General features: G+C 45.4%; 1 long non-coding RNA gene across 1 annotated transcript; it reads right to left on the bottom strand.

Moving 5' to 3' along the window:
- Positions 1–26,348: 26,348 nt before the first annotated feature.
- On the bottom strand, positions 26,349–66,081 carry LOC140492671 (uncharacterized). Its single transcript, XR_011963607.1, has 3 exons — positions 65,886–66,081; positions 32,235–32,362; positions 26,349–26,814 (listed from the first exon to the last, which is right to left on the bottom strand). It is a non-coding gene; the product is annotated as an uncharacterized lncRNA (long non-coding RNA).
- Between the last annotated feature and the right edge of the window lie 6,008 nt (positions 66,082–72,089).

Here is a 72,089-nt window from a genome sequence, read left to right as displayed (position 1 = left end):
GCCAAATGCCGTCTGACCATTGCCCATTATATTCTAAACAGTATGTCTCCTCTCTTGTATTCTTGTTCTCTTGAAATGAATGCGAACTTTGCATTTGCTTTCGTAACTGCCAACTGAACCTGCATATTAACCATAAGGGAGGACGAGTGCTTCAAAATCGTTTTGTGCTTCAGATTGAATGGATCCTATTAGAACATAGTGTCTGCCTCTATTCTGCCTATCAAAGTGAATAATCTCACACGATTCCATAGTGTGTTCCATCAGCCACATGTTTTCCCACAGTCCAAAACTGTCCAAGTCTTTCTGCACCCTCCCCACTTCCTCAATATCATCTTCCCAGCAAACCATCACGGCATCATCTTCAAACTTAGCAAAGCTGCCTTCAGGTCCTTTTTCCAGTTTGTCCATATATAATACATTTCCTGGCTCCCTCAGGACTGTCCACCATCTACAAGGCACAACACTCAAGGTGCTTGACACCATTCATGTTGAAGCAATGGCTTGAGTGGAATTACACCTGCAAAGTCTTCACTCCCTGCTCCACTGACTCTCAGTAGAAGCACACCCTACCCCGTTTTGTGGTGAGTTTTCTTCATTATTGTGCACAATCCCAGTCTATTGATGGCATTCTGTCTGGACAAACTGTGTGTTGATGACGATAGTGGGAGGTGGGGGAAGGAATGTCTAAGATGAATGATTGTGTGACTGCCAGGATGAAACCTGTCCCGACAGCCCCGGATGTATCTGTGCCCGCTGTCACCGCTGCAAACATGATCATTCTTCCTGAGAGTCAAGGCAAGGGAAGCGACAGACCTGGACGATGTTCCCGGCTGTGTACTCAGAGCCTATGAGGACCAACTGGTAGAGGTATTCATATACAACTACAGCTTCTCCCTCTTACAAGCTGAAGTCCCAACCTGCTTCGAGAAGACGACCATCATCCTCGTAAGTGAGAAAGCACATGTAACGTGCCTTAATGACTACCGCCCAGTGGCTCTGACCTCAATAAACATGGAGTGATTTGAAAGGCTGGTTATGTCCCACATCAGCTCCAGTCTCCCAGCCTGACCTGATCCCTTATAATTTGCCTACTGATGTAACAGGTCCAGAACATATGCCATACCCCAATCCCTGCACTCATCCCTGGGACATCTTGACCACAAGGACACTTACACAAGACTCCTGCTCACTGACTACAGCTCCACCTTCAATATCGTTATCCCCTTCAGACTAATCTCAAAATTCCGTGACCTTAGTCGCGGCTTCACCCTCTGCAACTTGATCCCCCGGTTTCAGACCCACAGATCACAATCTTTGAAGAGAGGTATCTGCACCTCGACCACACTCACACTCAACACTGGATACCCCAAGGATGCATCCTCAGCCCCCTACTGTACTTCCTGTACACACACGGCTGTGTCCCTCAGCCCCCTACTGTACTCCCTGTCCACACGCGGCTGTGTTGACAAATTCCAAATAACGCCAGCTGCAAGTTCGCTGATGACATGCCCATGTAAATCGTGCTTTTAAAAAGTTCGCTTTTCCCCGCTTCCCTTTCCAAATGACCTACATTCGGACCTGTTTTCGCTAATCAAAACAAATCCAAAGAGGATTTTCACTTTGACGAAGATTGCCGAAATTTTTCCCATACAAATGAATGCTTCTTCACTTTACACCATATCGGCTTATGAAAGAATACTGTACTTCAAATCGCAGATCAGTTAACATGTCACGCGAATAGAATGCTTTCAGTTGCCAGTATACAGAATAACAGTAAGAGATACAGCTCATTCTAAGCTGGAAGAGACAATGGGTTGACCTTCCGCAACCTTTGCTTGTAATAATTCTGTGATATGTATTGAAAGCCTATGGAGGGGGGTAGACAAGCTTGTTCAATAAAGGGAAACCTGTATATGTCTAAGACAATGTTTAAAGCGATTTTATCTCCCTGTCTCTCTGCCCTGAACGGTGGTCATCTTCTTATATTCGTTGATGGGATATGGGTATCACTGGCTGGGCCAGCATTACTTCACTTTTCTAGCTGATCTTGAGAAGACCGTGAGCCACTGTAGTCCACGTGTTTTATTTGATTTGATTTGATTTATTTTAGTCAAATGTACAATGGAAAGCTTTGTTTTGTGAGTAGCGCAGGAACATGATAGTAGACAAAAAAACACAGCTCATGAGGTACTTCAACAGAGTGAGGCATATAAGGTTACAGCTGCACAGGAGATGTGCAAAACAAGATCGCTATTAGCAAGACTAGTATTATTTGAAGTTAGAGATGTCAATTCGTCAGTCTAATTACGGTAGGGAAGTAAGTGTTCCTGAGTATGCTGGTCCATGTTTTCAAGCCTCTCTATCTTCTTCCTGTTGGAATAGGTTGTCAGAGATCATTACCGGTTTGGGAGAGATTTTTTTAATGTTATGAGCCTTTCGGTGACAACAAGAAGTATAAATGGATGGAAGATTGCCTTCCGTAATGGTCTGTGCTGTGCACACAACCGTCTGTAGTTTTTTATGGTCCTGGGCAGAGCAGTTACCATATCACACGAATAGAATGCTTTCAGTTGCCAGTATGCAGAATAACAGTAGAGATACAGCTCATTCTAAGCTGGAAGAGACAATGTGTTGTGTTTCCTCAACCTTTGCTGTAATAATTCTGTGATATGTATTGAAACCCTATGGAGGGGGTGGGGGTAGGGGTGGGGGGGGGGGGGGGGGAGACAAGCTTGGTCAATAAAGGACACAGACTGTTCCATCAACAAAAATCGATTCTTATTATATCATGAAGTTCAGTTGCAAGGAAAAGTGTTTTAATACAGTGGTTTTCTGAGATTTACAGGATATTCAGAAACATGTTTTTGTTTTCTCTTTGAATCTTATAGAAGAAACAGATTTCGGCCTTAAGACACGTGTCACAGACACACCAACTGTAATAGGACCACAGTGTCCAAATATAACCAAGGTCAGTGTATGGACCTGTCAAGAAACATGAGATAAAATGATATGCAAACATGAGATACAAACAGAAAATGGTGGAGAAACGAAATAAAAACATGAAGAAGTATCTGCAGAGAGAAACAGAGTTAACATATTGATTACGATGTGACATTTCTGAAAAGTCAAAGGTTAATTCTATGCATCTCTGCTCAAATTCTGCCATATTTGTTGAGTTTTGCTCCAGCTCTTTCGATTTCTTTTTCTTTCGGAACTGCGACAAATTGTCTGATCTGAATGTTAACAGCAAAGCCCCTATCTCACTTGGATCTCGAGTAATTTGTTATGGACATTAAATGAAAAATTACAAAGTTCCTATGTTTGACAAGGCTCTAAATATTGATGACGTATTGGATTGTGAAAACGTGCCATGAAAATGTTGAAACAAAAACAGAAGTTGCTTCTAAAGCTCAGTAGGTCTGGCAGCATCCGTGCAGAGAAATCACAGTTAACGTTTCAGGTTCAGTGACACTTCATCAGAACTGATGGGAGCTCGGAAAATGTTGGTTGATATGCAGAAGGGGCTGGACAGCTTTTAATGGAGATTGTTAGTGGCTAAACATAGAGGGTGTGTAATGGAAGGCGATGTGAGAACTAGGCCTGGTGTATTATTGGTCGGGGGCGAGGACATTCGGGAGTTCTGGGCTGAAAATTATTGAACTTGATTTTGAGTCTGAAGGGCTGTAGGGTCTTCACACGGTAAATGAGGCGTTGTTCTTCCAGTTTGCATAGACTTTTCCTGGAACACTGCAGCAAGCCTGACGTAGAGATATTAGCCAGGGAACAGGATGCGGTATTAAACTGGCAGGCAACTGGAAGCTCAGGGTCATTTGTATAGGTATACTTTGGATGTTCAGTGAAGCGGTCACCCAGGCTACTGTTAGTTTCCCCAATGTAGAGAAGACCACATTGTGAGAAGCGAATCGAGTAGACTAATTGTGGGAAATGTCAGTAAGGTGTTGCTTCATCCGTATGGTGTGGTTGGGCCCTTGGATAGTGAGAAAGGAGGACAGAAGTGCGAACATGTTACACTTTTGGCAGGGGCAAGTGAAGTGGGCCTGTGGTGGGGGTGAGTTTGGGGTAATGGGAGTGAATAAAGAGTGAACCAGGGTGTCCTCGTCCCTCCAGAAGGCGGACAATTTTGAGGAGGAAAATATGTATCTGGAGATGGCACCTTGCTGGAGGTGGGGGAAATGGCGGCTGATGATCCACTTCATTTGAATGCTGGTGGGATGGTAGGCCAGGACAAGAGGAATTCTCTCGCTGTTGCAGGAGGGTAGAGAGACGGTGAGAATAGAAATGCAAGAGATGGGTCAGACCTGGTTGAGGGCCCTCTCGAGAACAGTGCTGGGAAATTCTCAGTTGAGGAAGAAGATGGACATTTTGGGAATTGACATCATCAGACGCAATGCGGTGGAGACAGTAAAATTATTGGAATGGAATGGAGTATTAGCAAGAAACAGGTTGTGAGGGTGTATACTCCAGGTAGCAGTGACAATCGGTTGGTTAATACTGGATATTAGTGGCCTGTCGATCCCCAGAAATGGAAACAAAGATGCCGAGGAAAGGAAGTGATGAGTCAGAGAAAGACGAGGTGAAAGTGAGGGAGGGATGCAAATTGGAAGTGAGATCAATGATTTTTTTTTCAAATTCAGGACAAGACAGAGAAGCTTAATCGATGATATAATCTATGCATTGGAGAAAGAGTTGTGGATGGGTCTGGAATAGAAGTGGAACAGGGAATAGTCTATGTACCCCTTGAAGAAACAGGTATGACTGGAGCCCACGTGTGTATCCATGCACCCCCTCTGTGTGGCAGGAGTAGGCTGAAGCAATGGGTCTGCCCGGGCAGTTCTGTTTGTGGATTTTCAGGAGGAGATAGAAGTGAGCTCTGCTATCAGAGGACCATCAGCTTGGGGACCGTTAGGTGGGGGCAATTATCATTGTTGATACAATGGCCTGATGTGCCATGGTCGGGACCAGCAGGTGATATGAGGAGATAACTGAGAGCTGGCCCTCAGTCTCTGCAATGTAGAGGTCAGTCCACCAGACTACAGCAGCATCACCCTTACCAGCACAGGCTGAATGACAAAGTCAGGTTTGGATCAACGCACACGGCATACAGCCTATTCAGAGGGTGATTTGTTGGATTCGGTGAGGGGATGCAGAGAAATTAAGACAACCAATGTCACATCGAACATTCTCAATGAACAGATTGAGTTCAAGTAAACCACAGAGGGAGAGGTCCAGGTGGAGGAAGAGTATTGGAGCTCGGCGAAGAGTCTGTGGAACAGGGAACAGAACCTTTGCCCAAAGAAATGGGCACCGAGGAGAAGATGGTGGGAGAAGAGTTCAACGTCATGCCGTACCGAAATTCATTGAAGTCGGGGCACAGTGGGATAACGCTGAGACCATTGTTAAGTACAGAACATTCAACATCAGAGTGTGGAAGGGTAGGAGGGAGGGTGAAGGTACGACAGGAGGTGCATTTGGGGGAGGGGATGCAGTCAGAGTGCAGGGCAAGGGTGGGGAGTCAGGTTCCAAGGGGTCATAGGCATCTCTGTGTTATTGCATCTTGTGTGCCTCATAGATCTGGTGAGCATGGCGAATGAGCTGGAGAAAGAAATAGAATTGGGGAGTGGTGCAGCCTTGAGCCAATGAGATGTGATGCTGTTGCACAGATAAAATGTTGATACCACTGGCACTGCAATCACATGATCAGTCCTCAGGAAGTAACTGAATGAAAATGAACGTAATCTTATTGTAATGCCCTGATTTCATTGGAGTGACACTCAATCAGCAAAGTCTTACTTTTCTGAGATTTTTGACAAAACTGTGAAAACATAATAAATGTTGATGTTATTAACAGGACAAAGTCATTCATGGTTTTGGAAGGTATTAGCAAGGGCAGAGTTTATTTGTTATTCTCAAAAGCTCTGGGGAAGGTGTCATCGTTCAGTGAGGAAATTACCAGGACAGAATTTCCTCCGATTCCCATTGACCCCTGTTTACTCAAGGTCCGTGATGCCACATGAATCAAATAATACTTTGATGCAAGGGAAGTTACTCTGATCTCACCTTCAAAGAGGTAAACCGTTAAAATAATAAAAAGCAAAAGTGTAAAACACGGCTTGTTTGAACAATGTGCTCACTGTACTCACAATGTTTAAGGGAAAACTGATGCATGGACTTCTGATTTTGAGGAAAGGTTCATCCTATTTGTGATGAGGCTGTTTGGTTATGCACTGTGACACCGAGACAGAAAGATACTCCACTCTGGACCATGGGGAACAAAACCATCCTGTTCATGGTGCATCAGACAGTGACAGACACACACTATTGTCTGTTCCAATTGGACATTGATCATCCCAAGCTCAACATTCACTGATGATCAAGAGCAGAACAGAATCCAGTGGCTCCCATCCTCCCAGTTGGAAATCAAAAACGGAATGCGATGGTCAGATGAAGTGGGAGTAATTGGGGAATTGGTGTAACTTACGGTGGAAGTGACAGAAGGATGGTGTAAAGGGAAATAATCAGTGGAAGAGCATGTACCAGCAGAAGGGGTAGTGCAAGGGAAGTAGGAGTGTGAGGAAAGAATAGGACGAAGGAGGAAGAATGACGGATGAAGTTTTAGTGACAAGGAAAATCTTGTTTTTGGGGAAGCGGGATTGGATGCGAAAACATCACTTTTCAGGAAAATCGATATCAGGTTTCCATTCAAAATTAAGAAAAGATTTCATGTTCTTTCTTTTCTATCACTTGATTCTTGTTAAGATGATACATGTACTCTATCTTTCCGAATCAAGTGCAGAGGATTTTTTTTTCTTGTCTTGTGTGGTGTTTCAACATTTTTGATTTTTCTTTACAGTATGTATTTGCTTCCAATTCAAGGTAGACATGAGAATATGATTTGATCTCCTTCAGTTTGTCCATAACATAGAATTTAATTGAGTATTTATCCTCATCACACTAGCTGATTTAAACAAACAATGAATTAGTCTGTGTCCATCCTGCAGATGAAAAATGTCTCCAGCTCTGGCTATTGCAGTGCCTCCAAAAGGTTAATGTTCCAGCGCAAGATGCCAAAACCTAGTTCATCCTAAATTATTTCCAAGCTTTATGTATAAAACATGCAAAGTGTAAAAGATGAATTCAACTCTGTGTCAAACTGGTTATTTCTGGCTTCCTCATAAAAGATGTTAACCAAATCACTCTGTAAATTGACCAAAATAAGAAAAAAACAGAGACTGGAATTCTCAAATCTTCCTCTGAATAACATCTGGGAAACAGGAAGGAAATCACGGTTTGTTTGTGTTATTCATAAATGACGATGGTGAGCATGTGGAAAATGCGGGGTGGGGGCAGTGGAATGCTGACCAATGTTGTGGATGACACAAAGCTGAGCTGAGTGGCTCACAATCAGGAGAATATAAATAGATTATTCAGATAGCCAGATGAATGGCCGATGAAATGTAACACTAATAAATGTGGGATGATGCATGTCAGATGTAATAAGACAAGTGAGTACTCAAACTATGAATGGGGAGGGCTAAATTTGCTCGATTTTTCTTTGCAGCAGGGAAGGTTGAGGAGGGAATCTGCTACAGGTATACTGGAGTATAGGGGTATGGAGAAGATGAACAATCAGAAGCTGTTTCTCTTCGTCAAAGGGTCAAAAACAAAGGAACGCATTTTTGAAGTGAAAGGCAGGGATTTGAGAGAGGACTTGTGGAATGTGTTTCGTACTGAGAGGGTGGTATGAATCTGGAATGCATTGTCTAGGAGGGCCGTTGAGAGAGGTAACCGCACAAACATTTAAAAAGCCTTTGGATGTGCACTTGCTGGTGCAGACATGACATACCTTTAATTCGTTTCATGATTCTATGCGTTGGCAGCCATGAATGCTCTGATATATTCTGAAGCAATAAGCAATGGCAGTTGCTGGTTTGTTCCTTTCACTAGACTCAGTAAGTGGCGCGATCACAAACCAGAATCATCTCATGGAGTTCCAGCATCCAAGCCATCTCTAGGAACATCCAGGGTAATTCACATGCTCAGTGCAAGCATTGTCTAACAACAACACGAGCATTTTTCCAGCTGTTTACCACCATTATTATAGCTACAGGAATGTCATGGACACAGATTTTTCTTCAATATAATGCAGACTTCTAGCAATGAGGGTGCTATTTCTCTGAAGCATAATAAATTACTTCCCAGATATTCACTTTGATGAAAAGCAAGTTTTCCTGTGTTTTGCTGCCAGTTATTTATCACAGCATTCCCCACCCCACTCCATCCCTTCAATATTTACCCTTTAATATTTTCTTGTACATTGTCTTCCTGATCTCTCACACCTCAATCCCTCACATCCCCCACACTCCATCCTCATTTGTAAATCCCTGATAAACCTGAGCCTCATCTCTATCATTTATTCCAACTTCCATCTCACAACGTGAACTGATATGATTCCTTCCCTCAGCATGGTCATTAGACTGGCCATGCCTGATGTGCTATTCATCTCAACCTTCTACTCAGTTTCTGACCCGCTGCTTTGGTTACCAAACTCCTGGTTAATTAGTTTAAATCCATTCGACATGCACTAGCAAAGCTCCCCAAAAGGATGTTGTTGCTCCTCCAGTTAAGATGCATTCTGTCTTTTTTGTACAAGTCCCACTTGTCCTGGAAGAATTCCCAATAATCCAAAAACCTGAAACCATCAACCCTGAACTAGCTTTTTAACAACATGTTAAACTATACCGCCGTCCTAATCCTGACCTTTATTCCATATGGCACGGGGAGTAATTCAGAGATTACAGAGGATTGTTCTGTCTCTCTCTCTCTCTCTCACTCACGCACTCACACACACAATAAGACAGACTCCATATTACTTTGCAGAAGAATACCAATAACTTTAAAAATAATCAGAATGATAACTGGAATGAAGGATTTCGTTAAAGAAAGGACGAGAGAAATTGCATTTCATCTGGATGTCAGTTTGAGTTGGAGAGTTCATTTTCCGATGGATCATCACTATCCTCGTGAACATTATCAGTGAGACTCCGGTGAAATGTTATGTCCCACTTGCTATTTAAGTGTTTAGGTTTCCTTGAGTCAGCGATGTAATTTCCAGTATTGGTGATTTCATGCCTGGTCTTTTTCCTCAGAGAGTGTTAGATGGAATCAAAATCGATGTGTTTGTTGATAGAGTTCCGGTTGGATTGCCATGCTTCTAAGAATTCTCGTGCGTGTCTTTCTTTGGCTGGTCCTCGATGGATGTGCAGACCCAGTCAAAATGATATACTTCCTCATCCGTATGTAAGGACCTAGTGAGAGTGGGTCATGTCTTTTTTCTGGCTAGTTGTTGTTCATGCATCGAGGTGGCTCGTTTTCTGCCTGTTTTTCCCACGTAGTGCTTGTTACAGTTCTTGCAAGGCTTATCCTTCCTGGAGCAGAACAGACAAAGATGTGAACTTATCGCGGTGCTCAAAAGTATGAAGAAAGTTGCAGAGTAAAACAGGAAAACTCTCTTTCCGTTAGTTGGCATTACAGCATCAAGGAGTTCTAATTTCAAAATGGTCAGCAAAAGAGCTGGGACTGAGATACATAAATACTTCTTTATTGAGAGAGTTCTTAGGATTTGGATTAGACTGCCTGGGAGAGTTGTAGATGACGATTCAATAAAGAATTGGATATTTATTTGTAAATTATAAATTTAATGGGCTACAGAGATAGGGCTGGAAAATGGAAAGTGCTTGGGAAACATTACTGGAGCTGGTGCACACACAGCGGCCAATGGCCTCGTCCTGTACTTTAAAGGCTTGTACTCTATCATGTGTCTGATGCAAATAAAAATCAGTATCGGATTATTTCCAGTTTTAAGTGCTCGCAAATATCTGATTATTTGGTGCAGGATAAACATTTAAAATGCAAAAAAAAAATTACAAGGTCAGTCTCATTATGTAGTCTATTTATTTCTCAGAACATGAATATTTTAAATGTTATGGTCTGATAACGAAAACAAATATATCATTGCGTTGGCACAAATCTCTTTGAAAATGTCTGACTTTTCCCTCACACCAAAATATGTCCATTTTCTTTTCACTGTCCACATTTCATATTAAGTATCATTCTTTCTAAAAATCGGAAGTTTTGAAATTATTCTTCGCTAAAATTTGATAATGTAATCATTCACAGTGCATGTTTAATTATTGCCATTTCTAAATTGCTGGCTATTAGCTGAAGCTCGTACATTTCACTGAGAAATTTAACTGATTGATTAGATATAAATGTATAAGAATGCTAATTCTATTTGATTGTCCAATCGTTTACTCACTCCGAACATGTAATCATTCAGAAGCCGACCATTTTCAAAATGTTGGAGTGGCAATGCATTGTTTTGAATCCTGACATTGAATGTATAATTCTGATCACAACAGTTAGGTACCATGTTCTTTATTCGATATAAAATAAAATGTGCATTCTTTATTTTTGCGTTACAAAAAATTGATAGGAGTTTATCCTTTACTCCCATAAATATAGAATCGACCTAATTGTTTTCAGAGATTATAGTTCAGTTGAATAATCATACTTCATATCTCATTTTTGCCCAATTCACGAAACATAGCTAACAGTTGATTATTGTTCGGGTCAGTAAACTCAACACCTTGCAATGAGCTACGCTAAAAATGGCTTCCAAAAGATTTGGAATCATTTACAGTGTTACTGGAATTCACAGTTGCCTGTGATGCTGAGTGACACACTGACCTGCTCCTAAATCTGTGCAAAGAGTTTCTAACCTGGGTCAGGGCAGGTTAGTCAAACATTTCTTCACAACAAATAATTTGGAATCCACCCTGGGAAAGGTGGGAGCTCGCTAACAGACTATTACTGGTCTCAGTGTAGCTACAAATAATGTCCAAATTAGATATCAATGGCTGACCAGCAACCAAGTTTTAAAAAACCATCTTCAGTCAGAGCCTGGCCCAGTGGGCAGATGTGTCGCCATGCAGTGTCAGAATCACACCGCACAACTTACTGATGGTGCTGACACCTGGCCTACCTCCCAGACTCCATACATCTGCACCCTGGACCTGATGCTGGGAAAAGACGTTAAAAATTTGACAGTCTGATGCACTATCATGAGTCTCACAAAGAAACCTCTGAAACCATACCCAATAAATGTCACCTTCATTATCACCAGTATTAAAATGAAATTTTACATCTCTGTGGATGGCCAGATATGAATACATGGTTCACGAAACAGAATATATCTGAAGAAAACAGCAGCAAATGGCAGGCCAAGAAGCACGTTAATAACTGAACTTGGCGGATTCTGTTTGGTGTGTGGTGACATACACATATTGTACTGACACTCAGATGACTGTAACAATGCACAACGTAAATGTAAGTTTTGACCTAACACCTCGTCAAAGCTTCCTGATCTCAAACACATCACTCCCTCACACACTCAAGAATTGATGAGAACCTACAAGCTTGGTGAAACAGGAATCATCGTACAGGCCCTTCAGCCCTTGAAGTCCTGCCGACATTTAATCCTGTTCTAAGATCAGACTAACCTACATACCTTTCATTATACGATCATTCATGTGCCTATCCACACACCCACACTCTCTGTGTAAAGAACTTACCTCGGACATCTCCCATAAATATTCCTCCAATTACCTTAAAACCGTGTTCCTTCATCATAGCCATTTCCGTCCTGGGTGAAAGTTTCTGGCTATCCACTCTATCTCTGCCTCTATTCATCTTGTCCACCTCTATCAAGTCAAGTTCCATTCTTTTTCGTTCCAATGAAAAAATACCTAGTTCCCTGATTTTTCTTTACAAGACCTGCCCTCCAGTCCAAGCAGCGTCCTGATAAATTTCCTCAGTACACCCACCAATGCTTCCACATCTTTCATATAATGAGGCGACCAGTACAGAACACAGCATTCTAAGTGTGATCTCACCAGGGTTCCATAGAGCTGCAGCATAACCTCACGACTTAATCTCAACCCACATGCTAATGAAAACATCATCCGGCTTCTTAAGAACCTTATCCACTTGGGTGACAACTTTGTGGGAGCTATGACATGGATCATCAGATCCCACTGTTACTCCACAACGTATGAATACTACAAACTGAATCGCTTTACAATTTTCCAGGTTGAACTCCAACTGTTTCTTATCAGCCCAGTTCAGCATCCTGTCAATGTCCTGTGCAAACTACAATAGCCCTCCACACTACCCACAATTACACCATGCTTTGTTAAATTGAGAAAAATTACTAATCCACCTACCCTCTTCTGCATCGAAGTCATTTATAAATATCACAAACACCAGAGGTCCCAGAACCGATCCCAATGGAACACCAATGAACACCGAGCTCCAGACTAAATACTTGCCATTTACCATCCCCCTCTGTCTTCTATGGGCCAGTCAATTCTGCATCCAGAAAGACCGGTTTCCCTGTATCCGATGCGTCCTTACATTCTGAGTGAACCTACCATGGGGAAATTTATCAAACGCCTGATTAAAAACCATGTACTCCACATCCACTACTCTCGCTTCTTCAATGTGTTTGATCCAATCCTCAAAGAACTCAGTAAGGTTTGTGAGGCATGACCTGCCCCTCATAAAGCCATGCTGACTATTTCTAACCAAACTATGATTTGCAAGTAATCATAAATTCTGTCTCTCAGAATTGTCTCCAAAACTTGGCCCAATGCTGATGTAAACTTACTGGTCTGTAATTCTCAGGATTATCCCTATCCCATTTCCTGAACAAGGGAGTAACACTTGCCTCCCTCCAAACATCTGGCACTACTCCACTGGAGAGTGAGGACGCAAAGATCATCTCCAAAGGTACAGTAATCTCTTTGCTCTCTTCCTGTAGTAAGCCAGGGTGGATCCCGTCTCCCCTAGGAGATTTATCTATCCCAATGTTTGTATTTCAATCAGTCTGTCCTTCACCACACCATGTCTACTCACTGTCCAACTATCTGATTGACTGCTTTCCATTTCAGGGTTCTATACAGTGCTGCTTTCCTGAACACATATGGTTCCCTATAACCTGTTAATCATGGAATGGAAAACATGGGAAGGCACCAATGCCTTCCCGATGAAAGGCTGATGCCCAAAGCTTTGACTTTCCTGCTCCTCAAATGTCGTCTGACTGGCTGTGCTTTTCCAGCGCCACACATTTCGACTCTGATCACCAGCATCTGCAGTCCTCACTTTCTCCATTACAAAGGGCTGTCCCCTCTGCACACTGAGCAGGCAATTAATCAGCAGAAACCCGTTGTATTTAGAGCTGACTGTTCAGTTCTGGAAAATTGCATTTGATGAATACATTTACTGAAAATGAAATTACAACAAATATTCATTCAGTCCCAGAGTTACAGTTTTGGTTCATGAATTAGGCAGCTTGATAACGAGCAGTCAATGACTGAAGAACGCTGTGGTACAGCGTATTCCAGGTAATATATTCCAGGCTTGATGTGCTTTCCCTTAATGTTGGGTATATTATCGGACAGACAGATGTGATAAGGGAACGAGCTGACACGTGGAATTGTGACATTTTTGCCATTACAGAGATGTGTTTGAAGGAGGTCAGGGCTGACAACTCAATATTGTGCGGTACAAGAACTATAGGCAGCACAGGAGAGGGGTAAAGGAGGAGGTGGTGATGCATTATTAGTTATGGAGTCAGTTGCTGCAGTAAGAAGGGAATTAAATCGGAAAGAGAAGCTTAAAGCAGGTACACATTGAGCAGGTCAATGGAGGCAACTACCATATGTGTAGGGCTAAACTTAAAACGGCAGTAGAAGCGTAAATATGAGGCGTGATAAAACATTAGCGGGTAGTATGAGCGGGTTGAGAGAGATAGGGAGTAGTATATGATTTGGGAGGGTCTTAGAGATATAGGGAGGGGTGTCGGGTTTGAAGTGGATTAGTGAGATCGGGAGGCGTGCAGGGTTTGAGAGAATTATGGAGTAGTATAGGGTTTGGAGGAGGTTCGAGAGAGAGAGAAGGGTTACAGATTGGAGGGGGTTAGACGGACAGTGAAATGTATAGGTTTGGAGGGGGTTAGAGAGATAGGGAGGTAATACAGGGTTTCAGAGAGATAAGGAGCAGCATAGGGCTTGGAGCAGGTTAGAGAGATAGGGAAGGGTGTAGGGATTGGAGGGGATTAGATAGATAGGGACAGGGTTTGGTGAGGTTGAGATAAGTAGGGAGAGATATAGGGTTTGGAGAGGTCAGAAAGATAGTGAGGGGAGCAGGGTTTAGAATGGGTTAAGGAGATAGAGTGTGGTGCTGGGTTTAGAGTAGGTTAAAGAGATAGGGAAAGGAGTAGTGTTTGGAGGAGTTTAGAGAGCTAGGGAGGGGTGCAGTATTTGGAGAGGGTTAAGGAGATAGGGAGGGGTGTCGGGTTTGCAGGAAATTAGAGATATATAAAAGGGGTACAGTGCATGGAGGGTGTTATAGAGATAGTGAAGGCGGTAGGGGCTGGAGGAAGTTACATAGATGGGATGGGTGGAAGGTTTGGAGGAGAGTAAAGAGATAGAGAGGAGCGTAGGGTTTGGGGAAGGAGAGAGAGATAGCGAAGGGGGTAGTTTTGGAGGAAGTTTGAAGTTCATTGTGTCAGATCAAACACTGACACCGAAACCTCCTGCTGACTCCCCTCCCTCAGCCTCACGGTGTCAGATCAAACACTGACACGGAAACCTCCTGCTGACACCCCTCCTCAGCTGGTGGATCAGTGTCCCTCTACATTGAACAACACTTGGAGGAAGCACTGAGAGAGTGACAGAGCTGGAGAATGTCAACTGGGTGGGCCATTTGAAACCCACCACCAAGAGGAGCTCAGCAGCAGCATTACTGATCGAGGTGGTCAGGTCCAAAAGGACATAACTGCTTCACTGCATCTGCACCAGGTTGGGGGGAACAACTGATAGGGAGAAACATCCTTGACCTCACCATCACCAACCTACTGGCTGCAGACACATTGTTCGATAACCGTATTGGGAATGGTGAACTACCACACACAGTATTTCTGGAGACAAAGTTCCACTTTTACATCGTGAAGACCCCCTGTGTATACGTGACATCATCACTGTGCTAAACAGGGCAGATTTCCAATAGATTTTGGAATTTTGCACTGGCCTGTGTGAGGCGGTTCCAGTCATTACCAATAGCATCAGAATTGTACTCCTGTATAATTTTCACTATCACTGCCTGGCATATACTCCACTTTATCCTGGCCGTCAAGCCAGGGATACACCCTTGATAAATTGAGAAAACAGGAAGGCCTGACTATAGTAGCATCAAATACACCTCAGAATGAGATGAAGTTACTAAATTGGGCCACTTACTCACCACATGGTATAAATAGCAAATGAGACACAGATGTAACCAGTGAATAAGACCTAATCTCTATCTGGGTGAGTGGTGGTGGACAATCGCACAATTCATTGGAGGAGAAGAATCCACCAATACCACCTTCCTGAATGATGGAAGGGCTTAGCACAATAATAGAAATCTAAGGCTGAAACATTCACAGCAATGTTCAGACAGAAATATCGATGGGATGATCTATTTTAGTCTCCTCCAGATGGCAGTCTTCAGCTAATCCGACTCACTTTGTGTGGTATCTACAAACAGCTGGAGGGATTGGAAAATGCAAAGGCTGTGGGCCATGATAACATTCCATTCAGGCTGTTCCTGCTGGGATACAGCACTGGGACCTACCTGACAATGTTGGAATCTATCCGGGTGTGTTCTGTACACACACAGACAAAACATTAGACAATCAGTGACTACCCCATTGCTCTAATCCCTGTCACGAATAAAGGGATGGCAGATGTCATCTACAGTGGGGTCAAGCAGCACTTCCTCTACTAAAATGCTCGGTTAGTACTAAAGCTCAGTTTGGGCTCATTGAAGCCTTGGTTTAATGATATACAACAAGAGAACACACAGCTGAATTCGAGAGGTGAGGTGACAGTGACTGAACTTTTAACATGATCATAACTACATTTGACCAAATGTCGTATCCAGGATTAACGGCAAACCTGGAGCAAATAGGAATCGTCTGCATTGGCATAAGTTATACCTCGTACAAAGGAAGGTGGCTGGGGTTGGTGGGGAGCAGCCATCTAAGTTTCGCTGCAGTTCCCCAGGGGCGAGGTTTCTGGGTAAGCCTGTAGATGACAAATGTAAAGGTAGGACACCATACTCCTACAGGATGATAGAGACAACTGGCGGTAGTTGAACTGGACAGTTATCATACCTCAAGTAAGGGAGAGATTGAGTAGGACAGTCCTTTAGTCACCCCAGGAATTGAACCCACACTGTTGGCATTAATCTGCATTACAAACCAGCCATCCAACTGATTAAGCTAACCAAATCCTAACACAGCCTTCTGTGGTAGATATTGAAATATTATTCCATTCAGATATGTTGTTGGACACCTCTGGAGCAGGTGGAACAAGAAGCAAGCTTCCTAGCTCAGAGAGAGGGACAGCATCAGTGAGCTATAAGAGTGCTCTCTGCCCTAGGCCCTCTAATTTTCAGCTGCTTCATAAATGACTGTAAAATCACAAGTGAGGATGTTTGCCAATGATTGGACAGTATTCAACACCATTCATGATTTACTCAGATACTGAAGCAGTCCTTGTCCAAATGTAACAGAACCTGGAAATATGCAGGTTTGTGCTTAACAGTGACAATCCCATTTCCATTACACATGTGCCAGACAACGATTACTGATATCAATGGAAAATTGAGACACACCCTCTAACGTTCATTTCCACCACCATCACTGAACACACACCAAACAATATCGCGGGGATTATTGTTAACCTGAACTGGACTGACCATATGATTTCATTACCCATTCCTGTGAAAGGGTTATGCTAAAACATTGCCTTCTCCTGTACTTCAGATGCTGCCTGACTTGTTTTACTTTTTCAGCGCCACTTTTTGACGCATATAAATTCTTTAGCTACAAGAATATCTCATGGGCTCGAAATTCCTCAGGAATAACTCACCTCAAAATTTCCGAAAGCCTGCCCCCTATTGCTCAGACACATGTTGAATGTGTGTGTGATTAAATACTTCCATTTGCCTCTGTGAGTGCAGCTTCACCCCTCTTCCACTGACGCTCAGCAGCAGCAATCCCTGCCATCTACACGGTGCCCTGCAGAAATTTACCAAGGCTCCTTACAACGTACCTCTGAAACCCGACCATCGAGAAGGTCAAGGGAAGCAGATACACGGGACCTCCACCATGTTCGCTTCTGTCCCAAGCCATCTACCATCCTGATTGGGAAGTATATTGCCGTTCCTTCAGTGTCACTGTTTCAAGTTCCCTATCGATCAATAAATGCCGTCCCAATCACATTTCATGAATAAATTAACATAACAGTATTGTCTAGACCTGTTCAATGCAGGACATGGTTTTGAATTTTGTGAGCTCAGGCTGCTTGGTCCAGGCAGTACATTGCTTTTTGTGAACAGCTGAAGGGATATTAATACAATATTAATACAAGGGAAAATAATTGTGTATTTTCAAAGTCCTTGTACTTAATAACAATACGGTCTTGGGTGTGGCAATGAGACTCATCATTTCAATGCTACTTACTGTGAGTTTTCATCATATTGTTATTATAACAGTGTACTGAATAAATGGGTGAATTTTGTGCTTATAGAACAATCTAAAAGTTGGTATTATGAAAGGATATCGGAACTTCAGTAAAGAGACTTTACTTAATGGCTGTTAATGGTTAAAACAATGCTGCAAACATTTACACAGAGATTTCCAGCTTAAGTCACACACAAGGACATTGGGCTGGGATCACGCTGGCCATCAATGGAGCTGTACAATTCTGTTTGGATACTGACATTTTGGGGCTAACATACACTGGATATGGTTTATGAGGGATTCAATGTACGATGCCATGTGCTTCAGGAGCCCATCACCTTTATAACACCTTCATTCAGGATCAGGTCCAAGGTGCAGAATTATCGAGATTGGGTGGCACACAGAAAAGATATACTTGCAAGACATGACTGTTTACAGGTCGTTGTTATAAATATTGAACTGCATCTGGACCAGCACCATGTGCGAGTCCATTGAACAGTCTGCCCCACACACATCTCCCTGTTGTTCAGGTCTGTCTCTAACCAGTCTATTGTGAGGGATTGTGTGAGTAACTGCCCAGCTCCAGTTTGGGAGCTCTCTGGACAGATTTTGGAGATGGCCAGTGTTTTGGAGGTCCTGGTGAGGCCCAATAACACTGTGTCTGAATTCAGGCTTTTCCTCAAAGTCATTTTCAACAGCTTTGCTGCCTGCAAGATGGTGTGTTCACTGATCTGAACATGAATCGGCTGTTTACTACAGTCACTGAATCGTGTAATAGTTAGGCATGCGCTCTGGTAATTCAATTATCATTCACTTCAACAGTTCTCAACTGAAAAATAATGATGTTTGGTTTATTTTAAAATATGCAAGAAATAAAGTGATATTAGCTCTTCATTAAAGAAAATGTGAAAGTGACCTGTTATATATTTCCCATGAACCAATCAAGCAACTGCCAGATATTGTCTGTAAAGCAGGATTCTGTGAACAGGACTATGTCCCAGGCAACATCACCACCCTCGCTGGTAGGTTCTGTCCCACTGACAAGACACAGCCAGGCAGAGGGGGACAGCTCCTTGGTATATAGTCAATATAGGGTGGCATGGCGGATCAGTGGTTAGCACTGCTGCCTTATAGCACCAGGGTCCCAGCTTTGATTCCAGCCTCAGGCAACTGCCTGTGTGGAGTTTGCACATTCTCTCTGTGTCTGCGTGGGTTTCCTCCCACAGTCCATAGATGTGCAGCTCTGGTGAATTGGTCATGGTAAACTGCCCAAAGTGTTCATGCATTAGTCAGAGAGGCGTGTGTTGCTCTTCGGAGGGTCAGTGTGGACTGGTTGGGCCGAAGGGCCAGTTCCCATACTGTATGGAATCCAATCTAATGATAGTGCTCAGCATTGATGCTGGATCCTGTGGCTGCTAGACTGCTCTGTGGCAGGTTATGGTGGAATCAATAAAAGGAAAACATATCATTGACCACATCATCACCGATCTGCCTGCTGCAGATACGCCTCTCCATTTCAAATATCAGTCAGAATGGTCACTCCACAATGGGGAGCAAGGGCTACCTTCACATTTTGCAGACCCTCCTCACCATGATACTGAATGGGACAGACTGTAAACAGATTGAATAATTAATGATGATGCAGCCTTGAGGTGCAGAGGGCCATCGGCAGCAGCAGAATCATACTCTGTACAGCTCATTCACTCTTCAACCTCACAGCCAGACAGACCTCCCTCTGTACAGTAACCATCACGGCCTAACATACTTCCCACTGTACAGTAACCATCACGGCCCATCATATGTCCCACTCTACGGGAACCATCAAGAGTGGCATGGTGGCTCACAGCGCCAAGGTCCTGGGTTCAATTCCGGCCTCGGGCGACTGTCTGTGTGGAGTTTGCGCATTCCCCCCCGTGTCTGCATGGGTTTCCTCCCGCAGGCCAGGTGAATTGGCCATGCTAACTTTTTAAGTGTTTTAGTCAGAGGGAATTGGGTGTGTGTGGGTTACTCTTCACAGGGTTGATGTGGACTGGTTAGGCCAAAGGGCCTGTTTCCACACTGTAGGGAATCTAATCTACTCTGCAAGGTTCAAGTCAGGGATGTGATGGAATAATCAATTGTCTGAATGAGTGCAGCTCCAACAGTACTCTAGTATGGACTTACTAGCAACAAGCAACGCAGTTGCGTGGGGAGGGTCATGTCTCACAAACTTAATTGAATGTTTTGAGGAAGTGACAAAATTGATTTGTGAGGGCGTGGGGCTGAATGTTGGTCAATTAGACCTTAGCAAGTCCTTTGATATGTTTCCTTATGGCAGGCTCATGCAGAAGATGAAGTGAAATGGGATCAGCGGTCAGTTAGTAAGATGGATAGAGAACTGCTTGGTCATAGAAGACAGAGTAGTGGTGGAACAGTGTTTTTGTGACTGGAGATCTGTAAATAGATTGGCGGAGTTGCAGATTGTGTGGATGATTGCCAGAGAATACAGCAGGGTGCAGGTCAGCTGCAGACTTGGACAGAGAAAACACTGATGTAACTTTATCTGGACAGTTGCGACGTGATACATTTTAGAAGGTCGAATGCAGGAGAGAAGTATAAAGTGGATGGAAAAACTACTGATTGCATCAATTTCCAAAGGATCTTGGTGTACAGCTCCACAGTTCCCTGAAAGTGGTAACACGGGTGGAGAGGGTGATCAAGAAGACTGATGGCAAACTTGCAGACAGGCATCGGAGCATGCAGTATGAAAATTAGCAGGTCATACTGCAGCTGGAGAGAAACTTAGTTCGAGTTACATTTAGAATTATGTGCTCAGTACTAGTTGCCACACGATGCTGAAGTGTTGGTGAGGGTATGGAAAAGTTTTACCAGCATATTGTCTGGTTTGGAGGGTATTACCCAGAAGGAAAAATTGAACACACATGGTTTATTTGTACCTGGGCATCATTGGCTATGGGGCTCCCTGATAGATATTTACAAAATTATCAGAGGCATAGATAGAAGGACAGGTAGAGGCTTCCCTCCACCACCCCCCAACACCACCCCCCCCCCAACACACCCCCCACCCAGAGTACAAATATCAATTACCGTAGGTTTTAGGTAAAAGGGAGAAAGTTCAGGCGATATGATAGGTAAGGTTTTTTTTTGCTGTTCCAGACAGAATGTGAAAGTGCCTGGAATGCACTGATAGAGGAGAAGAAGCCAATATAGCAAGGTTTAAGAGGGATCTTGGCACAAATATGGGTAAAAAGGGAATAGAATGACATAGAAGGTATTGGAGCAAAACCTTTTGTTTTAACTTTAGAAGGTCATCCTGTGTCAATGCGGGCTTGCTGGGCTGAAGTGCCTGTTCCTGTGCTAGACTGTTCTTTAAGACAAGATTTGAGCACGGGAGTGGCGAAATGCTCATTGAATGATTACTGATTATCAACAGCCACATTATTGTGGATCCCTCCCCTCATCATCTTGCAGCTTCAGATCGTTTCCCAATGTGGGGAAACTGAATATTGAGAATTTGACATGAATGTCAGAGCTGGTACCTGGTTTTTTTTAGATTAGATTAGTTACAGTGTGGAAACAGGCCCTTCAGGCCAACAAGTCCGCACTGCCCCGCCGAAGCATAACCCACCCATACACCTACATCTACATCTACCCCTTACCTAACACTATGGACAATTTTAGCATAGCCAATTCACCTAACCTGCACATTTTTGGACTGTGGGAGGAATCCGGAGCACCCGGAGGAAACCCACGCAGACACGGGGAGAACGTGCAAACTCCACACAGTCAGTCGCCTGAGGCGGGAATTGAACCCGGGTCGCTGGCACTATGAGGCAGCAGTGCCACCGTGCTGCCCACAAAGCCACCTTGACCCTCGCTCCTGCAGACTTCTGTCTTGGACACCAACGTCTCCGGGGACACTGCACTGACAGAAGCTGCATGTCCTCCACACCCACCAATGCTATCATCTGACACATGCCAACTTCACCATGCCATGCCAGCACATCTCCAACCCACTGATAGTACACTTCTGTACTTCAATGCTGCAGCTCAGGCTGCACTGACAACTCTCATTGCAATGCTGCTACAAGGGCACTGTGCTCAGAGACACACACCCAGCTCATGGGCTGTCCCTTTGGGCTGCTCACTCCGTGTTTGTACGCACGCAATCCTGCTGCAAGGACACTGTGCTCAGGGACACCCACTCCGCTCATGGGCTGCCCAATCCATGTTTGTACACATTCACTTTGAACTGACGTGAATGCTCACCGAATTATTGCCTTGCCATACACTGCCTTTAGCAGCCTTTCTCCTCAGCTACATCTACCAGGCTCACCCATCTGCTGTGTTGTCTTGATGTTTAGCAGAGACACAAACCCAGGAAGCTTGATATCATTGTCCACAGTAAGTCATGGTGCCCAGCAAAGTGAGTCAGGGGGAGTCTCAGATCTCAGATTCCAGTCTGGGAGCTTGGACGTGGTCAGTCACGGTGCCCAGCACAGTGGGTCAGGAGGAGTCTCAGATCTCAGATCCCAGTGCAGGAGCTTGGACGTGGTCAGTCACGGTGCCCAGCACAGTGGGTCAGGAGGAGTCTCAGATCTCAGATCCCAGTGCAGGAGCTTGGACGTGGTCAGTCACGGTGCCCAGCACAGTGAGTCAGGGGGAGTCTCAGATCCCAGTGCAGGAGCTTGGACACGGTCAGTCACGGTGCCCAGCACAGTGAGTCAGGGGGAGTCTCAGATCCCAGTGCAGGAGCTTGGACACGGTCAGTCACGGTGCCTAGCACGGTGAGTCAGGGGGAGTCTCAGATCCCAGTCCGGGAGCTTGGACACGGTCATTCACGGTGCCCAGCACAGTGAGTCAGGGGGAGTCTCAGATCCCAGTGCAGGAGCTTGGACACGGTCAGTCACGGTGCCTAGGACAGTGAGTCAGGGGGAGTCTCAGATCCCAGTGCAGGATCTTGGACAAGGTCAGTCAGCCTCTCGTGGTTGTTAGGGTCAGGATCCTTCCCCTATGAGGGGGTGAGGAGATGAATGTTAGGCTGCCCCATATCCCTCATCGCTCTTTGTGCCCTAGTGTGTGATGGTTCCTTCTGGAATGTAAGAATTACCAAGTAGGATTAGGGAAATGTAAGTGGTTGGTACAGCTGTTAGTGCTAGCACAGCGGGGGGGAAGGTGTCGAGGTGTTCTGAGTGAGGGAGGGGGCAGCACAGACACCAGGCAGAGTTGGGCAGAGGGGCAGAGAAGAGATTACAGAGAGACTGAGAGAAGGTGCTGCATTCACTGACGGTGGAAGAAAATGAGCCTTGGTGGGAGGTGGGTGCAGTAACAGAGAGAGAGTGAGGGTGAAGTCACAAATTTCAGATGGTGGCACTTATCCTGGTGGAGTGGAGAAGGTCACTGACCTCCTTCCTATACTGCTAGGTATTCACCCAGAAGTCTGGTACCTCACTGACCTAGGGGTCAGCCTCGGACAAAGCTGGAAGGGTCTGGTGTCATAGCTTCCCCTGCCAGCCCTTTAGGAAGATAATGTCCCTCTCCTGTACCATGCCATTCACCAGAAACTCAGGGGCTTGGCCACAAAGTCGGGCCCCAGTTTTACCCCTTTGTCATGTCCAGGACAGTTTCAGATTCACAATCCAAGAGTAAAATGACTTTTTAAAGATGGCTCTGGGAAACAGGGAGGCCGGTGCATTCTGGGATATCCAGGCAGAGGGCAGTTGTTGTGACAAAGGGTAAAAATCATCGCGTTAGTGTCAGATGAGAGGAAGACCACGCGAGCAGGGAGAGTCATTAATGAGGCAGATTGGGGATGGTATCATGAGAAAATGCAATTCATCTTGCGGAGAGAAACCCTCCATAAAACCTGATTAAAATGAGACTTGACCAAATCATAAGATGGGTTAGGCCTTTGTCTGTCTGGATCAAAATAGGGATGAAATATTGGGAGCAACAAACTTGGAGCGGACAAATATACAGGAGACTCAAATCCTTAGAAAGAGGCAACACAATGTTCCAGACTGTTAAAAGGAGCCGGGGAAAATCCCCAGCCTTATAGTTACCTACATTATCCAATCCTCACTGGATGCAGGGATGGTGCCGGAGGCCTGGAGAATGGCTAACACGGCAGCTTTGTTTAATGTAGAGCAAGGGACTGACTGAATAGGTCGCGGCTGGAATTCTGAGACAGTGGATAAACGATCACTGAGGAAGTCCCAGGGACTCCAGGACAGTCGGTCTGGATTTGTTCAAGGAATATCATGTGTAATTAATCTGACTGTGTCGGTTTGAGGCACTAACCCATAACTGCATGTGACTTCCTTGGATTTGACGAGAGATCCCATGGCAGACTGTTTAAAAACAGAAACTACAGGATCCAGGGGAATGGAGCAAATAACCCAGAGAAGTGCAAGGCAAAGCATTTGGGGACATCAACAAGAGAGAGGAATACACAATAAATGAGAGTATGGTCAGTGTGAGCAGGTAAATGAAGTAGGCTGGACACATCAATAATCTCATTAATGGAGCAAATGGCATCATTTCCTCTGTCAGCCAAAGGGCAGAATTTCAGAGCAGGAAGCTTATGCAGGAATTGTATAAATAATGAGTCACAGCTTGGGGACTGTGTGCATTTCTGGTCACCCCATCACATGGGAGGATGGAATTGGACTGGAAAGGGAATAGAGGAAATCCGTTACCCTGTGACAGTGGAAGTGCAGTTATGGGGAAAGATTGGAATGGAGGATCCTGAGAGTAGATTTGATTGGGGTGCACATAATGTCAGGAGTCTGGATAGAAAGGGAGAGAATACCTTGTTCCTGTTGGAGAGCTCAGTTACCTGTGGCGAATAATTAATGTATGTGGTTGAAATAGTAGAGACGTGATGAGGAAAGTTGTGATTTCACCCAGAGTATGGTCGGGATCTGGGAGTCACACATGGAAGCGGAGTAAAGGCAGAAACTCTCAAACCATTTTAAAAAGGTGTTGGGATCTGCACCTCAAGTCCTACACTGTCTGGGGAGACAGAACTTGGGCTTTAAAAAATAATGTTACATCTTGTCCAACGCAGACAGTGGACAGAGGTATTTCCTCTATACTGTGCTATTTTCTGAAGTTTGCAAAGGTGACCAATATCTGATAGGATTAATACGCAGGGATGAGGGGTTAGGGCAGAGAGGAGCAGTGTGTAAATTGATGAGCATCACAATAATACTGATCCCACCCTTTATACACATTGCTACTTCACTGTGTTGGCCTGTTTATCCTTCCTGTAGAAATGGGGAAAAGATTTGATTATCCAGGTCTGTCGTGGTCACACTACAGCCCCATCTCCATCTGAGCTGGTTCACACTATTTAAAGCTCCCATTTCACTGGCCTTGTTGAAAAGTTCCCAGCTTCATTCTTGCCCCGTTGAAGACTGCTGTCAGTCAACTAATGTTTCTCACTCTCAATTATTGCATTTCATTCGCTACCAATATCCTGAACTTTACAATAAAATGATTGCTGCGCCCCAAAACCATCCCCTACTGACACTGGATCCACTTGCCCCACCTCTTTCCCAAGGACCAGATCCAATTGTACATGCTCTCTTGGGTTGGATACATACTCCTGCAGTGAGCTCTCCTCCATGTAATCCAGGAACACTTGACCCCCGTGACCCTTCACCACCAGTATCCCTGTCTGTATCTGGAAACATTAATTTTCTCAGTATAACTAATCTGTAGTATTGTCATCGCTCTCAAATGACCCTGTGTATTTATTGTCTCCATCATTTCTTTGGTCCTGGCAGACAGACTGTACCTCACAGTTTAATTGCATACTTTTTGTTCTGTAGCTCCAGCCAAATTCTGTCCTTGGACGGATGCTCTTTCTCTTGGACGCCTTAACTAATGCTAATCTAAACCAATAATTCTACCTTCGTTCTTTCACTTCCCTTCAATCATTTTGGAATCCTTTATATTCAGCAATATTTAACACACAGTCCTGCCATTCCTTGAGCCAGCTCTTGGTGATCAGTACATCAGATTTCCACACACTAATCTACATCTGGAACTCCCTACATTCCGAATATTCATGTCCATGCAGAGTACCTCAGATTAAGGCTTCCTTTCTTACTCCATCTTCCACTGATAAACTTGTTGTTGTAAATTAGTACCAACTGAGGCTCCCATTATTTTGAGAATCCTGGTAGTCTCCTCTACTATTCCTTTTTGGATCCTAAGCACACATCAAGTTATTTTCAATCCCTCCCACACAGACCACAATGAATTCAGTCCCAGCTCTGTCACGTTAGCCCATCCAGCTTGTCCAGTTGCTGCCTTCCACAGAACCAGTCCCAATGTCCCAGGAAGCTGAAGCCCTTCCTGCTGCACCATCGTTCCAGTCACACTCTCATCTACCTAAACCAGAAACACAACAACGAGCACCCGAGCTACAAATCTTCTCCCAAACTTTGAATTTATTATTGGCTCACAATTTCACTTCTCCTTCTTATTTCTGTGCTCAACCCTTATTTCAGAAGTTTAAAAAAATGCTAACTTACAGCAATTAACTGACAGTTGCTAATACCGGTGTATTTATCAGCCAATGAACTTGCAGATTTTTCTGTGATGGCTCTTGCACTTCTTTCAAACTCAGTGCAGGCAGGTCCCAGCAGCAGAAAGTTATCTCTGTGACTCCCAGGTATTTGTAATCCTCCAGCTCCCACTCCACCCTGCTCCCTCACAGGGTCACCATCTCTGTGACTCCCAGGTATGTGTAATCTTCCATCTCCCACTCCACTCTTCTCCCTCACAGGGTCAGCGTCTCTGTGACTCCCAGGCACGATTAGGCCTTGATCCTCAGTGTTGATTTATATCCTCCCACTTTGCTGCCTCTCTAACTCCCAGGTGTGAGTTAGCCTCATGCTCCTGCTCCAAGTTGTTCTATCACATGGTCACTCCCTCTGTGATTCGGTGCTGATTTCGAGGCTCCTGCTCTGCTGTTTCTCCAACTCCAAGTCCCAGTTGGCCTCGATCCTCATTACGGATGTATATTCTCCCGGTTTGAGCTGCTCTCTCTCAGGTTCCATCCATTTGTGACTCCCAGGTAATGGTAGGCCTCAAGCCTCAGCTGAGGTTTATAACACCCCATTCCGAACTGCTCTCTTATAGGATTGCTGTTGTGCCTGGAAGACAGTGGAAAAGAGGAGGATTAGTCAGAGCAGAGGGTGTTACAGTACTGAGCGAGCTGTATGGGATGGAACATGTTATCTGGGGAGCTAGGCAGACCTGTAGCAACTAAAGAAGTTTGCTGAAAGATACAGTGAGAGTTTCAGACATTGAAGAAGGCAAAGGAAATAGAGAGATGGTGGCTTGTTCATGACGGTGCTTTGTAGAGCCGAAAAGGCTTTTTTTGAGCTGCTGACAGAAATGTGTAGACTTCAACAAATGCAAAATGACAGCCAGCAAGTGGTGTAAGGTACTGGAGACTGTTGAATGTTACAGAGTTAGAAGACTTGCAGCAACTGGGCGGAATATAATCTTTTGGAGCAATTGTGATGTTCAAGGACCCTCAGGACGGTGGCACGGTGGCACAATGGTTAGCACTGCTGCCTCACAGCACCAAAGACCCGGGTTCAATTTCCACCTCCAGTGACTGACTGTGTGGAGTTTGCACATTCTCCCCGTCTCTGCGTGGGGTTCCTCCGGGTGCTCCGGTTTCCTCCCACAGTCCAAAGATGTGCAGGTCAGGTGAATTGGCTGTGCTAAATTGCCCGTAGTGTTAGGTAAGGGGTAAATGTAGGGATATGGTGTGGGTTGCGCTTCGGTGGCGCGGTGTGGACTTGTTGGGCCTAAAGGCCTGTTTCCACACTGTAAGTAATCTAAAAAGGACATGAGGAGGTGCAGAGAATGGGAGCATTCCAAATATGGGATTATAGGAGCTGGAAGTTCTTAGATGGATAAGGAGGATGAAAAGTGCCAATTTAGCACACACAACCATTGTAATTATAGAGATTTAGGAAGGGAACCTGTGCTGTCATTGAATACAGTTATGTGGAGAGTTACAGAAGCTTAAGGGTTTACAAATTTAAAAGGGGATAGAGTTGAGGTGATCAGAAGTTTAAACAAGAATAAAGAAATTTTAGAGATGTCAGGCACAGATGGGAATGGATGAGGTGAGATATTGTGAGGAACTACAAGAGTTATAAGTCGGGATGGATGTCAGATATAAAAGGGAGAGCTGCATTGTCTGTGTGCAGTTACAGACGTGTGGAGTGTTGTAGCGCCTGCTGGAGGGGACACAGATAATAACAGTTCCAACTGCTGATGCAGTGACTCAGGAAGGCAGCTCCCCACCACCTTCTCAGGGACAACTCCAAATCAACAACAAATGCTGGCTCAGCCAACAAATCTCATCTTCATGAATGAATGAATAAAATATCTACAAGTAGCACTGAGATCCATCAGGAAGTATCTTTCAACAGCACTTCACAAACCTGGAACCACTATTCCCTGGAAGGACAGGAGCTCCAGGAGCACAGGAACACCAGCATTTCCAAGGTGCCTTCCAGGCCACACTCCATCCTCCCAGCACTGTGTCTGTCCCTACACCCAAAGGACTGCAATGGGTCAGGAAGGCAGCTCCCCACCACCTTCTCCAGGGAATTACAGATGGGAAGGTAATGGGGAAACTCTGCTGTTTACACCCAGACAGAAAATTAAATCCAGCAGTGTGTGTGAAATGACATTTCCGTTTCAGAACAACATGCTGAACATGGATAGAGGATTTGTCTGATTGGCACAAGGCAGAGAGTGTGAATAAAGGGGTCTTTTTCACGATGGGAACTGGTGATGGGGGAGCTCCACGGGGTCAGTGTTGGGACTACATTCAACACGTTATTCATTAAGAGTCTGAACAAAGGATGTGAAGGGGTACGAGAAATGGGTTTCCAAGAAAGATCTCAGGGATGAAATTTGTGTCATATGAGGAGCAGGTGAAGTCTCTGGGTCTGCACTTGATGAAGTTTCAGAGGCGACGGCAGAATCTCATTCAAACTTACAGAATATTGAGGGGCCTGGATGGAGTGGACGTGGGCATGATGTTTCCACGAGCAGGAGAGACCAGAGGCCAAGGGCACAGCTTCAGAGTGAAGGGACGACCCTTTAGAATAGAGATGTGGAGGAATTTATTCAGCTAGAGGGTGATGGATCTGTGGAACTCACTGCCTCATAGGGCTGTGGATGCTAAGTGATTCAGTGTATCTTACTCAGAGATAAGCAGGTTCTGGATGAATAAAGAGATCAAGGGTTACAGGGAGTGAGAGAATAGGGTTGAGAAACAATTCATACGCAATTGAATAGTGGAATAGACCTCATGGATTGAATGGTCTAATTCTACCCCTATACATGATGGTCTTATGGATTGCGCTTATTACATAGGTTTCTAAGTGTGCAGTTAGTATTTCTGGCATATCGTTTAACATACATCCCAGCACTTTCGTGATTATTACTGTCAGCTCTTGGTTTCAGATCAACTGCAGAAAGGTTCACCAGGCTGGTCTTCAAAATGGAGGGATATTGATGAGAAGAGGTGGAGAAGGTTGAACTTGCAGTCGTTAAAATTTAGAAGAATGACGCAAATTTATTGATAAACCAAAGATTCTTGTGTTCTTACAGATTCGATACTGAGACATTGTTTCACTGTGCAAGGGTCTGTAACCGGAGATGAAGGGGAATACAGTTACCAGACAAGCTAAGAGAGAAAAGCTGGGCTGTAGAGACTGGAGGATGTTACGGAGTTCAGTGGTTTGAGATCACTGTTGGTGGTTAGAGATCAGGTGGTTGTCGGGCTGAAAGATGTCAAGTGGAGTTACAGGATTATCAGTTCTGAAGGATTTACAGAGATCGGGAGGAATATAGGGACTAGAGATTACACAGTAGTAGTTGGAGCTACAAAAACGTTTTAGAGAAAGGGAGGGTTATAGGCACTGGAGAATAGACAGATGGGGTGGTATTTGGAGCTACAGGAGTTTATAGAGAAAAGGAAGGACTGGAGGGACTGGAGATTACACGGATTGGGGTGGTATTTGGAGCTGCAGGAGTTTATAGAGACTGGGAGGATTGTTGGTGCTGGGAATTACACTGACATGGACAAGAGTAGAGGGGAGGGTTGAAGGGGCTGGATCAGTTCAAACAGCTAGGGAGAAGTGTAGGGATTGGAGGAGCCAGAGATACTGAGGGTTGTAGAACTGCAGGAGTTCAGACAGTTACTGAGGACTGTGAAAGCAGGTCTGCAGCATTCCCATCAGTTACACAGAGATGTGGAATGCTGTTCTGGAGGGGGTTACAAAAATCGAGAGGGTTGCAGATACTGGAAGATATTACAAAGAGAGTGAGCTGTAGTATTTGAGGAGGTTACAGCGACAGGGTGCATTGAGGAGTTGATGGCTGCTACAGGTGTTAAACATGCTGCAAGGGATCAATAACCTTACATTGATCAGGGGGATTGGAAACTCTGGAGATAAAGAATGAGAATTACAGTAACTGAAGAATATCACAGAGATGGGGAGTAACATATGAGTTCGCGGAGTTATAACATGAGATGGGCTGTATTCAATGGAGTCAGGGAAGATACAGGGAGATCTGAAGGGACTTGAGGTGATCAAAAGGACAGTGAGGCTTCTCACTGTCAGATTGGGTCAGTTTACGCAGGCATGGGGTATTTTATGGAATTGTGCTACTTACAGAGATTAAAAGAGTTGTATAGGATTGAGGAAAGAACAGAGATATGGAAGGCTGCAGTTAATGAAGACTTTTGTTGATGTCAGATGCTGAAGTTCTGGAAAGTATACGGACTGGTAAGCTGTACAATCTGTCAGAGTTTACAGAGACAGGAACAGCAATAGATCCTGGAGACACAAACACAGATAGGGAGTATTGCAGACACTGGAGGAGCTTTCTGCTTTAGGGATGGTTGTAGGGGAGTGTAACGTTTACACAGATAGGGGTGTAAGAGCTGGAGAAGGTTATGGAGATGATTAGATTGATGGGGAGACCGGAGGAGCTTACATTGACAGGGCGGGTGATAGTGATGGGAGGATGTTACATAGATAGTAAGTCTTATAGAAACTGATCGGGAGAGTCACAAGCATTGGAGCTGGTTCCACAGATCGGGGGTTTTACAGTGTCCTGGGAGGATTACGCAGATAGGGAGGTTTGTAGGATGTTCACATTTTCAGAGTGTTTCAGGAATGGAAAAGGTTGCACAGTAAAGGAGGGATGTTGGAGTGTGGGAGTCACAGAGACCCGGAGGTTTGAAGGGGTTAGGGCTGATTATGGATAGATGGATACATTTAGGGACAGTAATATGGAATGCAGAGGGAGAGTTTGGATTAGATTCCCTGCAGCATGAGAATAGGTACTTCGGCCCAACAAGCCCACACCAACTCTCCAAAGAGTAATCCACCCAGACCCACTTCTCTCCGACAATGCACCTAACACTATGAACGATTTAGCATGGCCAATTCACCTGACCTGCACATCTTTGGACTGTGGGAGGAAACTGGAACATCTGGAGGAAACCCACGCAGACACAGGGAAAAGGTGCAAACTCCACACAGACAGACAGTCACCTAACGCTGGAATCAAACCTGGGTCCCTGGCAGTGTGAGGCACCATCGCTCACCACTGAGCCACCATGCTGCCCAAATTGCAGAATTACACAAAGAGAGATTGTTTGAGGTGCTGGGAGGACTGTAGAGAGTGGACGAGCAAACAGTGATGTGGAGTGCTGCTGTGGCTTGAACAGGGTCTGGAGGTGTTCATATCGGTAAGGAGGTCGGTAGGGTTGGGAGAAGGTTACTGTGGTCGTGTGGTACTATAGGCCAGGAGGCAGGAGTGTGATCGGACCTGCAGAAGGTTACAGTGATATCATGTTTTCTTGGCGCTTGAGGAAAGTACACAGATGGGTATTTTGCTCCAGGCTGGAGGATGTTACAGAGACGGCGTTACTGTAAGTATTGTGCAAAACTACAGAAATGGGAATTATTGTACTGAGTGCAGGATGAGATCATTGAGATTGGGCATGTTATTGACATTGGAGCAATTTACATACAGGGAGAGTCGTCAGCAATGGAGGAGGTTTCAAATATACAGCGGGAATTTGGGAGGGGTGGAGGTGACAGAAATAGGAAAATTTCTGGGAATTACAAGCATTACAATTACATTGGCACAAACAAGTTAGACCGAAAGGCATGTTTCCTTGCTGTATGACTCTATCACATGACAAGAGAGAGTATGAGAGGGAGAATATAGTACAGAAAGATCCCAGGTTTCAATACCATCTCCTTGAGGGAGGCATGCTTTCCCCTCTGTTGTACTGATCCTCACTAAGACAGCACAGGCCTGAATTGATAACTGTCAACTTACTGTATTGACATAGGAAGGCTCAGTACAGCAGAGATGTAAATTAACAAGACGGTGGGGTTTGAGCCTGAGACCATCATGCTCTGTGTTTACCCTTCAACACTGTATCTGTGTCATGTCTTCTGGACTAAAGTTCAATCCCTTAAATACACTCTGCTCTGTTCACTGTGAGTGATCTTACCTCACTGAAGGATTTACTGAAGGCTCCAGATCTCACTCTCCATCTCTCGGGCTGACCAACTGTCTTCAGTGTGGTGATGGACGAGACAGGAATTGGGAATTCTGTTGAGTCAAGAGCATCCTGAGTATCTACAGGAGATAGAGAAACAGACAGAATGGGAAATTAGACTGATGCTGTGAGGGTTACACATGGAGAATGGCACCACGTCCCACAGAGATCTGGAAAATCCCAGTCTCCATCCCTGGTCTGAGATGCCTCATCTCCCTGGAGTGGAGAATTCTGTTGGCTTAGGATCTGGAGTAGCTGCAAAAGGTGTAGTCACCGGCATCAATTAAACCCTCACAGTGACAGATACCACATGGAGAGAGACTGTGTGATATCACCAGAGAGCAGGGGGGTATCAGGATCAAACCATGGTCAGGAAGAAGGTGCACTGGGATCAGTACTCAGGGATAAGGGAGCTATCAGTTGACCAGGCAATGACCTCGTGTTACTCTCACTAGACAGTTCATCCAGAATTTAATGCCAGAGTCAGGGATACACATCTAACCGCTTAATAATACCCTTTCAGTAAGCAATTCTGTTTTCGGCTGCCAGTCTGGCCTACACATGAATCCAGACCCAGGGCAATGGGACTGACATTCAAATGCCCACTGTCATAATCTGGCAAGCCACTCAGCTCTCAGGCTGCTCAGGGTGGGCATGCGATGTTGGCCAGCCAGAGACAGCAATATCCCATGAGTGATTTAAAATCAACACTGCTGGGAGCAGTTTCCTGGCCAATCATTTCGGTGAGTTTATGGACAGGGCTTTAAACTGACAGAGAGGATGCAGGGACAGGGTTCAGGTGAAAGGAGCTTTCCAAATACAAAAAGAAAATGTGAAGCCTCAGAACAGCATGGGAATGTGGCTGAAGACAAGCAGAAAGGAACAGGAAGGGGCAGAGTTTAACTAAAACTGTACATCAATGAAGTGGTTTGTGACAGGACATCGTGGGGAAGAGGTAATTATAATGTTGTTTTGATTTGGAATGGACAAAGTATCTACAATAACGTAATAGCCTTGTGACACAGAGATAATTGAGACTTAGTCACCAGACAGACGTGATTACAGGGTGAACAAAAGGTAGAACATAAGTATTCAACAGTAAACAACCTTACAGGATCTCAGGCAGAATGCAAAAGCGAGATGGGAATCCTGACACTAATGGATAACAAAGGCATTACAGAGAAAGCATTTGGCCTCAGATTATGCAGCTGAATCAGCCTGAATACACATTCTGGGTGCTATGTGTCAAAAACACAAGCAGGAGAACAGTTTTTATGCTGGTAAAAACAGTGACTGCAGATGCTGGAAACCAAATTCTGGATTAGTGGTGCTGGAAGAGCACAGCAATTCAGGCAGCATCCAACGAGCAGAGAAATCGACGTTTCGGGCAAAAGCCCTTCATCAGGAATAAAGGCAGTGAGCCCGACGCGTGGAGAGAAAAGCTAGAGGAGGGTGGGGGTGGGGAGAGAGTAGCATAGAGCACAATGGGGAGTTGGGGAGGAGATGAAGGTGATAGGTCAGGGAGGAGAGGGTGGAGTGGATAGGTGGAAAAGGAGCTAGGCAGGACGGACAAGTCCGGACAAGTCAAGGGGACAGTGCTGAGCTAGAAGTTTGAAACTAGGATGAGGTGGGGGAACGGAAAATGAGGAAGCTGTTGAAGTCCACATTGATGCCCTGGGGTTGAAGTGTTCTGAGGTGGAAGATGAGGCGTTTTACCTCCAGGCGTCTGGTGGTGAGGGAGCGGCGGTGAAGGAGGCCCAGGATCTCCATGTCCTCGGCAGAGTGGGAGGGGGAGTTGAAATGTTTGGCCACGGGGTCGTTTGGTTGATTGATGCTGCCTCGGAGTCTCAGAGGGACCTAAGGGGCAACCTTTTCACGCAGAGTGTGGTGTCTCGGAGATGCTGCCTTGCAGTATTTCATTGCTCATCCCTGCATTAAACAGGAATTCATTAGAAATTGTATCAAAGGAGGTGTGATAATTTTTGAAGACTTAAGTCTTTGTATAATCAGGGACAGACACATTGGCAAGAGTGATATTATCCGAGATCCTCCTTGATTGTTTTTGTCAGTGTTTCTTTGAATAACACATTGTGCAAATAGCTAGGGATGTAACTATCTCAGATCGACCATTGGGTGATGAAGCTGAGTGAGTGAGTAATATCACACCGAGATCCTCCAAGAAATTATACCGGAATTCAAAGAGATTATGACATTTTAAAGTGACCATAAATCACACCCGAGCATCAGTAACAAAGTCCATTATATGATATTGAGAGAGAACTGACCAAGGTAAACAGGGGAAACAGACTGAAATGTCAGGCTGTAAATGAACAGTGGAAAACATTTAGAGCCAGACAGACCGAGAGACGTACAGCACATAAACGGACACTTCGGTCCAACTCGTCCACGCCGACCAGATATCCTTTCCTAATCTCGTCCCATCTGCCAGCACTTGGCCCATATTCCAATAAACCCTTTTTATTCATATACCAATCCAGATGCTTTTTGAATGCTGGAATTGTACCAGACTCCACCACTTCCTCTGGCAGTACATTCCCTACAAAACCACACTCTGCGTGAAAAGGTTGCCCCTTAGGTCCTTTTTAAATCTTTCATCTCTCACCTTAAACCTACGCCCTCCATTTCTGGTCTCCACTACCCCAGGGAAAAGACCTTGTCTGTTTGTCCTATCCATGCCCCTCATGATTTTATAAACCTCAGAAATGTGACCCCTTAGCCTCTGACGCTCCAGAGAAAACAGTCTCAGTCGTTTCTGCCTCTCCCGATATCTCAAATCCTCCAACCCTGACAACATCCTTGTAAAACTTTTCTAAACACTTTCAAGTTTCACAACATCCTTCTAATAAGAAAAAGACCAGAACTGCATGCAATATCCCAAAAGTGCCCTAACCAGTGTGCTGCACAGCTGCAACATGACCTCCAAACTCCTACAATCAATGCTCTAACCAATAAAGGAAAGCATACCAAACACCTTCTTCACTATCCACTTACCGAGGTAACACTTACGGGGGCATGGGCGTGGACATGGATTGGACGATGGATGTGGTGGGCGGGGGGGGCGGTGTTGAACGGATTTGGGGACGGGCTGAGGGTGATGTAGGATGTGTCTGGCAGGTGGGAGCAGGTGGCTGGTGGAGGGTGGTGTGCGAGATAGGTGGCTATCCAGCCCCATCTACGGCACTTTTCATTTCCCTTCCCAGGAACAAAGACACGGAGGAGTCAGTCCAAAACTTTTCATTCAACTTTGCAAAGTCGGGTGCTGTTCCCAAAGGTACACACACACACGCATAGTAATCTCCACACATTATATACATGTATATGTGGGCTGGGTTTACTACTGCTGCCTTGACCAACGAGTGCTCGGATTCCGCACTGTTTTCCTTTTTTGGGTTCTGGTGCCTGCGATTCTTTTATCATTCACTTGGCCAATCAGTGTTTGAGCTTCCCATTCTTCCCTTATATGGATGATGTTGTACAACTGTGGTTAAGGGCGGCCTCTCAACTATCGAGGAAAGCTGTTACAACTGTTTCATTCATATAAACGTGGGGGAGGTCCGGCAACAGTTTCGAGTGTCTGCTTGTGTTTACTATGAGGTAGAAAAGACCAAAAGGCAGCTAACCGTTTAAAAATTACACTACCCCCTACAAATCCCCCGTGTCTTTTCTTACGGCCTGTAATTTTTCAACCGTAAGTTTCTTCTCCAGGGCATTTAATAACTCCCGAGCTTGTTCATCAAACTGCCCTTCTCTAATACTACCCCCGCCCAAGAGGGATTCACGTTGTTCCATCTCGAGATTTATTCGTTCAACCTGCCCATAGGGAACATCTTTCTTAGTAAGGGCGGTTTCGATCAGTCGTTGAGTTAATCCCCGGACACAGGGAATAACGCAACACCCAAGGGCAGTGAGTACCCCTGCCACCACTATACATGAGACAAGAAAGGGAACGACCACCCCCGTCCATTTACCGAACCAAGCTTCCAACCAGTCCGTGAGGCCAGAGTCGATGCCCGAGTTTTCGGCCAGTTCGTCCGCCAATGTGGTGAGTCCATCCAGGGCGCGGGTGATGGACCCATCAGGGGCTGTGTTGTTGGGGATGAAAGTGCAGCACTGAATGCCTATCATGACACAAACACCCCCCTTCTCTGCCAACATCATGTCTAAGGCCAACCTATTTTCCCACGCCATCCTACTAGTGGCGTCCAGTTGTTCTGCTATTCCTTTCACTGCATCCCGGGTATAATTAATGAACCTCTGCTGATTGTAGTAAATATAATTAATCCAATCCACATTCTTATTGATGGTCACCCACCAGAACAGTGACGACTCAAAACCCGCCGCTATCTGGTTCCTCGCCTTGTATTCGTCAGGAACACCCCTGGGGACCCCTATGGCATCTAAATATATGTTATCATCGAAAGAGGTCTCCAAAGCTCTCTCAGTTCTTCCACTAGAACGGGGTCGCTCTTGTTTTTCGAATACCAGGATGAATGGGATGGCCAATTGAACGATCGCACAAGTGCCCGTCCATTTTTGGGGCAGGGTCGGTTGCAGAACCCTCCCACCACAGTACCACCAGAGGTCTGCCCTAGGTACATGAATGTGGGAGTAATTCCCGCCCTCGGTAGTTTCATTGACCAGCCGGATTGATCCGCTGCACTTGTCAAATGTCCCCACATCGTCGTCCCACTGTAGTCCCGTCCGAGAGACGCAGGCCTGGTGCGTACCCGTTACCCCTGAGAATGATGGCGGGCGGGACGCCCCCTCAGACCTGACGGGGGGAAATTCAAACTCAAGGGTCGACAAGTGGGGTCGTTCCAGGCCTCTCGGTCCTGGTACAGCCTTATCATGCAGTCCATGGCTCGTGGGTGTTTCTCCCATCCCAGCGGGAATGGGACCACCTGAGGGTTAGGGCGGGCACTCGTGCATGCGTAGCAATCACTCTTTTTTATGCTCCTCACAGTATATTTGACCCATTCCATCCAGGCATTCGCCTCCCCGTATCCCGTTTCTATTTCAAAGGTCTTTTCCAAATCCGTTGTCTCAATTATTCTAACCTTTTCCTGCTTATCAGTGGTGGATGAGCCCCCAGACTCAGCTTCAATGACCGTGATATACGTGCAGCACAGCTGCATTCCCCCCCATCCTGCCTGGTCCCCAACTCTAATACCCAGTATTGTTCTATTAAGTCTCGCCTCGTTCTTTTCCAAGTTCTTTATGGTCAGATAGAGCGGATTGCACTGATTCTGCCCACAATCCCGTCCAGGGGTGATGGGATCACGGACAACTGACACCATAGCCTGGACCCCGGGGGCTGGAGGCCTACTTAGGCCTTCCCTACCATGCAATTGTAATACTAACGTCTGACCCTGGAATCCCCTTTCTCTCTCTAGATTCTGCTTAGTTTGATTCAGTTGACTTTTAGTCCTACAGGGCACCAACTCACATAGGTCTAAGCTAAGTGTCTGTGTTGATTGGTTGGCAAGCACGGAGATGGTGAACCACTGACGGTCCTCTATTTGTTTCATCCGGAGGCCAAATTGGGTAACACGCACACTATGACCCAGCCCAAGGATAATGGCATAGCAAGTTAACAATACGATTGACCGCATTTTGTCGCGACACCCGTAGCCCGAGGGCACAGTTCCTTTAGACTCGCCAAAGTCCGATTAGTTCGTTCTCAGGGTCTCTGTTCCTTAGATGCCTTGGTCAGAGAGGTTCGTTCGTCCTCCGTCGGTTGTGGCACTGGTCCCTTGACTCGAGTGTAATGTGTCCAGCCCTTTTCGGCCGTACGGACAGCCGTTTCGGTCGTCAAAAGTACCAGGAAGGGACCATCCCAAGTTGGTTCGAGGGTACGTTGCTTCCAGCTTTTAATCAGGACCCACTGACCCGGCTTGACGGTGTGCACCGCAAACTCGAGGGGCGGCGTCTGTGCCAAAAGTCCCTGTTGGCGTAAACGAGATAGAGCAGACCCCAGAGCCACCACATATTTTTGCACAAACATATCCCGAGACTCAAATACAGGAGGTTCCCCCTTCGGCCCATGGAACGGGAGGCCAAATAACATTTCGAAAGGGGAGACGCCCAAATCCCGCCTTGGCTGGGTGCGAATTTGCAACAGGGCAAGGGGTAGGCATTTGGTCCAAGGCAGGCCGATTTCACTAGTGAGTTTGGTTAGCTGCTTTTTGATGGTCTGGTTCATTCTTTCGACCTTGCCCGAGGAGGAGGGATGCCAGGGGGTGTGCAAATCCCAGTCAATCCCCATTGCTTGCACTACATTCTGGAGGATGGTCGAGGTGAAGTGGCTCCCCTGGTCAGAGTCAATAGCGCGGGGTAGCCCAAATCGTGGGATGATTTGCTCGAGTAGAATCTTGCTAACCTGAGTTGCCGTTGCCGTGGTAGTGGGGAAAGCTTCCACCCATCCTGTCAGGTGATCTACCACTACTAATAGATACTTCAGGCGACCTATGGGGGGGAGCTCAGTGTAATCTACCTGGATATACTCAAACGGCCTATAGGCCGGACTCCTACCCCCTTGTCTTGCATGCTGCCGCAGCCCCCTTTTGTTAATCTTTCGACACGTTATGCAATCTCCTGTGACCTGCTTGGCTACCGTGTACAGACCAGGGTGAGCATATCGGCGCAGGAAGGCATCACACAGTGCCTGGGCGCCCCAGTGACCCCCTTGGTGTAAACGGGCAATAATGTCCCGCGTCAACGGTCGATTTAGTAGCTGGCGGCCATCGGGTAAGGTCCACTTGCCTTCCCTATCCTTTGTACACCCCAGAGACGCGAGAAGAGTTTCTTCTTTGTCAGTAAACGTGGGCACTTCGGTAATTTCGGATATCTGTGGAATCCTTACCAGGCAGTTTATTACTTCCTTCCCCATCCCAGCCAATTTTGCCTGTTCATCTGCCAATTGATTCCCCAGGGTCTCTATTTTATCGTCTTTCTGGTGTCCTTTCACATGTACTACAGCAATCTCTTGTGGCAGCAACAAATCCTCCAAGATCATGGCTACTAGTTCCTCGTGGACCAACTCCTTTCCTCTACTATTTATCATTCCCCTTTCTTTCCAGATCTTCCCAAAGGTGTGTACTACCCCAAAGGCATACTTAGAGTCAGTGTAGATTGTCCCGGCTATTCCCTTTAAATTCCTCAGAGCTCGGTGCAAGGCGTACAATTCGCACGTTTGTGCGGACCAGGCATTCGGTAGCCGTCCACTTTCCACTAATTCCCAACCAGTCTCACTAATGACTGCATAACCGTTGTGTCTCTTCCCATCTATCACTCGAGAGGACCCATCAATGTACCACCGCCTTCCTGCATGTAAGGGGGTATCCCTCAGATCTTCCCTCACTTTACTCTGGTACTCTATTATGTCTGAACAGCAGTGTTCCAGTTCCTCCTCGCCCTCCCCTTTCCAAAGGAAGTCCGCCGGGTTCTGGCTGCCCCCGACTTCTATTCGGAGGTCTTCTCGGTCTAACAATATGGCTTCATATTTCAGAATTCTCGAGTCAGTCAGCCACCTCCCGGCCTTCTGATTCAGGATAGTTCTAACCTGGTGGGGAGTAGTGACTGTCAAGGGGGCCCCGAAAGTCAACTTCCTGCTTTCCTCTACCAGCTTTGCCGTGGCTGCCACCACTTGGACACACTCCGGCCACCCTCGGGAGACTGGATCCAGAATTTTTGACAGGAAAGCCACGGGCTTCCTTTTACCCCCCCAGTCCTGGGTCAATACTCCAAGAGCGGTTCCCTTTCTGGAGTTCACAAAGAGGCGAAATGTCTTACTAAAATCCGGCAAGCTTAAAACAGGTGCGGCCATCAATTTTTCTTTTAGGATTCCAATTAACTTTTTCTCCTCCTCCTCCCATTTTATTCTGTTGGGTGCCTCCTCAATGAGTTTTAGGTACAAGTCTTTAGTAAGGGGGGCATAGTCGTCTATCCATAACCGACAATAGCCTAAGAGTCCCAAGAACTTCCGCAACTCCCTCTTGGTCGTTGGGAGGCCTAGTTCGATTATTGCCCGCACTCTTTCCGGACTTATTCGTTTCTGTCCCTGGCTTATCAAGTGTCCCAGGTACTTAACCTCTTTCTCAACATATTGGAGCTTCTTCTGACTCACTCTTAAACCCTGCTCAGCTAGGTAATTTAACAGGGCATTAGTCCCAAGTAGGACGTCCTCCTCCGCCGGTCCGGATAAAAGGAGATCGTCCACATATTGTATAAGCTTAAGGGACGGGGACAAGGTTAGTCCCTCCAATAATTGTTCCAGAATCTGCCCGAACAGAGTCGGGGACTCAGTGAATCCTTGGGGGAGTACGGTCCACCTGTACTGTTGTTTTCTGCCAGTATCAGGATCCTCCCATTCAAAAGCAAAAAGATCCCTACTGTCCTTGTCCAGGGGACACGCCCAGAAGGCATCCTTTAAGTCTATAACACTAAACCAGCCGTGGTCCGGGGGAATTCGCCCCAGAATAGTGTATGGGTTCGGTACCACAGGGTGCCGTACTTGGACAATTTTATTTACCTCCCTTAGGTCTTGGACCATTCGGTAGCTCCCATCCGACTTCCGGACCGGCAGGATTGGGGAATTGTATCGTGACATACAGGGCTCTACCAATCCATCTTTTATTAGGTCTTCCATAACTGTCTTCAGGCCCTGCCTCCCTTCCCAAGAGATGGGGTATTGGCGCACTCTGACGTCGGGGCTCTGGGGCTTTAATTTTACCTCCACAGGTCGAATTGCGAGTCCCCCCCGGTTCCCTTTGGCGACCCAAACCCTAGGGTCTATCTCTGTCAATCGGGACTCACTAAGGTATGACATGGTAACGGCTAATTCTTCCTCTTCTCCCACTTCTATTCGCAATCCGAAACGGACTATCAAATCCCGTCCCAACAACCCATAGGGAAGATGGGGGAGGTGAAGGAGTTCCACCTGGAGCTCCTCCTCCTCCAGCCGCAAGGGTTGTGGTTCGAATATTTTCGCATTAAAAACCCCACCCTTAACTCCTGAAATGTTTAATGTTTTAGCTTGGAAGCCAACCCCCCCTCGGATGGAGGGGAATTGAGGACCTGCCAGCGCCTGTGTCAACTAAGAAGGTAACATCTTGTCTAAATGGGCCCACCCGTAAATTTACCAGGGGTTCTTGGTAGGCCCGTGTTCCGATCCTCCCCTGACTTCCCTAATCCATTTGTTCACACTCCATTTCATACATCCCTTCTCTTTCCCTTTTAAACTCGGGACAATCCCTTTTGAAGTGTCCCAGTTTCCCGCAATGGTAACATCCAGCCTTCTGAGGGCGCTCAATTCCATAAGATCCTCCTCTCTCACTTCTGCCCCGTCTCGCTTCTCTCCCTCTCCAACTTTTCTTCGACGTTCCTCTTTCCACCCCAGAATCTCCCTCCCCCATTCCGGTGGACTTACAAGCTTCCCGTACGGCTGCCACCATCATTTTTGTCTTATGTTTCTCCCTTATTACATCCCTCTGAACGTACACCTTCTGTGCTTCCCGTAATAATTTTGCAACATCCTTTTCAGCCCAATCCTCCACTTTCTGTAATTTCTTCTGAATGTCAGGCCATGACTTAGTCACAAAGTGCACCTTAAGCATGCTCTTGCCTATTTCCCCATCGGGGTCTAAACCTGAATACTTTCGCATGGACTCCCGCAAACGGTCTAAAAACTCACTCGGGGATTCATCCTTTTTCTGTCCAACTTCAAATGCCTTTGCTAAATTCCGCTGTTTGGGCACGCAGGTTTGGATTCCCCTGATTATCAGGCTTCTGAGGTCTGTCATATTGGCCCTTCCCCCCGCGTCGTTATGATCCCACCGGGGGTCCTCTAAGGGGTACTTCTGCTCTCCACGCTGAGGGCCGTCCTGATGCTCCCTATCCCAAATGGCCATTGCACTATTCCGGATCATAACAATTTCATCGTAATTAAATAGTATTCTCATCATGGCCTGCAGTTCAGCCCATGTTATATACTGGGCCTCAGAAATTGGTCCAGTTGTATTCCCACACTGACGGGGTGGTCCAGTAGACGGGGTAGTTCATTACGGAGTTGCCGGATATCCCCAGAATTTAAAGGTTGTACTACAAACCCGGTCCGTTCGTTCCCAAACGGCACCTCTCGTAAGGGGTTCAGCTGTTCAATATTATCACTCCTCCCAGCTCTCAATCCCTCTTCTCGACCTCTCCGCATCTCGAGTCGGACTGATTTCCTAGTGCCTGGGGTGAGTTCTGTGCCCCCTCCTGTACACCCCCCAGCAGTCCCTTCCTCACTGGTCGTAGCCTGCTGGGACTCGGAATTATCCATCGCAGGAGGGAGGTCCGCGCTGGACGCCTGGTCGTGCGCGGGTGGTATATACGGGGGCGGGGAAGACGGTGGCAAACCGTCGGTGAGGATGTCCCAAGACTTCTGGGGTTTCCTCGGGTCTGTTTGGGGAGTCAGAGGATAGAGACGCGTGGGACTCTCGCCGTCTCCCGCCAACCAGGCGGCGGCATATTTGCTCTCCTCTGGGTCAAACGGTTGTTTTCTGTTAACATATACATTTAGGATTTGACACACCCAGTCTTCATCAGACCCATACTCGGGCCAAACTACCGAGGGGGCGCGGATAGGTTCTTTGGTCCATATAAAACAACAATATTTTATCATGGTCTCTTTCTTTAAGTCCTTCGTTCTACTACTGTCCGTCCATAGACTTAACTTCCGACCTAATGGACTATCGGGGGGTATTTCTTTCCCATTTGCAGTCTTCCCTGACTTTTCCTTAGTAAATCTAGAAGTCTGATTTCCCATGGTTTATCTTCGGTCCTGGTCTTAAACGCCCAAAGCGTTTTCACAGATGACCGTCAAAACCACAATTTCCCGTGGTTTATCTTCAGTCCTGGTCTTAAACGCCCAAAGCGTTTTCACAGATGACCGTCAAAACCACAATTTCCCGTGGTTTATCTTCAGTCCTGGTCTTAAACGCCCAAAGCGTTTTCACAGATGACCGTCAAAACCACGCGGCCAACAAGGAAGAACAAAAGAATCTCTTACCTTGATCCGTGCACGGAGTTGTCTGGCCTTTTTAAATGTGTGTACCCCCGTGTATAGTCACTAACCGGTCGTCCCAGCACTCGTCCGTGTGTTCCTTTTCCAGGATTCAAAATTATTTTTAAATGAGCCGGGTCACATCGTCCCTTGGCCGACGGCCAACGGACCAAGCCGATCAGTGAGAAGTATAAATATATACTAGACGCGTCTTTGTTGTAATCAGGCTTGATCCGTGAGCCGAAGAGACTGCCCCCCCCGGCAATAATTATTTCATCCCGGAGGAGCCCCCAATTGTGCGAGATAAGTGGCTATCCAGCCCCATCTACGGCACTTTTCATTTCCCTTCCCAGGAACAAAGACACGGAGGAGTCAGTCCAAAACTTTTCATTCAACTTTGCAAAGTCGGGTGCTGTTCCCAAAGGTACACACACACACGCATAGTAATCTCCACACATTATATACATGTATATGTGGGCTGGGTTTACTACTGCTGCCTTGACCAACGAGTGCTCGGATTCCGCACTGTTTTCCTTTTTTGGGTTCTGGTGCCTGCGATTCTTTTATCATTCACTTGGCCAATCAGTGTTTGAGCTTCCCATTCTTCCCTTATATGGATGATGTTGTACAACTGTGGTTAAGGGCGGCCTCTCAACTATCGAGGAAAGCTGTTACAACTGTTTCATTCATATAAACGTGGGGGAGGTCCGGCAACAGTTTCGAGTATCTGCTTGTGTTTAATATGAGGTAGAAAAGACCAAAAGGCAGCTAACCGTTTAAAAATTACACTACCCCCTACAGTGGGATCAGATGGTTTTGGGGGCAGGATTTGCTGTTGGGTCGGTGACGTTGAGAGTCGGGTGGGGGCGGTGTTGGATGGGTTTGGAGGTGAGCGGGGTGTGTTTTTGGGGTCTGACAGGGTGTGGGGGCTCACTCATGGCTTGCTGCTGCCTAGTCACCTGAACAGGGAGCAGACTGAACTGAAAACACCGAGCCCAGAGGAAAGGTATTGAATCGATTAACCGAATAATCAATTAACCAAACGAAATAGTGCCCGCCCATCTCGTTCAGATAATTGAGGTTCCTCTGTAAACCATCTAGACTATACCCTAGTGTCGTGTGAGTTTTACCTTCACCCAATCAACCCCTGCTCGATCCTGCTGAATGGCCCCAATATTGGCCCAGTTCCAGTTTAAGACCTAAATCTGTCAACCTGCCTGATCTTTTTCCACAACTATGTTAAAACAAAGACAGTTGTGGTGACTGGACGCAATGTGCTCTCCGACAGATACTTCAGTCACTTGCCTGGTTTTCTGTGGAGAGGTCCAGTGTTGCACCCGCCTGAGTAGCATAGAGCCCTCTACGTCTTGATTGAGGAAACCTTCTTGGACACATTTTACAAATTCCACCCAGTACGGGCCTTTTACACTCTGGGTGACCCAGTCAATCCAGGGGAAGTTAAAATCTCCATCCAATACTACTCTATTATTTTTATAGGTACCTGCAAACTCACTACATATTTGCTCCTCTCGTACCTGCTGGTTATTTGAGGGTCGAGAACATGATCCCAGCAGACTGATCATCCCCTCTTTGTTTCTAACTTTTAAATTTATGGCCTCATTTGATGACTGCTTATCAGAATTGTCTTGATGAACAGTTGTTATGTCCTTCCGAATCAAAAGGACAACTCCCGTCCTCACTTACTTGTCCTTCTGTCACACCTGTAGTTTCTTTATCCTGGAACACTGAGCTGCCAGTCCTGCCCTTCTCTCAGCCATGTTTCTATTATGGCTATAATATCCCAGTCCCCAGAGCTAATCCATGCTCTGAGCCCATCTGCCTTACCAGTCAGGCCTCGTGTGTTGAAATAAATGCCCTTTAAACTAGATATCTTTCTCCTCCCTCGACTGTACCCCTGGATATCCTGAATAGGTAACTTGCTCTTGATGGCTGATGTATTTCCCCTGACTTTTCGATGGTCCCTCTCTCACTCAGAGTCTCAACTCCCTGCCAAACTAGTTTAAATCCTCCAGGGTAACACTAGCAAATCTCCTCCCTGGGATACTTGTGCCCCTTTGCTTCAAGTGCAAACCATCCCCTTTGTACAGGTCCCCTCTACCCCAGAAGAGATCCCAATGACCCCTGAACTGAAAACCCTGCCCACTATACCAGCTCCTCAGGCACACATCCATCCGGCCTACCTTTCTATTTCTATCCTCACTGGCACTTGGCACTGGGAGTAATCTGAAGATCATTAAGGTCAATATCCTGCTTTTTTAACTTCTCATCTGACTCCCTGTACTCATTTCACAGGGCCCCAACCATTTGACTACCTCTGTGATGTGGACCAATGTGCACAATGACCTCTGGATGTTCACTCTCCCCCTTCATAATGTTCAATAATGACTCAGAGACATCCTTGACCCTGGTACCTGGGAGGCAGCACACCATCCTGAGCTCTCCTCTGGAGGCACACAGTCTCCTGTCTGTCCCCCTCACAACTGTGCCTCCTATCAGTATCACGATCATTACAGAGGATCTGGCAAACATAGACTGGGAGGAACTCCCTGCAGTTGGGTCCATGTTAGAAAAGTGGAGTATTTTAAAGTGATGCAGTGAGAACGCTGGGGTAGTGTGCTCCTTGAAGAGTGAATATTAAAGGCAGCAAGTCCAGGGAATACTGATCAAGTGATATCGTGAGTTTGATAAAGAAAATACAGTGCAATAAAATCAGGTGAAGCCCTTCACAAGTATAGAGAGTGCAAGGGGATTGTGGAAAATGAGGGACAAACAATGGTTATGAAATATATTTGGCAGATACGATTGCGGAAAAGCCACAGACATTTTATCAGCATCGTGAGAGTAAGAGGATTCCCAGTGAAAGAGGAAGGCCTGTGAGAATCCAAAGGGACAATCTGTGCATGGAGCCAGAGAAAGCAGGTGAGGTCTTCAATGAATACTTCCCATCTGTATTCACACAGGAGAAAGGCATTGTAGCTGGGGATTTCAGTTGGGATGCTGAGGTTCCTGAACATGTTAAGATCAATAAGGAGGAGGTATTAAATGTTTTCACAGGCAGAAAGGTGGAGAAATCTCCAGTTCCCAATGAAATGTATAGAACATAGATAGAACATAGATCAATACAACACAGAACAGGCCCTTCGGCCCACAATGTTGTGCCAAACATTTTTCCTAGCTTAAGCACCCATCCATGTACCTATCCAAATGCCACTTAAAAGTAACCAATGATTCTGACTCTGCCACTCCCACAGGCAGCGCATTCCATGCCCCCACCATTCTCTGTGTAAAGAACCGACCCCGGACATCCCTACTGTACCTCCCACACTTCATCTTAAATTTATGTCCCCTTGTAACACTTTGTTGTACCCGGGGAAAAAGTTTCTGACTCTATCTATTCTTCTAATCATCTTATAAACCTCTATCAAGTCACCCCTCATCCTTCACCGTTCCAGTGAGAAAAGGCCTAGCACTCTCAACCTATCCTCGTACGACCTATTCTCCATTCCAGGCAACATCCTGGTAAATCTTCTCTGCACCGTCTCCAAGGGTTCCACATCTTTCCTAAAGTGAGGCGACCAGAACTGCACACAGTACTCCAAATGTGGGCTAAGCAAGGTCCTGTACAGCTGCAACATCACTTCACGACTCTTGAATTCAATCCCTCTGATCATGAACACTCATACACTATAGGCCTTCTTATAAGGTCTATCCACCTGAGTTGCAACTTTCAAAGATTGATGAACATAGACCCCAAGATCCCTCTGCTCCTCCGCCTTACTAAGAACCATACCGTTAACCCTGTAATCCGCATTCTTATTTGTCCTTCCAAAATGGACCACCTCACACTTGACAGGGTTGAACTCCATCTGCCACGCCTCAGCCCAGCTCTGCATCATATCTAAGTCCCTTTGCAGCCGACAACAGCCCTCCTCACTATCCACAACTCCACCAATCTTCGTATCATCTGCAAATTTACTGACCCACCATTCGACACCCTCTTCCAAGTCATTAATAAAAATTACAAACAACAGAGGACCCAGAACTGATCCCTGCGGAACTCTACTTGTAACTGGGCTCCAAGCTGAATATTTACCATCTACCACCACTCTCTGACTTCGACCGGTTAGCCATTTATCTACGCAAATGGCCAAATTTCCCTCTATCTCATGTCTCCTGACTTTCCACATGAGCCTACCATTATCAAATCCATGTACACCACATCCACTGCTCTACCCTCATCCACATGCTTGGTTACCTCCTCAAAGAATTTAATAAGACTTGCAAGGCAAGACCTACCCCTCACAAATCCGTGCTGCCTCACCCTAATCAAGAAGTGCATTCCCAGATACTCATAAATCCTATCCCTCAGTACCCTTTCCATTACTTTGCCGACCACTGAAGTAAGACTAACTGGCCTGTAATTCCCGGGGTTATCCCCATACCCTTTTTTGAACAGGTGCACAACATTCGCCACTCTCCAGTCCTCTGGTACCACCCCTGTTGACAGTGAAGATGAAAGGTTCATTGCCAACGGTGCTGCAATTTCCTCTCTTGCTTCCCACATAATCCTAGGATACATCCCGTCAGGCCCGGGGGACTTGTCTATCCTCAAGTTTTTCAAAATGCCCAACACATCTGCCTTCCTAACAAGTATCTCTTCTAGCTTACCAGTCCGTTTCACACTCTCCTCTTTAACAATATGGTCCCTCTCGTTTGTAAATACTGAAGAAAAGTACTCATTCAAGACCACTCCTTTCTCTTCCGACTCAATACACCGTGTCCCACTACTGTCCTTGATCGGACCTACCCTCGTTCTCGTCATTCTCATCTTTCTCACATACGCATAAAATGCCTTGGGGTTATCCTTGATCCTACCCGCCAAAGATTTTTCATGCCCTCTCTTAGCTCTCCTAATCCTTTTCTTCAGCTCCCTTCTGGCTATCCTGTATCCCTCCAACGCTCTGTCTGAACCTAGTTTCCTCAACCTTATGTAAGCCTCCTTCTTCCTCTTTACAAGACATTCAACCTCCCTCGTCAACCAAGGTTCCCTCACACTACCATCTCTTCACTGCCAGACAGGTGCATACACGTCATATCCGTTCCTTGAAAAAGTTCCACATTTCCACGACATCCTTCACTGACAGCTTATGTTCACATCTTATGCTCCTCAGATCCTGTCTTATAGCATCGTTTTTACCCTTCCCCCAATTGTAAAACCTACCCTGTTGCACACACCTATCTCTCTCCATAACCAAGGTGAAAGTCACAGAATTGTGGTCACCATCACCAAAATGTTCACACACTAACAAGCCCATTACTTGTCTCGGTTCGTTACCAAGTGCCAAATCCAATATGGCCTCCCCTCTGGTCGGACAATCTACATACTGAGTTGGAAAAGCTTCCTGGACACACTGCACAAACACCGCTGCTGGTATCCCAGGCTGCTATGTCATTCAGAGAAGGACATCTGCCCATCATCACGTGGTCTGCACGACATAGCCACAGCAAAGTATTTGCCTCCCAATTACCCTCTTCAAAAACCAAGCAAGTTACTCAGTTCAAGGGCAGCTAGGATTGGGCAAGAAAGGCTGGTCAGCCAGAGACACCCACATCCCATACCTGATTTAATAAATAATCCATTCGGATGGTCCCACTGGAACTGTGCTGGGACCAGGGTCCTGGCTGATCATGTCGGTAGGTTTATGGACAGGGCTTTAAACTGACAGAGAGGATGCAGGGACAGGGTTCCGGTGAAAGGAGCTTTCCAAATCCAAAGAGAAAAGGCGAAGCAATGGAACAGTATGGGAATGTGGCTGAAGACAAGCAGAAAGGAACAGGAAGGGGCAGAGTTTAACTAAAAATGTATATCAGCGAAAAGATTTGTGACAGAAGATTGTGGGAAAGAGTAAGTTATGTTTTTTTAATGGGCAACGTCACTGTAATAACGTAGATGGATTTGTGACACGGAGAAAAAAGAGATTTAGACATCAGGGAAACATGGATACAGGGTGAACAAAAATATTCAATGGTTCACAATCTTGCAGAAACTCAGGAAAAATGATTAACACTAAAAATAATGGATACCAAAGACATTACAGAGAAAGCATTTGGCTGCAGATCATGAAGTAGTGTCAGTCTGAATGTAAATTACTACTTGCCAAGGACACAAGCAGCAGAACAGTTTTAGCCACTGAACAGTATTCCATTGCTCATCATTGCATTACCAAGGGACTCATTGGAATTTTTTAACAAAGATATTGTGATAATTTTGGAAAACTTCAATATTTCTATAATCTGGGACAATCACACGGTCAAAATTGATATTGGAATAGGACTTCGGTTCATTTTTTTTCAGTGTTTCTTTGAAAAACACATTGTGCAACTGTTAAGGGACATAACTATCGCAGAGCGACCGTGTAATGAAACTTAGTGAATGAGTAATGTCACCTGCAGAGATCCTTCGGGAAATTGTGATAAAGTGCATTTTAAAGAAATATAAAGTTTTAAAGTGACTCACAGAAAGGACAAGCTACAACTAGAAACAAAAATAGCCAATGACATGAGTTTGAGAGGATAACTGACCAAGGTAAACAGGCTAAACAGACTGAAATATGTGCTTGTAAATGAACAGTGGAAAACATTTGAAGGGACAATGCAAAATACTCAACAAAAGAACATTCCATTGAAACAGTAAAAACCTCAGCACGAAATTCCCACTGATCCCTCACTCAGATCAAAAGGAATCATACTAGATTATGAGGCTGAGAAGATCACCAAAAAGTACTTAAAATCCTGAAGTCAGAGTGTGTTTTAGGAGTAAATGTTAATGGATTACAATGGGTCTGCTCGCAGGAGGAGGGCTGTGGGAAGGGGAACCACGGTCAGGGTTTATTGACACGATAGGAACAGGGAGAGGTGAAGGTGCTGGAGATGGTGAGAGTGTTACAGGGAGTGGTCAGCGTCTGAACCGTGTTACAAAGCCAGGACGGATTGCTGCAGCTGGAGGGGTTTGCAGAGGTAGGGAGGGACATATGGATTTTTATTTATTCATTCCTGGGATGTGGGTGTCACTGCCTGGACTAACATTCTTTGACCCAACTGCTAATTACCCAGAGGTTAGCTCAGAGTCAGCCATATTGCTGTGGGTCGGGAGTCAAATGTTGGCCAGACCAGGTTAGAATATTTAATGCCCTTCCTTAAAGCAAGTAAGTGACGAGAGGAGTTCTTCCTCCTGATCAACAATATTTTTATGGTGGACCCACAAATATCTCGTACAGATACAAAATGACATCCCAACTCCTACTCTTAATGCTCTCCCCAATGAAGGTAACCATCCCAAACGCCTGCTTCACCAGCCTGTCTACCTGGGACACCACATTCAAAGAACTGTGTACCTGCATCCCTGGGTCTCTGACTGATAACACTACCCAGGGCCCGAACATTAACTGTACAAGTCCCACCCTGGTTTGTTTCACCAAAATGGAACACCTCACCTTTATCTAATTAAACTCCATCTGCTATTCTTCAGCCCACTATCCCAGCAGTACTGTCCATCCTGTTGTATCATAGATAACCTTCTTCACTGTCCACGTTACCACCAATTTCAGTGACACCCAAAACAATTACTTACCAGGAAACCAATATTCCCATCCAAACCATTTATCCAAATCACAAACAACAGTGGACCCACTCCACCGCTGGTCACTTGCCTGCAGTCAGAAAAACATGTCTCCCACCACCCTCTGTCTCCTCCCATCAAGTAATTTTTGTATCCAGTTCATTAGCTCCTCCTGAATGCCATATCCTTTTTACACTGATCTGAGCTTATTACCCAGTTTACTCGACAGAACACAGAACACACAACAGTTCAGCCCAAGACCCTTTGGCAATGAGGCTATGCCAACCTTTTATCCGACTGTAAGATCAAACTAATCTACATACCTTCATTTTACTACTATTCATGTGTGTGTCAAAGAGTCTATTAGATGTCCCGAATGTGTCTAATTTTACTACCACCATTGGCAGTCCATCCAACCACCTAATATTCTCTATCCTCTTATCCATCTTCCAATCTCCTTAAAATTATGCCGCCTTGTAATAGCCATTTATGCCATAGGAGAACAAGTCTCTGATTATACACTCTCTCTGTGCCTCTCATCACCTTGTTCACCTCTACCAAGTCACCCCACCCCCTTCTTCACTCCAATGAGAAAAACCTTAGCTCCCTCACACTTTCTCCATAAGAAATGCCCTCCATTCCAGGCAGCATCCTGGTAAATCTCCTGTGTACGCTCTCTAAAACTTGCACATCCTTCATGTAAAGATGGGACGAGAACTGAACACAATATTCCAAGTGTGGTCTCACCAGGTCGCTATAAAGATGCAGTAAAACTCAACGGCTCTTGAAATCAATCCCCTTGCCAAGGAAAGCCAACACAACATATGCCTTTTTAACAACCCTATCAACGTGCGTGGCAGCTTTGAGGGATCTATGAACATGGACCCCATGATCTCTCTGTTCCTCCATAATGCCAAGTATTTCGCTGGATTCTATATTCAGAATTGACCTTCCAGAATGAATCACTTCACACTTTTCCAGATTGAACTCCATCTGCCACTTTCAGCCCAGCTCTGCGTCCTACCAATGTCCCATTGCAGCCTACAACAGCCCTCCACATTCCCCACGACGCACCAACCTTCGTGTTATTGGCAAACGTACTAACCCCCTCTCCAAGATCCACATCCAAGTCATTTACAAAAATCACAGAGAGCAGAGTCCCAGAGCTGATTGTTACAGAACCCCACTGGTCACTGAGCTCCAGACTCAATACTGCCAATCTGCTGCCACACTCTGTCTTCTCTGAGCCATCCAATCCTGTATCCAGACAGACAGATTTTCCTGCATCCCAATCATCCTTCTTTTCTGAATGAGCCATCAACGTATTCTGTCATATCCTCAAAGAATTCAATAAGGTTTGTGAGGCATGACCTGCCCCTCACAAACCCATGCTGTCTCTAATTTAACTATGTCTTTCCAAGTTGTCAAAAATCCTTTCTTTAGAGTCCTCACCAATAATCTGCACACCACAAACATTAGACTAAATCTGTAATTCCCAGAATTCTACCTCTGTAATATGGTCCTGACGCTACAAATCTTCTCTCCTCTGCCATGTTCCCCAGAAGGGCACTGGAGGGTGGTGGGGATTACAGAGATAGAGAGGAATATCAGGACAGGAGGATTTTGCAGACATTAGGAGGGTTGCAGTGCCAAAAGGAGGCCTCAGTAATTGTGAGTTTTCGTGGTGATGAAGGCATTTCAGGAGGGAGGGAGGATTGTAGGGAAATGAGAGGTTTCACAGTTTATGTGTTTCCTTAAGAGTTCAAGAGGTTACTGAGTCGGGGAGGTTTAAGCACTGGAGGTTGTTACATAAACATGTGGTTTTGGTTGCAATGGCAGGAAGAGAATTCAGGAAGCTGGAGAGTATGTGGTCTGAACGAAGTTACACAAATGGGAAGAGTTGTCAGGAGTGGAGGTGTTTACAGAGACAGCAATGGTCTGATCTGGAGCAGAGGACCCAGATTGGGAGGGATGTGGGGACTGGAGGTGGTTTAACAGGGAAGGAGGACCATAGAGCCATAGGAGGCTAAAGGAATATGCAGCGCTGTAGGGCTGACGGGTTCATGGAGTTGGGAATGTTGGGAGGGATAGAGAAGTTTACAGGGATAATGATGTTTGTAGGCCAGGGCTGTATTACACAGACAGGGACTGTTTTAGGGAGCTGAGCAGATTACAGAGATAAAAAGATGTGTATCACCTGGCAGATCAAAAAGAGATATGGAGGGTCATCGTGACTGAACATGTTTATAGATATAGGAATGCATGGGTTCTGGGGGTTATTTAGACATGGAGGCTGTGGAATCTGGATTCTTTTTTTGAGATTGAGTAGCACGTTTGGTTGGAGACAGTTTCACAGATAAGGGAGCATAGCACAAACAGAAAGAAGTTCCTGCGGTAGGGAGGGTTCGAGTGGAGAGTGATGTTTACACAGATGGGGGTAAGAGCTGGAGAAGATTATGGGGATGAGTAAACGTTTGGAGATACAGGAGGAGCTTACATTGACAGGGTGGGTGATAGTGACGGGAGGATGTTACATTGTTAATGAGTCTTGCAGGAACAGGACTGGGAGGAGCACAGGCATTGGAGTGGGATCTACAGATCGGGAGTGTTGCAGAGACCTGAGAGGATAACACAGATAGGGATGGTGGTAGGGTCTCCACAGACTGATGGCGTTTTAGGGACTGGAAGAGGTTTGGTCGATAGGGAGGGCTGGAAGAGCTGCAGGAGCTTATGGAGAGTTGAAGAGTTGGAGCAGTTCACAGAGGGAGGGTTCTCCAACAGGAGTAGGTCACAGATAGTGAGGGATGTGTGGCCTGAGAAAGTTAAAGAGAGGGGAGTTTTCGGGACTGGAAAATATTAAACTTAAAAGGGCAGTTGAAGAGACTGTAGCAAAAAATGCATGGAGAAGGTTACACAGATAGGGGGGTGAGTACGGACTGAAGGTGAATACACAAACATGGAGGGTTGTGTTGTTAGACGGAGCTTAGAGGGATAGGGACTGGTGTAGGGATTAACACAGATAGGGAAGGTTGTGTTTTTGGAGAAGGTTACACTGATACAGACAGTGTTAGGGAGTGTTCAACGGGCTACAGAGGAGCTCAGAGAGAATGTATTATGGGGACTGGAGGAGATTACAGACACAGAGATGGCTGTCGGTTTGAAAAGAGGTTCTACAGATCCTCAGTGCTGTAAGACTGGAGGGAGGTTACAATAATAAGGGTTACCTACACTTAATGACTTTTTTGATATAGAGAAAGTCTCAGAACGGGATTGTCAAAAGGAAGTACAGACAGTCCAGATGGGTTTACAGAGAGATAAAGGTTTTTGGGTTTTCAGGATGGAACAGTGATTGGGAGTGCTGTAACAAATGTCAACAGTTATAGGTAGGGTTCTAAAAGCAGGAAGAGATGACAGTCATAGCAATCATGGTAAGGACTGGAGAAGCTTACATCAGCAAGGAATGTTTTAGAAACTGTTCGAGATTACACATATAAGGAGAGTATTGGGGATGAGCTGAAAATGTGTTGCTGGAAAAGCGCAGCAGGTCAGGCAGCATCCAAGGAACAGGAGAATCGACCTTTCGGGCATCAGCCCTTCTTCAGGAAATGATTTTCAGCTCTGATCTCCAGCATCTGCAGTCCTCACTTTCTCCTCGAGTATTGGGGATGAGGCAAGGATCAAGAGACAGGGATGGTTGACAGGACTGGACAATAAACTGAATAGAATCTCCACAGTCTGGAAATAGGCCATTCGGCCCAACAAGTCCACACCAACCCCTCTAAAGAGCATCCTAACCAGACCCATCCCTCTCCCTGTCCAATAAACCCTGCATTCCTCATGGTGAACTCACCTAAACCACACTTGCCTGAATACTACAGTCAATTTATGACGGCCCATCCACGTATCATGCAAATGTTGGACTATGGCAGGAAACCAGAGCACCCGGAAGAAACCCACACAGTCGGGGGGAGAACATGCAAAGTCCATACAGACAGTTGGCCAAGGCTGGAATTGAAGCCAGATTCCAGTCACAGTGAGGCTGATTATGCAGAGCACTGCAGAGATTGGACGAGGTCACAAAGTTCACAAGGGCTTTTTGGAACAGGAGGAAAATATAGTCAGGAACAGGAGAAGCTTTATAGATGATGGTGTCCATGAGAGGGACTGGAGGAGGTTAACGCAATAGGGAGGGTTGTGCATTCTCTCGACAATTACAGGTAGGGACGGTTGGGGAGACTGGATGAAGTTAGTCATACTCAGAGTTGTACACACACTGAGTAATGGCAGATGGAGTTTACCTCTGATCACTGTGAGGTAATGCACTGTGGGAAGTCTCATAAGCAAAGGATATACATCATGAAGGGTAGGTCCTCCTGGAGAACTGAGTAACACCAGGACCTTGGTGGGCAAGTCCCTGGATGTCTGAAGGTGTCAGCACAGGTAGACAGGGTGGGGAAGGCACCTGAACTGGGAGCAGGAGGGGGACCCACATCCTGATGGGGCGAATAGATAGAGCTGCTTGAGAGGATATAATCTAATCTGGCAGGGTGTTGCACCTTAAACAGTCATAAGGCCAGAAAGAAGATTGAGGTTGGTGCACAAGTTAAAGACAGCAATTTCAGCAGACAAGGCAGGCAAGAACATAGCAGGAAATGGGGGAGGGGGAACTGATGAGTAAACTGCATTTATTTCAATGAAAGGGGCCTGACAGCTAAGGAAGATGAACTCAGGGCATGGATTGGAACATGGGACTGGGATATTATCGTTATTACAGAAACAAATCTGAGGGAGGGGCAGGACTGGCAGCTCATTGTTTCAAGGTGGAGATGCTACAGGAAGCATCGAAGGGGAGGCAAGAGAGGACGCGTGGTGGTGGGTTTTCATTACGTGAATCATTACATCAGTACCTAGGGAGGATATTCCTGTGGGATCACCCAGCGACGCTATGTTAGTGGAACTGAGAAATAAGAATGGGTCATCACTCTGACACGATTGTCTTACTGACCCCGAATAATCAGTGGCAGACTGAGGAACAAATATATCAAGAGATCTCAAATATCAATCATAATAATAGGCCTGTTATGGTTGGGGTTTTTAAACTTTCCAAACCTAGACTGGAACGGCCAGTGTTCAGTGTTTGCAAGGGAGGAATTTGGTAATTGTGTTCCAGAAAACTCCCAATCAATATATAAATGGCCTGAAAAGAGAAAGGGGCAAAACCTGACCTCCCCTTGGGAATTAAGGTAGGGAAAGGGACTGAGGTGTGAGTGGGAAAGCATTTTGCCAAAGTGACTCAAGTCTATTAGCTTGGAAATAGCGATGGAAAAGGACAGGGCTGGTCCACAGGTTCAAGTTATACAATGGGGCCAGGAATATTAGCCAGGAACTCTCAAAAGGTGATTGGGGAGTCTATTTGCAGGGAAAGGGAAGTCTGGCAAGTGAGGAATATTTTAAAAGTGAGATAAATTGAGCAATCACCACCTGTTTGTGTGCAGGTCAATGCTGACAGCATTCGGAAACACTGGCTGTCTACTGAGGGTCTGGTCAAGGAAAAGGGGGCACGTGTCAGGTATAGCCAGCTGGATCAAGGGAATCCCTGAGGATCACAGGGACTTTAGGAATACAATTTGGGTAGAAATCAGGATTGCAGAAAGTGTACATGCAGAGAATGATAAGGAGAATCCAAAAGTGATTGTATAAATATATTGAGTAAAAGAGTAACTCGAGACAAAATGCTGTCTCTTAAAGATCAATGAGACCACTGATGTGTGGAACAGCAGGATATGGGTAAGACCTTAAACACATTTTTCCCTCCAGAACGTACTGTGGACAAAGACTGGGGAACTCAGGGAACAAGAGTAATACATTAGACCACATTTGGAGTTCTCTGTAATTCCAGTCTCCCTGCTATAGGAAGGATGGTGTGAAATTTGAAAGTGTTCAGAAAAGATTTGCAAGATGTTCCCAGGGTTGTTGCTGAATAAGCTGGGGTTATTTTCCCTGGAGCATCGGAGACTGAGTGGTGACCTGACAGAGGTTTATATAAACATGAGGGGTATGGATTTGGCAAACATTCAAGGTATTTTCCCAGGGTTTGGAGAGTCCAAAACTGGAGGGCATAGGTTTAAGGTTAAAGGGGAAAGGTTTAAACGGCACTGAAGGGACAGCTTTTTTATACACACAGAGCTGAGAGAGAAAGTAGCAGATACTGATACTATGACAACATTTAAGAGATATTTGGATGGGTATATGAATAAGAACGGTTTAGAAGTACATGGGCCAAATGCTGGTAAATGGGATGGATTTATTTACATCTTCTGGTCAGCATCAACGAGTTGGACCAAAGGGTCTGTTTCCATGCTCTACATCTCTATGACTTGAAAAGAGTGCATGTTATAGAAGGTTTTAAAACACAAAGCTATGGAAAAACCCAGGACCTGATTAAGTGCATCACAGAACATCGTGGAGCCCCGAGCAAAGATATTTGTCCCATTGATAGCCATGTGTGATGTGCTGGAAAGGCTGGAGGGTGGCATAGTGGACAGTGAAGACGTTGTAATCGAGGATAAAGCGGATGGCCCTCAGGACAACTCCATACAACCCTGTCACGGTGGACACTGCAAAACGTGTCAGATTGTGGATATAGATACCACTATTACGTGTGGGAACACCTCCCACCTTGGACATGGCAGGTACTCATGTGACTCAGCCAACATTGTCTATCTTATACATTGCAGGCAAAAATGCCCGGAAGCATGGTACATTGGGGAAACCAAACAAAGGCTCCGACAATGGATGAATGGGCACCGCACAACGATCAACAGACAGGAGGGTTCCCTCCCAGTTGGGAAACACTTCAGTGGTCCAGGACATTCAGTCTCGGACTTTCGGGTGACCATCCTCCAAGGTGGACTTCGGGACAGGCAGCACAGGAAAGTGGCTGAGCAGAGGCTGATAGCTAAGTTCGGTACCCATAGGGAGGGCCTCAATCGTGACCTTGGGTTCATGTCACATTACAGGTGATCACGATTGCACGAGACACACACAGATATTCCTACACACACACACACACACACACACACACACACACACTCTCACATACACACGGAGACAGGTACACACAGACGGGTACACAGACACCCACACACACTCCCACACTCACAGACTTAAGACACTCTGCACTTCCTACACACACACTTTCTCACACTCACAGCCCCCACCCAGACAGACACACACAGACAGACAAAGACCCACAGACACACATATTTTGTGGGGTGAATTTGTACTTGCAGAATTACATTGTACTTTGCTCAAAAACTGCATGCATTCATGGAGAACTCTGAGCTCAAAAACTGCATGAATTTATGTCAAACTCTTATCTCACTTTTTAGATTAGAATCAATCTAAATATCAGGGCATAGACAGAGAACACAGGGGGCTAACACCTTCAACATATTGTCTAGCTATCACCATTGTTAACAGCTAACCCGAGAATGCAACTTTAAAAAAATGTTTTGTGATTTACCCATGAAAGAAGTGAAACTATCACTGTATTCTAAACAATGAAAGGCTTAACAGACAATCAATTTTTCAATGTATAATGTCAGTTGCATCACACTGTAAATTTTTGCTATAAATCTGTGTTACGATCGAGCCCTCCACTCTCACCTGATGAAGGAGCGTTGTTCTGAAAGCTTTCAATTAAACCTGTTGGACTATAACCTGATGTGTGATTTTTAACTCTCTTCAATATGGTAGATTGATTTGTGACACAGAGATAAAAGAAATTTAGACACCAGAGAGACGTGGTTACAGGGCGAACAAAAGGTGGACATAAATATTCAATGGATCACAACCTTGTGGAAACCCAGGAAAATGGGTAACGCTAACAATAATGGATAACAAAGGCAGTACAGAGAAATCATTTGACCTCAGATCATGAAGTAGAGTCAGTCTGAATGTAAATTCTGGCTACTACTTGCCAAGGACACAAACAGCAGAACAGTTTTACGCCATCGAACAGCATTCCATTTCTCATCACTGCATTACACAGGAACTCATTGGAATTTTTTAACAAACACTTTGTGATAATTTTGGGAAACTTCAATATTCCCATAATCTGGGACAGTCACACTAACAACAGTGATATTGGAAGATTAGTTCAGAGAATTTTTTTTTCAGTGTTTCTTTGAATAATAAATTGTGCAACTGGCTAGGGACATAACTATCTCAGAGCGATCGTTGTGTGATGTAACTTATTGAATGAGTAATGTCACCTGGAGAGATACTCAGGGAAATTGTGATAAAGTTCAGTTTAAAGTAATATAAAGTTTTAAAGTGAATCACAGAAGGACATGCTACAACTCGAAACAAAAACAGCCAGTGACATGGGTTTGAGAGGAGAACTGACCAATGTAAATAGGCTAAACAGATTGAAATATGTGCCTGTAAATGGACAGTGGAAAACATTTGAAAGGACAGTGTAAATCACTCAACAAAAGAACATTACACTGAAACAGACAAAACCTCAGCAAGAAATTCCCACTGGCGCCTCACTTAGGACAAAATGTATCATATTAGATTATGAGGCTTAGAAGATCACCAAAAAGTACTTAAAATCCTGAAGTGAGAGAGTGTTTTAGGAGTAAGAGTTAAAGGGATTGCAAAGGGTCTGCCAGCAGGAGTTGAGCAGTGGGAAAGGGAATCAGTGTCAGGGTTCAATGTCACAAATGGAACAGGGAGAGGTGAAGGTGCCGGAGGTGGTAAGAGTGTTACAGAGAGTGGTCAGGGCCTGAACGATGTTATAAAGCCAGTACAGTTTGCTGCAGCTGGAGGGGTTTGTAGAGGTAGAGAGGGACATATGTATTTTTATTTATTCATTCATGGGATGTGGGAGTCACTGTTAATTACCCAGAGGACAGCTCAGAGTTAGCCATATTGCAATGGGTCTGGAGTGACATGTTAGTCAGGCCAGTTTAAAATGTCAGATGGTCTACACAAAAGGAGGTCAGTGAACCAGATGTGTTCTTCCCACTGATCAACAACGCTTTTATTGTGACCTGACCAATGTCTTGTACAGATACAACATGACATCCCAAATCCTATGCTCAATGCTCTCCCCAATGGAGCTAACCACCCCAAACGCCTGCTTCACCAGCCTGTCTACCTGTGACACCACTTTCAAAGAACTGTGTACCTGCATCCCTGGGTCACTGACTGACAACACTACCCAGGGCCCGAACATTAACTGTACAGGTCCCACCCTGGTTTGTTTCACCAAAATGGAACACTTCACGTTTATCTAATTAAACTCCATCAGCTATTCTTCAGCTCACTATCTCAGCAGTACTGTCCATCCTGTTGTATCACAGATAACCTTCATCACTGTCCTGTTTACCACCAATTTCTGTGTCACCCAAAAAACTTATTTAACTTACTTAACAATATTCCCATCCAAACCATTTATCCAAATGACAAACAACAGTGGAACCACTCCACCGCTGGTCACATGCCTCTAGTCAGAAAAACAACAGCTCTCCCACAACCCTCTGTCTACAACCATCAAGCCCAATTTTCTGTCCAGTTGACTAACTCCTCCTGAACGCTATAACGTTTTACATTCATCTGAGCTAATTACCCAGCTTACCATCCGACATGTAGAACACAGAACAGTACAGAACAAGACCCTTCGGCCATGATGACATGCCAATCTTTTATCCGACCATAAGATCAAAAATAAAAGTGGCATATAGAGTTTAGTTCAGGTAAATGCGAGGTGCTGCACTTTGGGAAAGCAAATCTTAACAGGACTTATACACTTAATGGTAAGGTCCTAGGGAGTGTTGCTGAACCAAGAGACCTTGAGGTGCAGGTTCATAGCTCCTTGAAAGTGGAGTCGCAGGTAGATAGGATAGTGAAGAAGGCGTTTGGTATGCTTTCCTTTATTAGTCAGAGTATTGAGTACAGGAGTTGAGAGGTCATGTTGCGACAGTACAACACATTGGATAGGCCACTGTTGTAATACTGCGTGCAATTTTGGTTTCCTTACTATCGGAAAGATGTTGGGAAACTTGAAACGATTCAGAAAAGATTTACAAGGAAGTTGCCAGGGCTGGAGGATTTGAGCAATAGGGAGAGGCTGAACAGACTTGGGCTGTTTTCCTTGGAGCGTCGGAGACGAAGGGGTGACATTATAGAGGTTTACAAAATTATGAGGGACATGGATAGGGAAAAAAGACAAAGTCTTTTCCCTGGGTTTGGAGTGTCCAGAACTAGAGGGCATAGGTTATGGATGAAAGGGGAAAGATATAAAAAAAACTAAGGGGAAACTTTTTCATGCAGAGGGTGGTATGTGTATGGAATGAGTTGCCAGAGGAAGTGGTGGAGACTGGTATAATTGCAACATTTAAGAGGTATTTGGATGGGTATATGAATAGTAGGGGTTTGGAGGGATATGGACCGGGTGCTGGCAGGTGGGACTAGATTGGGTTGGGATGTCTGGTCAGCATGGACAGGTTGGACTGAACTGTTTCCATGTTGTACATCTCTACGACTCTAACTTCCATACCCTTCATTTTATTATCATCCATGTGCCTATCCAGAAGTATATTAAATGTCCCTAATGCATCTAATTTTACCGCCACCGCTGGCAGTGCATTCCACTCAGCCACCACTCTGTATGTAACGAACCTACATCTGAATTCTCCCCTTAACCATCAACTAATCACCCGAAAATTATACCCCCTTGTAATGACTATTTATATGAGGGTTAAAAAAATCTCTCTCTATTGACTCTATCTATGACTCTCATCACCTTGTTCACCTCTACCAAGTCACCCCTCATCCTTCTTCACTCCAATGAGAAAAGCCTTCGCTCCCTCAACCTTTCTTCATAAGACATGCCCTCCAGTACAGGCAGCAACCTGGTAAATCTCCTCTTCACCCTCTCTAAAACTTCCACATCCTTCCTGCAATGAAGGGACCAAATCTGAACACAATATTCCAAGTGGGGTCGAACTAGGTCTCTATAGGGCTGCAGCATAACCTCACAGCTTTAAAACTCAATCCCCAAACTAATGAAATCCCACACAATATATTGCTTCTTAACAAGCCAATCAGCTTGGGTGGCTACTTTGAGAGATGTATGGACTTGGAACCCAAGATCCCTCTTTCCTCCACACTGCTAAAGATCCTGCCTTTAACTCTGTATTCTGCATTCAAATTCAATCTTCAAAATGAATGACTTCACACTTTTCCCAGATTGAACTCCATCTGCCATTTCTCAGTCCAACTCTGCATCCTGTCAATGTTCTGTTGCAACCTACAACAGCCCTCCACACGATCAACCACTCCACCAACCTTTGTGTCATTGGGAAACTTACTAACCCCTCTTTTAATCACACGTCCAAGTCATTCCTAAACTCACAAACAGCAGAGGTCCTGTAACCTCTCCCTGCAGAAAACCACTGGTCACTGAGCACCCGGATGAATGCTTTCCATCTATCATCACCCTCTGTCTTCTGTGGGCCAGTAATCCTGTATCCAGACAGACAGGTTTCCCTGTACCCCATGCCTCTATACTTTCTGAATGAGCCATAAAGATGTTTTGTCACATTCTCTAAAGATTCAATAAAACTTGTAAGGCATGTCCTGCCCCTTACAAAACCATGCTGACTATCTCTAATCAAACTATGGTTTTCCAAGGAATAATAAATCCTGTCTCCCAGAGACCTCTCCAATAATCTGCATACCACATACATAAGACTGACAGGTGTGCAATTCCCAGGATATTCCCTTTCCTGAACAAGGGAATAATATTTTCCTGCCTCCAATCATCTGGTCTGACTCCAGTGGACAGTGAGGCTGCAAAGGTCATCACCAGGTGCTCAGTAATCCACTCCCTCGGTTCCTGTAGTAACTTTCGACGCATCCAGTCTGGTTCAGCGACTTATCTGTCCTTATCTTTTACAAAATTCTCAGCACATCCTCCTTCTTAACATCCACCTGTTCACGTACATTAGCCTGTTTCACGCTGTCCTCACAAACGACAAGACCCTTCTCAGCAGTGAATACTGAGGCATAGTATTCATTAAGGACCTCCCCTACCTCCTGTGACTCCAGGCACAAGTTCCTTTCACTATCCCTGACCGGCCCTATCCTCACTCTGGCCTTGCTCTTGTTCCTCGCATAAATGGAGAATGCCTCACGGTTTTCCTTAATCCTTCCCAACAATGCTTTTTCATGCACCCTTCTAGTTGCCCTAAGTCCATCTCTTGGTTCTTTCCTGGTACCTTCAGAGAATCCCTACTGTGTGGAAACGGGCCATTTGGCCCAACACCTCCATATCAACCCTCCAAACAATATCCAACCCAGCCCCATTCCCCCACCCTATTACTCTCCATTTGCACTGACTAATGCACCAGACCTACCCATCCCTAAACACTATGGGTAATTTAGCAAGGCTAAGCCACAAAACTGGCACATCTTTGGGCTGTGGGGGGGAAACCGGAGCACCTGGAGGAAACCCACAGGGAGAATGCGCAAACTCCCCACAGACAGTCGCCTAAGGCTGTAATCGAAATGGAGTCCGTGGTGCTATGAGGTAGCAGTGCTAACCACTGAGACACCGTGCCATCCAATGTAACTCTCTGGAACCCTGTCTGATCCTTGCTTCCTCGACCTTAAGTAAGCTTCCTTCTTCCTCTTGATTAGATGCTAAAGTCCACGTAGACAACGTTGACTGCTCTGCCTTCATCTATCTTTGGCCACCTCCTCGAAGAGTCAATCCTGTTTGGGAAACGTGGTTTTCCACTCACAAAGCCATGCTGACCATCTCGAATCAGCCCTTGCCTTTGTAAATGTAAGGAGGTCCTTTCCCTCAGAATCTCCTCCAACAACTTCCCCATCACTGGGCTCACTGAGCTGTAATTTCCTGGCTTTTCCCTGCAGTCCTTCAGTGATGGGACAGCGTTAGCCAACCTCCAGACTTCCAACATCTATCTGTGCCTGTTGATAATATACATATCTCTGTAAGGGATACTGCAATCTCTTCCCTAGCTTCCCACAATATTCTAGGATCGACCTAATGAGCTACTGAGGACTGATCTACCTTTATTTGTTTTAAGATTCCAGCACTTTCTCTTCTCTGTTGAGGATTCTTTCCAAGACATCACTATTTATTTCCCCACGTTCCCGAGCTTCCATGTCTTTCTCCACAGTAAATACTGACAACACTATTTTGTCTAATATCTCACCCATCTCCTCTGGTTCCACACATGGGTGACATTATTGATCTTTAAGGGGCCCTATTCTCTCCCAAGTTACTCTTTCGCCCTTATTGAAACTTTCATAAAGGCTTCTGATAATTCAAATACACCATATCCCCTATACCAGTACACCCCTCGTACACCCTTACAATTCTGCCATTTATATTCACACCAACAAATTCAATCCAACAGGCTCGTTGCTGTATCAGTCGGCATGGAGACCACTGTCACACACAGTTACTGTATTGCCCTTGCCATAAGTACATTCAGTGTCCCGACTGTCACTATATTGACATTCCCATCACTGTTTGGAGCCTACAAAAGAATTCCTGATAGAGGTTGCTGCTACTTGCTTATTCTCAGCTCTACTTTTCATATTCAGATCTACATGACTGTCTCATTAATGCATTAACCTCATGCTTCCTTCATAACGTGTTGGCTTTTTGCCTAGTCTGCCTATTGGGACTAGATTGGGTTGGGATAGCTGCACAGCGTGGATGGGTTGGACCGAAGGGTCGGTTTCCATGCTGCGCATCTCTCAGACTCTATGACTCTATCCCAACAACCCTTCAGTATTCACTTCCCAGCGATGGTCATTCTGCAGCTTCATTTCCAGAATGACAGTTCCATCATATCTGTTCACTGTCATTCCATCTTCCTTATGGCGAATACAGGGAGTCATTCCTCAATAGTGGGGGGTTGAACAGAAGAGTAGAGTTTACAGAGATAGGGAGGCTTACGGGGGCTCAAGCATGTTAAGAGTTATACAGAGTTACATCTGTTCAAGAATGTCAGTGGGACAAAGGGATTTGGGGATTGAAGGAATTTACAGAGATCGAGGGAGCTGGATTAGATTCTGGAGATAGGGATGGAGATAGGAAGAGGCAGGCAGACTGAGAAGCACAGACAGGGGGCTGTTTCATCTCGGAGATTATTGTGTATACTAACAGAGATATGGAAGGTTGTCTTGACTGAAGACATTTACAGATATAAGAAGGCTTCTGGGCTCTGGAGGCTACATAGATAGGAAGGCAATGGAGAATGCCAGGTTACTGGGTTGGAGACAGTTACACAAATGGGGAGCGTTGCACAAACTGAAAGAGGTTCCTATGGTCGGGAGGGGTATGGTGTCGGGAATGAGGGTGAAATTTAACAAGATAAAGATCAAAGAATTGGAGAAGGATAAGGAGATTACAAATTTTTCACAGCTAAGGAAGGGTTGTAGGAGCTGGAGAAGGTTACATAGGTAGGTACCGATGGGGTGGTTAAAGACAAATACATGGAGGGTGGTATTGGTGGGAGAAGCTTACAGGGATAGACAGGCCTGTTAGGGTTTACAGGGATGAAGGAATTTAGTATCTACTGCAGAAGGTTAGGGATTAGGGTGTTAGGGACTGGAGAACCTGACAGAGACAGAGACAAAGACACATAGAATGATGCGGCATAGAGGAGATTCCAAACAGAGGAAGCATTATCGGGACTGGAGAATATTACAGAGATCACTAAAACAGCATAGGCCAGGATTGATGCCTGCGATCCCCTGTGCTGTCGCATTGAGGACCAGTACAGAAGAGATGAAAGCAGGACCCTCACAAGATGGTGGGAATGAAGCCTAGAATGTTGTTGTTCCTTACCCAGCTCTGTATCTATGTCCGGTCTTCCAAGTCTGAATATAGAAGTCTACTACCTCCACCCTGTGCTGTTTACTGTGAGCGATCTTAACAACTGCAGGAATTACTGAAGGTTCCAGATCTCCTTCTCCATCTCTCTCTGGCTGACCAACCAGTTTCAATGAGGTGATGGATGAGACAGGAGTTAGGAACATCCTGATGACCTGCATGAGACAGAAATAGACAGAATGGGAAATTAGACTGATGCAATGAGGAGAACACATGCAGAGTGGCGCTGAGTGCAGCAGAGATCTCGATAATCCCAGTCTCCATCCCTTGCCTGTGCTGCTGCATCTCTCTGGAATGGACAATTCTGTTGACTCAGGATCTCAGACCATCTGTAAGAGGGAGAAATGCTGACAGAGGCAGTAAATAGACCCACACAGCGAGGGATACCAGATGGAGAGATACTGAGTGATAGCACATTATTAGACAGTGCATTAACAGGGAATTATTTGAATTTGTAACAAACACACTGGGATAATTGTGAGGGGATTCAACCTTCCTATCTCATCATCTCTTTGGCAGTGGCTCACAGATGAGGCTGACTCTCTCCCACTCTCAGTGGGGATGGGGGAGTCTGGAGTTGGCTGTGCAGACCGATGTGGCCTTCCACAGACTCTGTTACACTTGAGGCAGAAGGTGGACATGGAAAGGGGGTGGGTGGGGTGGAGGTGTGACAGCGCGCTCCTTGTGCTGTTTTCTCCTGGATTCCCGTTTTCCCCACAGAAAGTCTCGAGGTGCTCAACACCTTCCCAATGCTCTTTCCCCACTTCAGACGGTCTTGGCCGACTTGATTAAGAGATGAAAAAGAACCGATCAATTCTGAAGTAACTAACATTTAGAAATGTGGAGGAGTGCAGTAGGAAGAGGAAACATTGTCAGTGTTTAATCAGAGTAGTGGAACAGGGAGGATTGAAGGTGTTGGAGGTGGTGAGAGTGTTACAGAGAGGGGCAAAGGCCTGAACAACATTACAAAGCCAGTACGGATTGCTGTAGCTAGAGCTGTTTGCAAAGGTAGGGATAGACATATGTATTTTTTCATTGATTCATTCACGGCATGAGGATGTCACCGGTTGGACCAGCATACATTGCCCTCCTGCTAATTGCCCAGAGGCAGCTCAGAGTCAGCCATATTGCTGTGTGACTGGAGTCACATGTGAGCCAGACCAGGTAAGAATGTCAGATATCCCTCACTAAAGGACATACGTGAACAAGTTGATTTTTACCAGATAATCAACAATGTTTATACAGAGGCCTCACTAATGTCCTGTACAGATACATCATGACATCCCAACTCCTACTCTCAATGCTCTGCCCAATGAAGGGTAACCCTCCCAAACACCTGCTTCACCAGCCTGTCTACCTGTGACGCTACTTTCAAAAAACTGTGTACCTGCGTCCCTGGGTCACTGATTGACAACAGTACCCAGGGCCCAAACATTAATTGTACAAGTCCAGCCTGGTCTGCTTTACCACAATACAACTTCTTGGATTTCTCCACCTGTTATTCCTAACCTCACTGGTCCAGCAGTAGTGTTGATCCCATTGTACTCTTCGATAACCCTCTTCACTGTCCACATTATCAACAATTTCAGTCTCACTCACAAACTTGCTAACCATGACTCCTGTACTATCAGCCAAACTGTTTATACAAATGATGCACAACAGTGACCTAGCACCGAACCCTATAGTACACCGTTGGTCACAGGCCTGCAGTTTGAGTGGCAACCCTCTATGAACATGCTCTGTCTCCTACCGTCAATCCTGTTTTGTATCCAATTAGTGAGCGCTCCCTGGTTATGTGTGATCTAAACTTACGATCCAGTCTGCCATGCAGAACCTTGTCAAAGGCCTTGATAACCTTCATGTGGACATCGTGTACTGCTCTGCTTTGACGTCTCACTTGTCTACCTCCACACTCAGGTTTGAGGCATGATTCCCCGTGCACAAAGCCATGCTGATGATCATTAATCTGTCCTTACCTTTCCAAATGCACGATGATCGTTTCTCTCAGAATCTCGTCCAACACCTTATCACCCTGCCATCAGTCTCACTGGTCCGTAGTAGCTGTCGATGCAACAAATATCTCTGGAAGGGGCCCTGTAATTTCTTCCCTCGCTTCTCACAAGGCGCTGGGATACATCTGACCATGTCCCAAGGTTTTATCTAACTTATTGCATTTTAAGACATCCAGCACCTCCTGTTCTCCAATGTGCACTCTTTTCAAGACATCACTATGTATTTTCCCAAGTTTCCGAGCTTCCATGTCTTTCACCACAGTAAATCCAAAAACAAAATATGTGTTCAGTATCTCACCCATCAGCAGTGATTCCACACAGACAGCCTCATTGACCTTTCAGGGGCCCTATTCTCTCACGAGCTAAGATTTGCCCCTGTGAAAACTTGTCAAAATGCTTCTGAAATTTCAAATATCCCTCTACCGCAACTAGCCTCCCCCAACCTTATCTATTCTGCATTTATGGTCACACCAAAATATAGAATCCAAAAGATTTAAAAATATTCCACTTTTATAAAATCATACAGCTCCCTTTGTTTCTAAACATCCAGTTATCAATTATTGTCATATCCTTTTAAACACATTCCAGCACGTTCCCGACTTAATGTCAGACTAACAAGGTTTGGTTTCAGACTGACTGCACAAAGGATTTTGGGAATCGTTGTGTATCAATCTGAAACAGGTAGCTTACAGGATCAGCAGGTCATAGAGAAGGCAAATCAAATGTTGTCATTTATTACAAAGGGAATGGAGTCTAAAAATAGGGGGGTCTTGCTAAAACGATGCAAGGTACAAGTCAGACCACACCTAGATTATAATGAATAGTATGTGTGCCCTAAGGAAAGACATTCTTGTGTTGGAGGCAGGCCAGGGAAGGTTCACTCGGCTGATTCTGGAGATGGGGGATTTTCCAATGTGAAGAGGTGGAGTAGATTGCCCTTGAACCGAATGGGATTTTGAAGAATGGGAAAGAAATTGAATGAAACATCCAGGACTCTGAGGGGCTTTGATAGGGTAGATGCCGTGAAGTTAGAAACTAGAACAGTACAGCAGAGTAATAGGCCCTTCGGCCCACCATGGCTGTGCTGACAATGATGCTATTCTAAACTAATCCCATCTGCCTGCACATGGGCGATATCCCTCTATTCTCTGCCTGTTCATGTTTCTGTCTACATGCCCTTCAAAACTTTGCTCTTATTTCCACCTCTCCCACCTCCTGAGCAGCTTCCACCCTCTCGGTAAAGACAACTGGTCTCATTCATCTCACTTAAAACTTCTCACTCTCACCTTAAACCGATGCGCCCTAATATTTGATATTTCTACATTGGAAGAAGGATTCCAATTATCTACACTATTCACGTCTCTCCTAATGCTATATACCTGTACCAGGTCACCCCTCAGTCTCCGATACTCACGCAAAACAATCCAACTGCGTCCAACCTCCTAACAGTAAACACATTCTCATCCAGGCAACATTCTGCCAACCCTCTGTTGCACGCTCCCCAAAGCCTCCACACCCTTCCTATGGTGTGTCGATGAGAACGACAAGCAACCTTCCAAACATGGGCGACTGAAGTTTCATTCAGTCACAACATGACATGCAAACATCTGTACTCAATACTGTGACCAATGAAGGGAAACCTACCATACTCCTCCTTTATCACCACATCCTGTTGTGTTGTTATTTTGAGGGAGCTGTGGATTTGCTTCCAATGTCTCTCTGTTTATCAATGTTTCCAACTAGTCAATTAGTGTACTACTCTCTTCCATTTGGCTTCATAAATGCATCACTTCACACCTGTCCCGATGTAATTCAATTTGCCACATCTCTGCCCAGCGTTCCAGCTGATCTACATACTACTGCAACCTTTAACACTCTTCCTCACTGTCCACAATTCCCTTAACTATCCCTAATCATTACATGCCTTTCCAAATGTCGTCCGCAAAATTACCACTCAAACTGCTGACCTTTTCATCTGAATCACAGATATAAATTACACACAGACATCGCAGCACTGATCCTTGTGAAACAGCATTGGCCACAGACGTCCAATCAGAAATTGACCACTCCACATACCTCTGTCTACTATCACCAAGAAAATATTGCAACCAACTTAACAACGAGCATGGATTGTGATTTGATCTTCCAGATCCCCCTTGCTATTTGGAAGCTGTCCATTCAAAATGACTCGATATTTTGATTCCCAGATTAAATTGGCTCTCTCACTAATGCACTGACTGCATTCTTTCTTCACAACAAAACAGGACCTTGTTTGGTTTTTTGCTGATCCTGCCTAAATCCCTACGACCCCTCAATAATCACATCCCAGCCACGGTCATTCTGCAGCCACCCCTCCACAATAACAGTTCGATCATATCTGTTCCCTTCAGTTAATGCTGTCATTCCATCTGCCTTGTTGCAAATGCATGGCACGTGTCACCGAGAGAGGGCCTTTGAGGGATGGATAGAGGCCACAGAGTGGGAGAGAAGTTTGAGGGCGCGACAATGTTGCAGGGTTAAACATAGTTACAGTTGCTACAGAATGTTCGCAGGAGAAAACATTTTATTGCTTGGAGGAAGTTAGAGAGATAAAGCGTCTTTGATGATATTCCAGAGAGAGGGATGTGTATAGGGTTGTGGATTGTTACATGGACTATGTTGATCAGGGCGTAGAAACATTCACAGGATTCCAGGATGTCGTACATTTAACAACAGGTGTGGGATCTGGAGAATATCACAGTGAGAGGGAGGATGGTATGGACTGGAGAATATTACAGGGAAAGGGAGGGTGGTCTGGACTGCAGAATGTTGCAAACACATGGAAGATGATATAGACTGGATAATGTTGCACGGATAGGGAGGAAGTTGTAGACTGGATAAAGTTAGAAGGAGAGATGAGTTTATGCACTGGAAGGTATGTCAGAGAGAGAGTGGTGTACATGCTGCAAGTTACGACAGGGATAGGGAAGCTTATAGATACTGGAGGAGAGAGTCGTAGAGAAGCTTGTAAGAGACCAGATTCACTTATGAGCTAGGATGTACTGCAGTGAGCGGAGCCTTTTGCAGATATAAACGAGAATACAATGGCCACAAAGCAATCACACCAATACATAGGAATATAGAAACTGAAGGATGTGAAGAGATTACACAGACTAGGAGTGTTGTATGCAGTGGAGGAGATTAAACTGATAGGGGTGGTTTAAGAGACACAACAATGTTAGGAAATAATGGGAGTTGCAAAGGTAAGAGCAGGTTTCAACAATTCGGAGGATATAGACCTGAAGGAGCTTTGACAGATAGCGATGGTACGGTAAAGGGAATTGTAGTGGCTTCCCTTTCATAAGCAATCCATAAGGACTTAAAACAGCCTGTTTGACATGTGCATTATCTCTCGACCATTCATCAGACAGCGCTGCAAATATTTCACTGGCTCTGCCTACCAGCTTAGACTGAACTAGCATTACCCAGAAGACCTCGGGCCACTCTACCCGTCTATGCAATTTTTCAAATGAAATACAGAGTTCCTTGACAGTAGAGTCACAGGTAGTTAGGATAGCGAAGGCAGCGCTTGGTATACATTCTTTTATTGGTCAGAGTATTGAGTACAGGAGTTGGGAGGTCATGTTGCGGCTGTACAGGGCAGTGGTGAGGTCACTTTTGGAATACTGCATGCAACTCTATTCTACTTCATATCGGAAGGATGTTATGAAACTTGAAAGAGTTCAGAAAAGATTTACAAGAATGTTGCCAGGGCTGAGCTGTAGGGAGAGTTTGAACAGGTGATGGTTGTTTTTCCTGGAGTGTCGGAGGCTGAGGGTGACCTTATAGAGATTTATAAAATCAAGAGGGGCATGGATAGGGTAAATAGACAAAGTCTTTCTCCTGGGGTATGTGTTTCCAGAATTATAGGGCGAGGTTTAGGGTAAGAATAGAAGGATATATAAGAGAACTAAGGGGCAACTTTTTCACGTAGAGGATAGTGTATGTACGGAAGAGGTGCCAGAGGAAGTTGTGGAACCTAGTACAATTGCAACAGTTAAAAGGCACCTGGATGGGTATCTGAATAGGAAGGGTTTAGAGGGAGATGGGCCGGGTGCTAGCAGGTGGGACTACATTGGGTTGGGGTATCTGATCTACAGGATGAGAC

The sequence above is a fragment of the Chiloscyllium punctatum genome, chromosome 21 (assembly GCF_047496795.1).
Source record: "Chiloscyllium punctatum isolate Juve2018m chromosome 21, sChiPun1.3, whole genome shotgun sequence".
NCBI classification, from domain to species: domain Eukaryota; kingdom Metazoa; phylum Chordata; class Chondrichthyes; order Orectolobiformes; family Hemiscylliidae; genus Chiloscyllium; species Chiloscyllium punctatum.
Note: the sequence above shows the minus strand (reverse complement) of the source record. Positions and strands in the feature narration are given on the sequence as shown.